Raw genomic sequence first — 72,089 nt, forward strand, 5'->3', positions numbered from 1 at the left:
TAGGTAGAAGATTTCAAGAGAAGCTATGCATGACTGGTTGTACCTTCCCTAACATAATTCACCCAAAAGATAAACAATTTATCTAAGAGGTTGATTTATCATGGACAATGTGATTGTTATATGACAAGGCATGCATTGGGCTTAATATTGTAAAATATATAATAACTTTTTCCAATATACTATAAATCAAGGCCAAGGAACACTAACATAGGGAATAATAAACATGCATAGAAGTTAGGACATTCATATAAATTTGATGTCTAAATACTGAGAACATATGTTTCATAATCCATTTTGACACATTTTTCTCATTTCATTGAATTAGAACTTGCCACAACTCTTTTGTCGAGGCCTAGAAAGGAAGGGATACCTAGAAATTTAAAGATCTACCGAAATTGAATCTACAATTAATAACATAATGATAGCCCAGAGGAATAAATATGAAATCCTCCTTAGAGAATATCGTGGGCCATACAAGGACTATTATATAGGAATAAGCCCTTATCTATCTACCAATCTAATAGTCAATACTGGAAAGAGTTTTGCCATCTTAAGCTACCAGAGAAATTCTTCCTCTTCTGCTCCAATTATCAAACCCAGATTCCCCAAAATAAATGACTGTGTTGTTGTCTTCAGAGGCATGAGCCTCATTAGAAGCTTGAATTCCCAAGCATATCCAACAAATGTTCCACAGAAGGTGGACATAAATCTATTTTTTGTGATAGAACTGAACCTGGAAGCTTGCAAAAGAGGAAAGACATGCAATGCCCATAACAACACAAGATTCCAAGCTTCCATCAACAACGTCACATTCCAAGTTCCTCAAACCTCCATTTTACAAGCCTACTATAACAACATCGAGGGAATTTTCTCTAAAAAGATGAAAACAATTCAAATATAATTTTCCTAGATGTTATTTACCATTTTTTAGTGATAAGCACAATCTATTGAACCTTGCAGGAGAATGGTGGGGCGCTAATGTTGCAAATCTTGAAAATGTTGTCATGGCCTCTGGAGGAGGCCATCCTCTTTCTGATGCTTACCTCATCAATGGTCATCCTAGACCAACCTATACTTGTTTAGCTCAAGATGTTGTTCTTGGGTCTTCTTCACCATGGAGTGAGATTTATTAAGATAGATTCATCATTACCCTAGAGTTATCATTCAGAATGACCGTATAATATCTATGCCATGTTTTTGTTTGTAGACATATGGAAGATTCCAGTGGTTAAAGGAAAAACTTGATGTGGGTGATCAACGCTACTCTCAATATTGAGCACTTCTTCAATGTTTCCAAGCATAAAATAACAATTCTTCTGGATCATAAAGGCTTTAGTTTGTTCACCTCTTCTGATCATAAAGGCTTTAGTTTGTTGATAGAGGGCATTTTTGCCAGGATGAGTTCCTATTCGCAAGCACATCCGCCCATAACAGAGTTGACTGGTTATTTAGTTATGAATGCCAGCTATCAACCCTGGCAAGTCTTATTTTGATTCCACACCTGTTTCAAATAAACACACTCTCTAATAACTTTGTTTGAATTCGTAACTTTTTGTGCACTTTTTTGGAGCTTCCCAATATATCCAAGCTCATAGTTAACCAGAGTGTACAGTTCACTTCCAAAACATAATTCTTACTATCCTTTCACATTGATAAATATGTTGTAGCCTCCTATTACAAAAACGCTTAAATCAACCAGGTTTATGTCCATCATTACTAGATTTGATAAAATAATGATCCTCCTATAGAATCAAACATGCACAAAATATTTTTCCTAAAAAACCTGTATTGTATGAAAAACTAGGAAGGAACACTATTTATAAAGATTATTTTTAAACATGATAGTATTTTTTGACTAACACCTACAACTAATTGCCATAACATTTCTAGAATTGTTATCATCGCAGAGTTAAAATCATAGTTCCCAATAAAACTGAAACAGATTATAGTCAGAGTTGACAAATGTTGGCTTGATCATTATGCAAATAATCCAATCAACCTCTCGTTCAATTTGTACTCTTATATGGCTATGACTAATCTTGTACTACTTTTCAATTTACTCTATTACCCTTTGAAAAACCATATCAACATTTTCATCTGGCTGAATTTTTACATGGCATGCAAGTATTTCCTTATCAATATACTCTATTAACCTTTGAAGAACCATATCAACATTTGCATCTGACTGAATTTTTACATGGCATGCAAGTATTTCCTGACTGTAATGACCCAAATGTGCAGTTCATGCACAGTTAAGACACCAGAAATTGCACACAATCCTTATTCAAACCTTGTAGCATCAATCTCACGAGGTGCACTCACCATCAAAACTTATAGAATATTCTTCAATATCTTTAACTTCTAATATTCTTCAACTTCTTTATAATGATCCCAAGTACAAGTACTAAGAAAAAACAAGTACATATCAAATCAAATATTTTCTAGCAACTTTACCCAAATGACTAATCCTCCAATCATGACTCTAATACTCTGAACCAAATATCCACAACAAAACAAGTTGTTGGAACTGCATTAGTACAACCAAGGGGCTGTGTGGCTAATAAATGAGCAAGGGTAGAGCTCTGCATTCTGGTACAAACTGAAATAGTTCTGCAAACACTCTTCTTGCCTATTGAACAATATGAAACAATTAGACAATCATGTTCCACCATGACAATGCAAAACCTATTAACTTTTCGTCTCATACTATACTGATGTCTCTTTCCCAGATTGATATGTGTAAATAAAATATAGAACACTGGTATTTTTATGGAGATCCTAATACTGATAATGAGAGATCCTTGCAATGATACTGATTAAGATATTTCTAGGTCTCAAATTAGATATGTTGTGTGTCTTGGAGACGTAAACATATTTGAGGTGTGCAAACAAAATTTTATGATTAATGAACAACCATTTATGCTCATTAGTAGGGTTGATTTAGTGAAACATGAAAGGATTTTTCATGAAATTAATGATGTAGAATTTTTTTAGCTGTTGATACCTTGAACTCGTAAAATTATGCAGAAAAATCTAGCTGGAGAATGTATTTATGAGGCTGCAATTTATTACAGACAACAACATTTTCAATTGGTGCTTGTAGGGATTTTTAGCCTCATAATAGATAGAAGAAAGCCCTAAATCATGGATATATATATATATATATATATATATATATATATATATATATATATATATATATATATATATAATAGTATCCTTATCATCATCTTCCATGTGCATTTATGCATGAAGGCAGTGATGGGAGGCTGCAACTATGTTGCATAATTTTGGAGGTACCTAATCCACTGTTGCTTGATGGCATAACGAATAATAGTTCAAGTCTTGATGATGCTTACAAATGACCTATCCAACAATGGATAGAATAATCTTGTAAAGGTACACACCAACCTTGGCACGATTCTGATTTTCTTGTGTGATTTTGAGAAGCTCACTTCTATTTCCAGCAAAGTGGTGACAGAGATGTGAGTATATGTTTCAAGGAAATTTGACATATCCTTGTTTGGTTTGTGGCCAAAAACAATAAAATCTCATATTCATCATTAGATAATATGACGATTTCATTGGCTAATTGATTTTACCTAGAACTTGCATGTTGTTGATTAAGAGTAGGATACAAAGAATAAGATCAATTATGTGCATATTTACATTTTTATTGGGTTGCCTCCAACATTTTCACTTATGCCATTCTTTGTAAAAGCCATTTTTGAAATTTATGTATCTTGGAAAAGAAATTTTCACTATATGTGGGGTTATGGGATGTAAGCACCAAATGATTTTCTCATTTCTGTAGCAGTTTTAACATGTAGAGAACTAGAGTTCTAAAATATCCTCCAAGAGAGTGTTTGTCCCCCATTTGGAACCAAGTGCTATCCCTAAAAAATATATGTGCATTTTGATAAGAGTATAACAAGGAAAAACAAATATATATAGATATATCAGCAAATAGAATACATGGCAACATGGAAAATTGTGAGACAATACCAGTTGATGAAAATATAAGTAAAAGAGTTGGAAAAGCTCAGATAAAATGCATTTATGAATCTGGATTAGATCCAACTTCTGTAGATGATGCTGGAAAAATACACTCATTTGTCTATCCCTAGGGAAGTAAGGCTACATGATCTTAGTTATTGACTAGAGATACCTAGAGGAATCATGATTCCATTCCTTGATTCTTAATCATGTCATACCAGTTTCAGGTTGAAGATAATATAGTGTTTCCTTGTCCCTCAATTCAACACAAAGATTCAATCCAAAATATATGGAGGGGATTTGAAATGGCAAAATAATAGTATGGAATCTCCGCTCCTTGAGGATAACAGCACATGAAGCCATGAAGCCTAACAAAGATATATTTGAGACAGGCATGCCCAAAATAGGCTTCATGGCTTCATGTGCCATGAAGCAGACCCACATCATGCCTCTTTTGGGCCTGTCTATCTCACTATATATCATTGTTACTAGATGCAATATTTTACATGCCAAGTCATCATGCAAATGTGCAGAGAAGGCCTTGTTAAGGAGCTTGAGTTCATGCCAAATATGACCATCGACAAAGCATAGCCTATAGGGCTCTATTTTGGGGGTTTTATGGCATTACCCAAAGCATCAAAATGCATAGTTTTGAAGAGAATTTCCCCTTTGAGTGATTTTTATTATTACTTGGGGACCACAAATTATTAGAAAATTTTTATCAAGAATCTCACATACATTCTAGGGCTCCCTATCTAGAGAGATACTGAAGGTTAGTGATGATTGGGTCAAAGGTATAAAGGCTCTATTAGAGGGCGCAATCTACCCCTTAGGCATATTCCAAGGGGGAAACACTGCATCACCTTTGAGTGAGCATAAATCAAATTCAAATTATAAATCTTTAAAGAAATATTAATTCTAAGGGTGGTTAGAGCAACCATGGACCTTCTTTGCACACATCGTCATGAGAAGATAAGCAAACAACCACAAAGAGATATTCCATGTTGGGCCAACTAAACAAATGAAAATAGCTAGCAGCCATTGTATATCATGTTCGTTTGCGACATAAAAAATAAATAGAATGAACAAGAAGAAGAGGATATGCAAGATAAACAAATAATAATGACTCTCTAGGCTCCCATACATCCTAAACTATGTTACAACATAGAGATTGAGCTGTTCTCATCTTGGGGATCTTGGAACGCTTGTATGGTCCTATCAAAATAAAATGACATATTATTCTTACAATGATGGGAAAAGCAGCAATAGTCTCCTGACTCTCATATCTGGTTTTGTACACAGAAGGAATTGGAGAAACATAATTAGGTATGGTTGGTCAAGCAATGGATGTAGTAATAGAGGTCGTCCTTCAGGAAATGTTGGACCGAGCATCCTCAAATTGATCAACATCATCAAACTTGTCCTCCACAAATATAGAGGGAGGGGTAAAAGCCTCCACAAATGAGGACAAGATTGGAACTTCCTTGACATCATTACGAGCCACCTCCATGGAAGTGATACAAAATGAGGTGTAAAATCATTTCTTACAAACATAGCCAAATACCAGAGTTACAAGTGGAAGTGGAAGGAGCAAGGGTGAATAATAGAATTTCTTGATTGAGAAGTACCCAATCATTGTAATATGGGAGATGAACAAAGCTGACAGAATCCTAGTGTGCATATGAGGCCACATACGCCCATTTCTCTCATAAGAGGCCACATACACATTAAGTGCCTGCACACACCAAATAAAGGAGGTCATCAGCTTAAACAAAACCTCAAACTTTATGTTTATTTACCTTGCAACAATGCATATATGAGCCTCAACCCATTCCTTAGCTTCTCTTATTATCACAAGTCTGGTTCATATGGAATTTGGGGGCACCAATTTCCATTTGTTAAAAACAAAGAAAGTTGTGAGACAGAGAGAGTCACCTGATTCTGAAGCACAAACCATCCCATAATGAAGTACACAAAGGAAAAAGGAAGGATCATGGGAGCAATAACATAATAGCATAGAGCAATGGTGATAATCAACATGTCATTTGGAACTCTGGTAGCCAGTTCAAAAAAATTTGTTTGAAATATTTTCCACCATTAAAGGATGGTGCAAACAATCAACCCATAAGAATATTCAACCTTATTTCTCTGAATAATGCATTATCATTGCCTCAAACTGATGAAGAAAATTCACAACATAAAAACTTTAAGCTAATCTCAATAAAAATTCCAGGAAAATTTCAACCTGATTTCTGTGAACAATGCTTTAGCATTGCCTCAAAATGATGAAGAAAAATCACAACATAACAACTTTAACTTAATCCTAAGAAACATTGTAGAAAAAAGGGCATAAATATACACTATTTCAAGCTAAGTGAACAACCACAAACAAATGTTTCATGTTGGCCCAACTAAACAAATGAAAATAGCTAGCATCCACTCTATATCATATTCATATGCGATATACAAAATAAATAGAATGCACAAGAAGCAAAGGACATAGAAGATAAACAAACAATCATGACTCTCTAGGCTCCCATACATCCTAAACTATGTTACAACAGAGAGCTCGAGTTCTGCTCGTCTTGGGGATCTTGGAATGCTTGTATGGTCCTATCAACATAAAATGACATATTATTCTTACAATGATGAGAAAAGCAACAATAGTCTCTCGACTCCCTTATTTGGTTTTATACACAGAAGGAATTTGAGAAACATAATTAGGTAAGGTTGGTCAAGCAATGGATGTAGTAATAGAGGTCGTCCTTGAGGAAATGGTGGACCGAGCACCCTCAAATTGCTCAACATCATCAAACTTGTTCTCCACAAATACACAAGGAGGGGTAAAAGCCTCCACAACTAAGGACATGCTTGGAACTTCCTTGACATCATTGCAAGCCACCTCCATGGAAGTGATACAAAATGAGGTGTAAAATCATTTCTTACAAACATAGCCAAATACGAGAGTTACAAGTGGAAGTGGAAGGAGAAAGGGAGAATGATATAATTTCTTGATTAACAAGTAATCAATCGTTGTAATCTAGGAGATGAAAAAATATGACAGAATCGTAGTGTGGATATGAGGCCACATACGCCCATTGCTCTCATAAGAATCATGTAGAAAACAATAGCTAGAAACACAATAATGTATACAATATTCTCTTCAATCATCCTCTCATAGAAGGGCATGACAAGGTTTTTCCACACTATTTTACAAGGCTCAAGAGCAGCCATTATGATCCATCTATTTGTGAATTGTGAATGCACAACCTGAGATGCAGTTGCTACAGCAAGCCTACTGTTGAAAATTATAAAGGTTGTTGCAACCTATTTCTCTATCAGTGTAATATTTTGTTTTGTTTCCATCTTGGCTGACATATCCTTAATCTTCTCATTGTAGAAATCTATAGAGTCAACTTTTGGTCCCAAAAGTCCCAAAGTTCCTGTCTTGTGCAATGGTCGCATCCCCTCTGGATTCTTCACTGTCTTAGACTTTTCAAATATGACTTCAGCATGAGCTAGACTCTTTCTGTAGCCTTCTAGTTCCTTTCACGCTTTGTGAGCCTATTCATGAACATTAAAAAAGTTCAATATAAAACAAAACCCTAGCATTGTATGAGTCTTTGAGTGTTTGATTCAATAATGAACAGAGAAAACTTCCATTTAAACCACTAATAAGGCAAGGAAATAGAAAAAAAAAAGTTTTTCTTGCCCTCCAGGCTTTGCTTGGCCATGAGATAATGCACGATGGCATCCACAGCACTGCTCTTATAAGAATCATGTAGAAAACAATAGCTAGAAACATAATAATGTATACAATATTCTCTCGAATCATCCTTTGATAGAAGTGCATGGCAAGGTTTCTCCACAGTATCTGAAGAGGCTTGGGAGAAACCATTACAGTCCATTTATTTGTGAACTGTGAATGCACAACCTGAGATGCAGCTGCTACAACAGGCACGCTGTTGAAAATTATAAAGGTTGTTGCAACTTGTTTCTCTATCAGTGTAATATTTTGTTTTGTTTCTAGCTTGGTTGATATATCCTTAATATTCTCATTATAGAAATCTATAGAGTCGACTTGTTATGAAACTAGCTCAAAAAAAGATAGAATGGATAGATCAATGCCCTAGAATTCAGCCTCTTTGAGGGGACAACCTCCTTTACATTACATAAATGAAAAATTCTTGGATGATTCAAATGACAAAACCTCCTTTCTATATATAGGAGTCTAAAGAGTCACAATATAACCCAGTCGACCTAACAATAATAATATAAAGCCACAAAAATAACAATAGAGGAATTCTATGGGGCACAATAATAACAATATGGGGACAATAGGGGCACAACAATATTAATAAGGGATACAACTACAATAGTAATGGGGTAATCATTAGTATTATAGGGACCTAACATGCCCCTCTCCTTCAAAAAATTGTTGTCCTCAACGCTTGAGTAGTTCTAGATGCTTCTGTATAAAATTTTCATCCTCCCATGTGGAATGTTTAGTGGATAAGTTCTTCCACTTGATAAGATACTCCGAAATTGATAGATTTTGTAGCTGTCGAGTTCTTGTTTCTGTGACTGCTTCCAGTTCCAATATAATTTTTCCTTCCTCTTCAAGTTCTGGCAATATTGTTTGAACTGGGAGCTTGTCACCTATAACCTTCTTTAAACATGAAACATGGAAAACTGGGTGCAATCGAGAAGTTGCAGGAAGCTCCAATTTGTAAGCCATAGTACCAATATTTTGCAACACCTTGTATATACCATAATACTTCGGTGATAATTTATTATCCTTCTTAGCTTTCTTGAGGGACATTTGCTTATATGGTTGTAGCCGTAGGAATACCAAATCACCTACATCAAAACTTCTTTCGCTGCGATGTTGATTTGCCTGTTGTTTCATTCTATTCTGTGCCAACACGAGGTTATCTTTTAAGAGTTGGAGGACTTGTTGTTGACGTTGGATGTGATGTTCCATTGCTTGAACCTTAGAATTTTCTCTTAAATATGATGTGATGGATGGTGGCTGATATCCATAAAGTGCCATAAATGGGGTCATTTTTGTTGCTGTATGGAAGGAAGTGTTATACCACCATTCAGCCAAAGGCAACCATTTGACCCATTGTGTCTGTTTATCAGATACAAAGCAATGAAGATATCCTTCCAAACATTTGTTTACTATCTCAGTTTGCCCATCAGATTGAGGATGATAAGATGAGCTATGAGCTAACTGAGTACCAAGATAAGAAAACAATTATGTCCAAAAATTTCCAGTGAAAATGGGATCTCTATCATTTAAAATAATCTTTGGGTTTCCATGTAGCTTTTGAATTATTTCCATAAATGCAGTAGAAAATGTACCGGCTTTAAATGGATGTGATAATGCACAAAAGTGTGCATACTTGGTAAGTCTGTGAACTACCACCATGATGACACTCTTTCCCTCAGACTTGGGTAAACCTAGGATAAAATCCATTGAAACCTCCTCCCAACGTTGGCTTGGAATGGATAAAGGTTGTAATAGACCCGGTGTCTTAATTGTTTCAACTTTATTTTGTTGGCAAACCAAACATTCTACCACAAACTTTTGAATATCCAATTTAAGGCCATCCCAAAAAAATTCCTTCTTAACCCTGTGGTAAGTTTTTAAAAATCCTGAGTGCCTTCCTAAGGGAGAAGTGTGCAATTCCATAAGAATCTTTTGTTTTATTTGGGAATTCTTATAGAGGTATAAGCGATATTTGTACCATAACGAATCATTTTTCTAGCTAAATGTATCAGATGTACTGGAATCTTGTTGTAACTTTCGAATAAGTTCCCACACTTCTTCATCATTCTTCCATTCCTCCCTTGCTTCGTTTATCCAATCTGGTTGGATAATAGAAATGGTACACAACAATGCTTCCACATCCTCATCCTTTCTTGAGAGTGCATCTACCACCACATTTTGCTTCCCTTTTTTGTAGATGATTTCAAAGTCATAACCCAACATCTTTGTGACCCACTCTTGTTGCTCTTCAGAGGATAATCTTTGCTCTAAAAAGTGTTTAAGGCTACATGATCCATTTTTCCCTTGAAGTGTCTTCCTATTAGGTAGGGTCGCCATTTCTTAAGTGCATGGAGTATTGCCAACATTTCCTTCTCATAAATGGTTTTGTGTAAAAACTTTCCCTTGATTGGATGACTTTCAAAAGAAATGGGTCTTTCATCTTGCATTAAAACAACACGAATTCCATTTCTTGAAGCATCACATTCCATAATAAAGGTTTTTGTGAAGTCTGGTGTAGGTAAGACCGGTGCTTGGCACATTTCCTCTTTAAGATGTTCGAAGGCCTTTGTTGCTTCCGGAGTCCATGAAAATGCATCTTTCTTCAATAATGTTGTTAGAGGTGCTGCTATTCTTCCATAATTCCTAACAATATTCCGATAATACCCTGTCAACCCGAGAAATCCTCATAGATGCTTTATGTATGTGGGGATTTTCCATTCCTTAATGGCTTTAATTTTGCTAAGGTCTACCTTAACTCCTTCATGAGATACAATATGACCCAGATATTCCACCTCTTGTACTCCAAAGAAGCATTTGGATCTTTTTTCATATAATTGTTTCTCCTCCAATAGTTGTAGCACCCTGTCAACATGTTCAACATGATCCTTCCAAGACTTGTTGTAGATTAGTATATCGTCCAAAAATACTAACACAAATTTTCTAAGGAAGGGTTTAAAAATGGAATTCATCAAACCTTGAAATGTAGAAGGTGCATTGGTAAGGCCAAAAGGCATGACCAAAAATTCATAATGACCCTCATGAGTTCTAAATGTTGTTTTCGGAATGTCTTCAGTCTTCATTCTGATTTGATGATATCCTGAATGAAGATCCAACTTGGTGAAGTAAATTGATCCATGCAATTCATCCAGTAATTCATCAATGACAGGAATGGGAAACTTATCTTTAATAGTGAGCTTGTTGAGCTCCCTATAATCTAGACACATGCACCATGATCCATCCTTCTTGTGCACCAATACTACTGGATCAGAGAAAGAACTTTGACTAGGTTGAATTATACCTGCCTATAGCATTTCTACAACCATACGTTCAATTTCACTCTTTTGGGCATAGGGATATCTGTACAGCCTGATGCTTGGAGGAACACTTCCTAGAATCAGATGAATAGCATGATCATGATCATGAATAGGTGGGAGACCTTTGGTAGTCTCAAATACCTTAGAATGATTGTCCAAGAATTTTTGGAGATCTGGAGAAATAGATGATTCCAATGTGGAAACATATAGCGAACATAATTGTGGAATTACACCTCTTTGTTACTTTTTTAGAAGCTTTGTCATACCGTTAGAGCTGATTATCTTTCCCAGTTTCCTTACAATACCCCTTAATTCAACTTCCTTTCCTTCCACAGAAAATTTTATGAAAAGTTATTGAAAATTAAAAGCTATTGTACCCAAGGATTGTAGCTATTGGACTCCTACTACAACATCAACACCTCCCATTGGAATGGAAAGCATTGGGCTATTCAATACATATTCTCCCATGGATAGCTTGATATTATGGCACTTTCCAGAGCAATTTATCATTCCTCCATTTGCAACCATGACTTGACACTCTAGTGCTGGATATAGGAAGCAATTCAATTCTTTTGCTATCTTACAATGAATAAAATTGTGGGTACTTACTGAATCAATCAACACTATTACTTTTTTCTTCTTGATTTGTTCTTCTATGTTAATGGTTTGAGGAGTGGTAATTCCAGCCAATGCATTACAAGATATGGTCGGATTCATTTCTTCTTTATCTAGGCTTTGTTCCTAGAGTATATCCTCTTCTTTTCACCTTTCTTGCTCCTTTTATTGTTCCTCTTCACAATTGATGTAGAATAATTTCTTCTTAGCACACTTATGACCTTTAGTGTATTTTCTACCACAACTGTAACAAAGCCCTTTTGATCTTTGTTCTTCCAATTGTTGTGGTGTCAACCTTATAGGTTGTGGAATACTAGGGGCAACAACATTTCTATATTTATAGTTGTGAGTGGTATGCTTCCTGGTTGCCATAATTTTTCATTCAATTTTTCTTGCTAACCTGAATGCCTTCTCTAATGAATCAGGTTCCCATAGGCGAACATCATGTTGGATATTATCCTTTAAAGTCCCTATGAACACATCAACCCTATACTCTTTTGGAATATTTTTTACCCATATGTTCAATTTTTGGAACTCCTCAATGTGCTCCATTATTGAACCCTTTTGTTTGAGACTTATCAATTGGCTAAAAAAAGTGTTGTTTTTTGTATCCTCATAATGTGCTATTAATTCTTCTGTAAAAATTTCCCAAGTGATAATTTGTTACGAGAGAAAATCCATTGATACCATACAAACTAATTTGGTTCCAAATATAAAGTTGCAATACATACCTTTTGTGTGTTTTTCACATTATTGAGATCGAAAAATTGCTCCATCTGTGTTGGGTCCCTATAATACTAGTGATTACCCCATTACTATTGTAGTTATACCCCTTATTTATATTGTTGTGCCCCTATTACCCCCATATTGTTATTTCTGTGCCCCATAGAATCCCTCTATTGTTATTTTTGTGGCTTTATATTATTATTGTTAGGTCGGCTGGATTATATTGTGACTCCTTAGACTCCTATATATAGAAAGGAGGTTTTGTCATTTGTATCATCCAAGAATTGTTCATTTATGTAATGTAAAGGAGGTTTCCCCCTCGAAGAGGCTGAATTCTAAGGCGTGGATCTCTCTTTTCTATCTTTTTGTGAACTGGTTTCATAACATTTGGTATCGGAGCTTTGGATTCTAGGGTTTCGCTGCTCCAAACAGGTCGTCGTGGCATTTTCGCTATAACTTTTTTTCTGTGATGTTTCAGAAGTCGAAAAAAAACCCATTTGAGAAGAATTGGCGCTGAACCTTGGGTCTGAATTTCAGAGCTTTTCACGTGATATTTTCGAAGATATGATCTGAGGAAGTTGGCCTTTTTGCAGACTCCTGAATTACATTCAAAACAGGTAACCTGGGGAAAATCGTCATAACTCTCTCTCTAAGGATCGGATTGAAATTTCATAAAATGGTACAGAAAGAGGACGGACTGTAGTTTCTTGTCTGTGTGTTTCAGATTCAAAGGTTGAAATAGTGACTCGTGGCACGTCGTACAATTTCGCTCTACTGAACTAGTCTAAAAGCAAGTCACTGTGGGAGATTTCACATAACTCTTCCTTGGAGAATCCAATTTGGCTTAAATTTATGGCATTGGAAAGAGGACGTAGAAGGCTACTACAGGTAGCAATTTCAGAACTGGATGATCCGAAATTACAGAGATACATCAGATTCAATATCAGGCTTCTATAAAGTGAAAAAAGGTGTGTAGTTTTTTTTAAATTTTTGTGTAAGCTTGGTTTAACGGAATTCAAAGGGCATAGTAAAGCATTATTATCGGTAACTGATGCCCCGAGGAAAGAAAATGAAAACACCTAGTAAGGAACCTGAAAGCTCTAGCATGACTCATGAAGAAGAGGAAGAAATGCTACATGATATATCAAAATTACAAGAACAAGTGCAACAAATGTCACGCTCACAAAAGCTAACAGAAGCTAAGATAAGTGGCGTGGAATCTAATGTAAAGGGCATGGAAGCTAAGATGGATGATTCGAAGATAGATTTGAAGAGAGACATGGTAGATTTGAAGACAGATTTGACAAATTTTCTACAAGAAATACTTACTAATGGTGAAAAGGTTGTAAAGGAAACTCATGATGTGAACAAAAGAAATGTTAATCATGATTCCATAGACGCTAATGTTGGATCGAAGACCCACCATATTCCAAAATTCGATATGAGGAAGTTTGATGGCAAGGATCCTGCCACATGGATATTACAGATGGAGCAATTCTTCGATCTCAATAATGTGCAAAACACACAAAAGGTACGTATGGCAACTGTATATTTGGAACCAAATCAGTTTGTATGGTATCAATGGCTTTGCTCTCGTAAAAAATTTATCACTTGGGCAATTTTTACGGAAGAATTGATAGCACATTATGAAGATACAAAAAGCAACACTTTTTTTAGCCAATTGATAAGTCTCAAACAAAAGGGTTCAGTAATGGAGCACATTGAGGAGTTCCAAAAATTGAACATAAGGGTAAAAGATATTCCAGAGGAGCATAGGATTGATGTGTTCATAGGGTCTTTAAAGGATAATATCCAACATGATGTTCGCCTTTGGGAACCTGATTCATTAGAGAAGGCATTCAGGTTAGCAAGAAAAATGGAAAGCAAAATTATGGCAACTAGGAAGCATACCATTCACAACTATAAAGACGGAAGTGTTGTTGCCCATAGTCTTCCACAACCTACAAGGTTGACACCACAACAATTGGAAGAAAAAAGAGCAAAAGGGCTTTGTTACAATTGTGATAGCAAATACACAAAAGGTCATAAGTGTGCTGAGAAGAAATTATTCTACATAGATTGTGAAGAGGAAGAAGAAAAGGAGCAAGAAAGGTCAAAAGAAGAGGATATACTCCAGGAACAAAGCCTAGATGAAGAAAAATAAATCCGACCATATCTTGTAATGCATTGGCGGGAATTACCACTCCTCAAACCATCAAGATAGAAGGACAAATCAAGAAGAAAAAGGTAATAGTGTTGATTGATTCAGGAAGCACCCACAATTTTATTCATTGTAGGGTAGCAAAAGAATTGAATTGCTTCCTATATCCAGCACCAGAGTGTCAAGTGATGATTGCAAATGGAGGAACAATAAATTGCTCTGGAAAGTGCCATAATATCAAGCTATCCATGGGAGAATATGTATTGACTAGCCCAATGCTTTCCATTCCAATGGGAGGTGCTGATGTTGTACTAGGAGTCCAATGGCTACAATCCTTGGGTACAATAGCTTTTAATTTTCAAGAACTTTTCATGAAATTTTCTGTGGAAGGAAAGGAAGTTGAATTAAGGGGTATTGCAGGGAAACCAGGAAAGATAATCAGCTCTAATGGCATGACAAAGCTTCTAAAAAAGGAGCAAAGAGGTGTAATTGCACAATTATGTTCGCTAGATGTTTCCACATTGGAATCATCTATTTCTCCAGATCTCCAAAAAGTCCTGGACAATCATTCCAAGGTATTTGAGACTCCCAAAGGTCTCCCACCTATGCGTGATCATGATCATGCTATTCATCTGATTCCAGGAAGTGTTCCTCCAAACATCAGGCCGTACAGATATCCCTATGTCCAAAAAAGTGAAATTGAACGTATGGTTGCAGAAATGCTAGAGGCTGGTATAATTCAACCAAGTCAAAGTTCTTTCTCAGCTCCAGTAGTATTGGTGCACAAGAAGGATGGATCATGGCGCATGTGTCCAGATTATAGGGAGCTCAACAAGCTCACTATTAAAGATAAGTTCCCCATTCCTGTCATTGATGAATTACTGGATGAATTGCATGGATCAATTTACTTCACCAAGTTGGATCTTCGTTCGGGATATCATCAAATCAGAATGAAGATTGAAGACATTCTGAAAACGGCATTTAGAACTCATGAGGGTCATTATGAATTTTTGGTCATGCCTTTTGGCCTTACCAATGCACCTTCAACATTTCAAGGTTTGATGAATTCAATTTTCAAACCATTCCTTAGAAAATTTGTGTTAGTATTTTTTGATGATATACTAATCTACAACAAGTCTTGGAAGGATCATGTTGAACATGTTGACAGGGTGCTACAACTATTGGAGGAGAAACAATTATATGCAAAAAGATCCAAATGTTTCTTTGGAGTCCAGGAGGTGGAATATTTGGGTCATATTGTATCTCATGAAGGAGTTAAGGTAGACCCTAGCAAAATTAAAGCCATTAAGGAATGGAAAATCCCCACATCCATAAAGCATCTGCGAGGATTTCTTGGGTTGACAGGGTATTATCGCAAGTTTGTTAAGAATTATGGGAGAATAGCAGCACCTCTAACAACATTATTGAAGAAAGATTCATTTTCATGGACTCCGGAAGCAACAAAGGCCTTTGAACATCTTAAAGAGGCAATGTGCCAAGCACCGGTCTTAGCTACACCGGACTTCACAAAAACCTTTATTGTGGAATGTGATGCTTCAGGAAATGGAATTGGTGCTGTTCTAATGCAAGATGAAAGACCCATTGCTTTTGAAAGTCGTCCAATCAAGGGAAAGTTTTTAAGCAAAGCTATTTATGAGAAGGAAATGTTGGCAATACTCCATGCACTTAAGAAATGGCGACCCTACCTAATGGGAAGACACTTCAAGGTAAAAACGGATCATGATAGCCTTAAATACTTTTTAGAACAAAGATTATCCTCTGAAGAGCAACAAAAGTGGGTCACAAAGATGTTGGGTTATGACTTTGAAATCATCTACAAAAAAGGGAAGCAAAATGTGGTGGCAGATGCACTCTCAAGAAAGGATGAGGATGTGGAAGCATTGTTGTGTGCCATTTCTATTATCCAACCAGATTGGATAAACGAAGCAAGGGAGGAATGGAAGAATGACGAAGAAGTGTGGGCACTTATTCGAAAGCTACAACAAGATTCCAGTACTTCTGATACATTTAGCTGGAAAAATGATTCGTTATGGTACAAAGATCGCTTATACCTCTGTAAGAATTCCCAGCTAAAACAAAAGATTCTTATGGAATTGCACACTTCTCCCTTAGGAGGGCACTCAGGATTTTTAAAAACTTACCACAGGGTTAAGAAGGAATTTTTTTGGGATGGCCTTAAATCAGATATTCAAAAGTTTGTGGCGGAATGTTTGGTTTGCCAACAAAATAAAGTTGAAACAATTAAGACACCGGGTCTATTACAACCTTTATCCATTCCAAGCCAACGTTGGGAGGAGGTTTCAATGGATTTTATCACAGGTTTACCCAAGTCTGAGGGAAAGAGTGTCATCATGGTGGTAGTTGACAGACTTACCAAGTATGCACACTTTTGTGCATTATCACATCCATTTAAAGCCAGTACAGTTTCTACTGCATTTATGGAAACAATTCAAAAGCTACATGGAAACCCAAAGATTATTGTAAGTGACAGAGATCCCATTTTCACTGGAAATTTTTGGACAGAATTATTTTCTTGTCTTGGTACTCAGTTAGCTCATAGCTCATCTTATCATCCTCAATCTGATGGGCAAACTGAGATAGTAAACAAATGTTTGGAAGGATATCTTCGTTGCTTTGTATCTGATAAACAGACACAATGGGTCAAATGGTTGCCTCTGGCTGAATGGTGGTATAACACTTCCTTCCATACAGCAACAAAAATGACCCCATTTATGGCACTTTATGGGTATCAACCACCATCCATCACATCATATTTAAGAGAAAATTCTAAGGTTCAGGCAGTGGAACATCACATCGAACATCAACAACAAGTCCTCCAACTCTTAAAGGATAACCTCGTGTTGGCACAAAATAGAATGAAACAACAGGCAGATCAACATCGCAGTGAAAGAAGTTTTGATGTAGGTGATTGGGTATTCCTACGGCTACAACCATATAAGCAAATGTCCCTAAAGCAAGCTAAGAAGGATAATAAATTATCACCAAAGTATTATGGTCCATACAAGGTGTTGCAAAAGATTGGTACTATGGCATACAAATTGGAGCTTCCTGCAGCTTCTCGATTGCACCCAGTTTTCCATGTTTCATGTTTAAAGAAGGTTATAGGCGACAAGCTCCCAGTTCAAACAATATTGCCAGAACTTGACGAGGAAGGAAAAATTATATTGGAACCGGAAGCAGTCATAGAAACAAGAACTCGACAGCTACGAAATCGATCAATTTCAGAGTATCTTATCAAGTGGAAGAACTTATCCGCTGAAGATTCCACATGGGAGGATGAGAATTTTATGCAGAAATATCCAGAACTACTCAAGCGTTGAGGACAACACTTTTTTGAAGGAGAGGGGCATGTTGGGTCCCTATAATACTAGTGATTACCCCATTACTATTGTAGTTATACCCCTTATTTATATTGTTGTGCCCCTATTACCCCCATATTGTTATTTCTGTGCCCCATAGAATCCCTCTATTGTTATTTTTGTGGCTTTATATTATTATTGTTAGGTCAGCTGGATTATATTGTGACTCCTTAGACTCCTATATATAGAAAGGAGGTTTTGTCATTTGTATCATCCAAGAATTGTTCATTTATGTAATGTAAAGGAGGTTGCCCCCTCGAAGAGGCTGAATTCTAAGGCGTGGATCTCTCTTTTCTATCTTTTTGTGAGCTGGTTTCATAACAATCTGTAATATCCATGTTGCAGGATCCTTGCCTTCAAACTTCCTCATATCGATTTTTGGAATATGATGGGTCTTCGGTCCAACATTAGAGTATATGAAATCATGATTAACATTTCTTTTGTTCTCATCATGAGTTTCCTTTACTACCATTTCACCATTAGTAAGCATTTCTTGTAGAAACTTTGTCAAATCTGTCTTCAAATTTGTCTTCAAATCTGTCTTCAAATCTTCCATGCTTGTCTTCAAATATATCTTCAAATCGTACATCTTAGCTTCCATGCCATTCATCTTAGCTTCCATGCCCTTTATCTTAGATTCCACGCCATTTATCTTAGATTCCACACCATTTATCTTAGATTCTGTTAGCTTTTGTGAGAGTGACATTTGTTGCACTTGGTCTTGTAATTTTGATATATAATGTAGCATTTCTTCCTCTTCTTCATGAGTCATGCTAGGGCTTTCAGGTTGCTTACTAGGTGTTTGCATTTTCTTTCCTTTGGGAATCAGTTACCAATAATAATGCTCTACTATGCCCTTTGAATTCTTCAAAATAATTTTTCAAACCAAGCTTAAGAAAAAATTAAAAAAAGTCTACACACCTTTTTTCACTTTGCAAGAGCTCGATATTGCCTCTGATGTATCTCTATAATTTCAGATCATCTAGTTCTGAAATTGCGATTTGCAGTAGTCCTCTGTGTCCTCTTTCTAATGCCAACAGTCTGATCCAAATTGGATTCTCCAAGGAAGAGTTATGCCAAATCTCCCACAGTGACCTGATTATAGATTAGTTTAGTAGAGCAAACTTGTACGATGTTCCACGAGTCATTATTTCGACCTTTTTCTCTGAAAAAATATATATAAGCAACTACAGTCCATCGTCTTTCTATACCTTATTATGAAATTTCAATCCGATTCTCAGAGAGAAAGTTATGATGATTTTCCCGAGGTCACCTGTTTGGATTGTAATTGAGAAGTCTGCAAAAGGACCAACTTCCTCAGCTCATATCTTCGCAAATATAGCGCGAAAAGCTATGAAATTCGGACTCGAGGTTCAGTGATATTTCTTCTCAAATGTAATATTTTTTAGCTTTTGAAACGTCGCAGAAAAAAGTTATAGCGAAAATGCCACGATCACTTATTTGGAGCAGCAAAACCCTAGAATCCATAGCTTTGATACCAAATGTTATGAAACCAGCTCAAAAAAAGATAGAATGGATAGATCAATGCCTTAGAATTCAGCCTCTTCGAGGGGGAAACCTCCTTTAAATTACATAAATGAACAATTCTTGGATGATTCAAATGACAAAACCTCCTTTCTATATATAGGAGTCTAAGGAGTCACAATATAACCCAGCCGACCTAGCAATAATAATATAAAGCCACAAAAATAACAATAGAGGAATTCTATGGGGCACAGTAATAACAATATGGGGACAATAGGGGCACAAAAATATTAATAAGGGATACAACTATAATAGTAATGGGGTAATCACTAGTATTATAGGGACCTAACACGACTTTTGGTCCAAAGTGTGCCAAAGTTCTTGTCTTGTGCAATGGCCGCAATCGCTCTGGATTCTTCACTGTCTTAGAACTTTCAAATATGACTTCAACACGAGCTATACTCTTTTTGTAACCTTCTAGTTCCTTCCACGCTTTGTGAGCCTGTTCATGAACATTAAAAAGTTCAATATAAAACAAAAGCCTAACATTCTGTTAGTTTGATTGTTTGATTCAACAATGAACATAGAAGACCTCCATTTAAACCACTAATAAGGCAAGACAACAAAAAATAAGAAGTTATTCTTACCCTCTAGGCTCCGCCCAACTGTGAGACAGTGTATGATGGCTAGGGCACCACGGCTTGACATTATGACCTCACGATTTGGGGTGTAGATTGAGAGATTAAGGGCCTAGTTTAGGTGTATATTGAGATATTAAGGGCCTACTTCAACTATCCAAATGCGGTGATCGTTGCCCTATTTGGTGAGTAGCCAAAGCTCATAGACAATGTCTTTATTTATGCCTTGGAATTGAATACCAGTTTGGAATGAATTCATAACTACTTTCCTTGATCAAAAGGTTGAGCCATTTTCAATCATATAACACATAATTTTATGGCGCACAATGATGACAGGTGGGAAAGAAGGGAGTTGATTTCAAAGAGGAACACCTTACAGTGTAATTAAAGAAGAAAATTCCTTTTAACTTTTACCAATTGAAAGAGATTCTTTAAACCAAAGGTTTTGATACGATGGAGCATACCTAACAATCAAATCAATGATAAACACTTTTGGGTATGGAGTCAATATATTGAGCATCTATCTATTGAGGTGATAAGGCATCAAGTATTTGAGAAAGGAATAAGAGATAGAGAGTAGAAGATTTTGGATCACTTAGTTGGATAAATAGAGTAAAATTTAAAAATATAAGAGATTAGAATGCGTTTATAAAGTTTTATTTTGTTAATCAATATTTTATCACATTTTATTTATAATAGGACTTTTGAATTTTGATATATTAAGTAGGATTTTTAAATTTTAATATTTTAAGTATTGGAGGGTGTTGTAGAGTATTATGGTGTTTATATGCATTGGGATATAACAAGGTTTATTTAATAAAAATAATAATTTTTTTAATATCTAAAAGATGTATTAAGAGGTAGGTTCAACAAAATAATTCTAGGAAATATTTATCACTATCAAGTGAAATTAGGGGTATTCATTAATATATCACAAAAGCACATGCTATGTCATGGGTGCATTGAAGGAAGAGATAATGAACATGTTACTTATATTTATAAATTTGGCCGATTACCTTTCTATAGCTCTACATAAGATCCACAAATTAACTACTCCACTAATTGTACTAGTCCAAAGACAATAAAATAAATTATCTAAATGCACATAGGTCAAAGGTTAAATGAAATGATAATTAATGCAAATGCATGCTTATTGAGAGTTTAAAGGATGTAACTAGCTAACCTCTCCTATTTACTTTATTAGGGGGTTGCATTAAAATAATTAGGCGTGTTTTATTAGTGGGGCACGTTGAGTGAGAGGGAGCCTTTATGTTATATCAATTCCTCTTGGTTTAGCTCTAAAGCATAATTTATTTCCTCTTAGTTTAGGAATGACTTTAGGAAGAGGAGAAAAGATGGAGGACTTAATTTTGAGTGGTGATCTACAATATGTGAAGCTAGGGGAATTTTGATGTTACTATTTGATAATGAATGACTGTAATTGTGATGATCCATCCTTTGGGGACTAGCTATTTTAGGCAATTCTAGGCATATGATGAACCTAGCATCATGGTTTATAATGGTTGTTGAATAGTCCTTTATGGGCTACCTATGTTCGTCAATGTGTTGGTGGTGTTGGACCTAGTAACATTCAGGTGGTCTCCCCGATATGAAGTCCCAACTATACCTCGCACAATTTGGTGTATGAGCCGCATCTCGAATACGACCTGGTTGCCGAAGGAGTGGGTTTTAATGATGTGCATTGGCTACAATAACACATAGAGTGGTATATTGATGACTTTGGGAAAAAAATTGTGTGACTTTGCAGAAGGTCAAGTGCATATGAAAGGTTCTAACACATGAGGGGAAATGAGTGAGCCCCTTAGAAGATTGTAACAGTATGCAAATTAGAAGGAACACCTAAGCATTAAAAACATCACATGTTAGCCTACAAAATAGCTCACAGGTTAACCATGACAGAAATAAACAACAACATGCATTCAACAAGATTCATACTAATCCAAACAAAATAGTTCATAATCGTTAGCATAAGTGAAATAACATATATTGTAATCATAAAAAGAATAGTCCTACTATATTCACAACATATGCATGAAAACATGCCAGTTCTAAGATTTTACTAAAGTGAAAGTTCCAATCATACATATACCATTTGCGAATCACTAGTCCCAATAATGGAACATGAAGTCTACACCTTCTCCTCCAAGGAAAGATACTCCCTCTATTCTACGGAGAAGCCAAGGCTCTCAACAAACTCCCAAGCTTCTGATCCTAAGGTAAAATCCTAGCTCCCAAAAGACCTTTACATGAGTTATTAGGACATATTGATAACAAAAGGGTAACTATTCACTTCCCTTTTGTGACTCTCGGACTTCCCTCACGACTCTTCAACTTCTTTACAAAATGTATCTTTAACTTCATTACATCATGACCCTTCATATTCCACAATTCACACTTGGAATTTCACTTACAAATTACTTATGAAAGAATATTACAATATATTCGTACCCATATAGGAAAAATTGGGTAGAGCCAACTAGATAGCCGAATAAGACGAAGGTCAAGCTCGAGTTCAGGGAAACTCCAGCTCAACAAATTCGACTTGTAGGTTCTCGGTCACATGCTGGTGCCAAGCTTTGTACTGCAATGACTTCCCCAAAATATGTGATGGGATTAGGATGAAAGTGGACTCTAGCATCCATGGAATCTAGGTACAATGATTTGCAATTAGTTTAGATTTCCTTCTTTAGCAAGAGAATCATAGTATTGATTTGGACAGGGCCACCAATGTACTTCTACATGTTCTGCCTATTTACTTCAAGATATTCCTTGGTAGTGACCTGTCTTAACCAACACAAGTATCCTTCAACCTCTTAAGTGACCTAATTCCTTTGTATGGCTTCAGTTAGTGAGCCAACTAATTAGATATTGTGCGATTTCACCAAGAAATCAATGTTATTGTACAATCGCGCATATGAGGCTTGAATATTGGCGATGAATCACGTGATTTGTTTTTTTCTCTGAATGGTCATCTGCACTTGTGCTTTCTACAACTCTTCATATTTCCTTATTTTATTTGCCAATTCGGGTGGTGCCCATTTTTATTGCATTTATCATTCATGCATGACAATGATGGCTCTATAAACCACCTTAAGATCTTTGGCATTATCCTTACACTTCTTCTGCATGTCGTACAAATGGAAAACGTCCTTATGCACAATGATAAGTTCTTCATACAAGTTCCCAATAGTTTCTTTAATGCCGATACTTCACCAAGTATGGTTGCCTTAAGTTCTTCTAGATAAAATTGTGTCGGAGATGTGTTCTGAACCTCTGCTTGAAGTTTTTCAACCTCTTGCCTTGCATTCCACAAATTCTTTTCAAACTGTTTGTTCTCAGCCATCATATACTTCATGTTCGACTTGTAGAACCTGTGAAATCCAAGTTGGTTATGACAATGGAACTTTTATTTCTTCTAATGTTTGCCACAATTACTCTTTCTCTAATGAATGTAGGAGATGCGAGGTCATACAAAAAATGTTTCTTCCTTTCTTGTATAATCTTTTTTTGAAGCTCATCATAATTTAGATTTCACATGTCCATGACCAGACCATCATTAAGAGGAACAATTTCCTCTTCCTCGCTTGGAGTTTTCTCTACTTCTGGAGGATGGGGAGACTGAATGGTGACCTGGTGTGTACTTGGAATCATATCAACATATTGGTTATGTTGCTCGAGTTCCACCCCCATGTCTTAGATCCTGATATACTCCTCAATCTCCTGAGCGAGTTCATTCTCATGCATGCTTTTATTCTCCTCCTCTAGTTGTCGGTTCTGCTCTTATTCTTCAGATTCTCTTCATTGATTCTTCTTCTACTACTCTTCACCTTTCTTCTTCTTCCTACTTCTTCTTTTATTCCTCCAATCCTTTATGCTCTTTTTCATCCCTCTGCTTCGGTTATCCTTCCTACATCCTTTGTTTCCTCTTCTTCTTTAGTGATATGTATGCTTTAATTATGAATAGATCTGCTTTCAGCTTGCAGCTTCGCTCTCCCCCAGGGTTATGTGCAACCTTCCTCTTGCGCTTTTCGCACATTGGGTTGCGCCATTTTTGTGGTACTACCTTTTCAATGAATTATTTCTGCAAAGTAGCTTGTGATGTTCCAACGAAACTAACTTGTTTGCAGGACTTGGAGGAATTATAACAATTCTTCCATTCTTCCTCCCGAGGTCTATGAAAGTTCTCGCTTGGCCACTGAAAATGAATCATCACAGAGTGGTATTTGAAAACATTCCTTGGATAGTATGGAGTGAATTCAAAATGATTGAATGCAAATTTATCTATTGCCTTGCCTTCACTGTCTACAAATTTGATGTTCTTGTTTTCATACAATTTGATCTGCATAGGAAGAGCAGGCCAAGGTGCTTTCTTCTTCCTATGTAGAAATGTTGATAAACTCGTTGAAAGATGGCACACAACTTCTTGCATGACTAACTTATTGGTGGCACACCTCAATAGAATATGCAAAGACTTTTGTCTGCCGAACACTCTGACAAAAATGCTATCCGGTGAGGAAAACCAATCTACTATCTCTGACATTGCTTCCACCCATGTGACATACAACATGGCTCTTCATCAAAGATACACTTATGCAAAGGAGTGAGGAAGTGGTCAGTGATATTTTCCATTAATCCTCTATGGCTGCACTTCGAAATAATCTTGAAATGAATGTGCACGACCAGATCTTGTGTTGTCTAAGTCCAATTCATGCCACGGAATACATTGTGAGCACAAACTGCATCCAGAAGGTAGTTAGACATGTAAAGTCTAGCTTACCTTACCTTGGGAGGATTGAGTGCATTAGCCACATGGATCGCCAGTTGTTGAGCCAACAAGTTTGACTGGTTGAATGGTCTTCCTTCATTCACAACCTGGTTAGTAAGAATGCCCACCCTTCAGGGAAGGTATTGGTGCTTTGTTGACCATATATTTTGAAACATATAACTATTAAGAGTTGATAAGCCTTCCTCAGAGAGTTTGTCTTGTAGGTGTCGGTGGGTGTTTGACAGAACTTTGCTAGCTCTTTCAACCAACTTTTGACAATGTCCTTTGTGCTTAAGTAGTTGGTGGCAACATAAAAGTAAGAATCCATGAGTGATTCTAACTTCGAAAAATGGTACATGAGATGATCATTTGGTGCCAGAAAAGAAGAAATCCTTTGTCTTGTGTCATTTTTCAGAGTCATAGTCTCTGGATATGTATGAGACAATAGTTAGCTGACAATGTCTACACATGGGAAATATGGGTACCTTCATGCAACTTTATCTAATTTTGACCTTTGGACATTGATATACACCTGTTGGTCTTAAAGGTCTGTGTTGAAGCTTCTTTTTGAGAAATCCTCAATCACTTTCTACGATGTGATGTTTGATTCTTTCTCTATAAATGATTGAGTATCTTAGTAAACTGGCAAGTTCATTCGGGTAATATCAACTTCCTTCATGGTGCTGCTTTTTGTGGTGTCGTTTGAAGAAAATCTGTTTGATGCCATGATGTCAGTGACTAATGAAGGGAAGTTCTCCACAACTGCAATACCTATGGGAGGAAAATGAACTCATGGCAAAGATGAATTAGCTTCAGTAAAATGACTCACAAAGCAAGATCACAAAAAAAACCACATGATTGAATGGAATAATAGTTCAATTATTGAGGTGAAGGGAGAGGGACTAGATGCATGAACTATGAATTGCACAATTTCAGTAGCCAGGGGAGGATCTTGAGGCTAGATACTGCACAATGTGTAGTCTCAGCCTGTGGAGACTAAGGTGGAGGCTGCACATTGTGCAATCTCAATGGCCAAGGGACAGGTTTAAGCCCTGGAATTGTGTAATGCACAGTTGGGCTAGCCGGGTACTATGCATTGTGGATTCTTAGAGGCCAAGCATCAAGATCAATCCTTCGACTTGCACAATTCCAAACTAGACAAGGAAATTGATGGCCAAGCAAAGGGAAGATATGCTTAGAAAGAGTATGGGAAATTGGCTCTGATCTAAGTGATGGCACAAGTTAGAGTGCATAGCTAACTAAGGATAGATATATCAGTGAAAACCAAGAGTAGAAGAACAAAATTCAAAAGGAAAAATAATCGTGCATGGAGAGTTATCGAAATGACGACCACTAATGGGAAAAAATAAAAAAATTGACATGACACATGTAAAAGGTGAACAACAGACCAAATCAACACTTGTAAAAGCTAATATAAGTTAAAACACAAAAAAAACATGAAAATAAAAAAGTCAAACAACACTAATAGAAGTGAAATGACAAAAAGTGATAGAAAAAGTGACAAAAGATGACAAGATCAAAACTCACCCATAAAAGCCATGCAAACTCCACCATAGGCTCCTTGATCTCCTTGGGAAGGCTAGAAATACACACTAAAATGTAGAAATAAGATATAGGGGCATCCATTATATAGAGTTAGACGTATTAGGGTTTATGATGTGTATGCCTAAAATCAAGGAAAAATTGACCCTTGGCAGAATTCCAAAAATAGAAAATTATGTCATTCTTCTGGAAACTAATTATCCACTCCCTATTTTCTAGGGATGCTTTTTTCTTTTTTCTTTTTTTGTATTTTTAAGGAAAATAGCCATTCACACTACCAAGAAGGATTGTGTAGTTCCCAATGACTGGGAAACTCCTTGACTTAGTGCATTTCATAGTTTTTGAGCTCAAGAGATGCTTTGTGCAATTTCTCGGCTCGGTTGGGGTTCCATCAAGGATTGTGTAGCTTTTGAGCTCGAGGTGGACTTGCCATTATGGATTATGCAATTCAGATCATCAAGGCAAGTTTACCTTCAAAGATTTCACATTTTCTTGAGGTAAGCCCAGCAATGCTACATGGCCAAGTCCTGAGATAGCTTATGTCTAAAAGATATCAAAACAGGATCAATACATCACAAGAAAAACATGAAAATATAAGTATTTATCATAGCATGAATACTTTACCACAATGAAAGATAAGCTCCCATGGACAGAAGGGAGACCCCAAAATCAAAGCATGGGAAAAATTTTGGAGGGTGGTTATAGAAGCTACAACAATTAGTGACACTCTTTTAGGACTCCAGCTCTCTATATGGATCTTGGCTCATGAAAGACATGTCTAACTCTTTACGAGGTATTGTTCAATTCATTCATCACCATAAATTCCTTAGCTTAATTTAAAAGTTATAGTCCCTACCATTCTCTTTATCAATGGCACTCTCCAAAGGAAAGTCAAACTCAGTTGTTTCAATTGGGGATAGCGAGTATATAGATACATAAGTGAAGTAGGATTGCCAAAGCCTTGGTTTTCATCTTTGATGTTGCTCCAGTATTATCAGGTTTGGACAGTACCCTAATTGAGTCACTTTAGGGACACAAACATTGCTCTGCTACTGGCGATCTTGGACAGTACCTTGGCAATGTTGCTTGCTTCACCTCTCTATAGAGGAATCCTTTCTATTCTTTTGCCTTTTATTATTTTTATTTTTTATTTTTTTCAAAGAATTGTGCATAGAAATTATTAATCTAATGAGGCAGAAGAGCGATCTTGACTTATTGAAAGTAGAAAAGGTTGTACCTTTAGAGAAGGTTTTTTTACACCTCTGAAATACAATTCAATTGTTAAAGTTTTCTTCCCTCCTTACTCTACTCATCTTAGTTGACAAGATGAGACCAAACAATTACAAAATGAATTAGAGTAGGCGGTATTAGTTATAGATTAAGCATCGTGATTCCACTATGGTTTTCTCCGGAAAAGGATGTATTTTCCATGAGGGTATCATTGACTAAAAGGGGCAAGATCTATAGAAAGAGAGGGAATAAACAAATAACCAATCATTGACAGTGGCATAGTTCCCTTTTGAACTTCACCATGCTTGATTCGGAAACCAAACACTATCACATGTGGAAGGTATCTTACACAAAAAGGAAAGGAAATAGAAGGGTGGAAAGTAAATGAAAACAAAACAAAACAAATAAACAAACAAACTACTCTTACTCCTAAACTAACCAAGAACAGGTAAGGTTTACATAAAATAAAACTTCTAGTGTAACCACTGATGCATAGGCTTACCTATATGGGTGAGGGAATCCATATCAAGAAATATATTTAGGAACAACTACACAAAAGAAATATAAATCAATACATACCTTGACATTTGAAGAGTAAAAGTGTACATAGAAAAATAGAAAAGGAAATCACATGAAAGACACTCTGAGGATGGATGATGGTTCTTGTGCACATCGCAATAACAATACATGCAAGGGTGGTCTTTTGAACTTCCAAACTTTGCATACATAAATAGTGAGATAAAATTACATTTCACAATAGATCTTTCTAGGTATGATTCCTCCAATGATTGAGTGATAGGATCGTGAAAACAAGATGGAGGATGTGAAAATTGAGGTACAAATGAATTTTCAATTTGTGAGATTGAATGATCAGTATCTTGGAGAGATACAAGACTATTATGATCAGGACTAGAAATGGACTCAAGATTTCAAGAGCCTGACATAACTACCAACTCAAGCGAAAGTGCCTCGACAACTTTGAGAAGTTCCAAGAGATCAGAAGGTAGATCATCAAAAACTAGTGGCTTACAAAGATCAACAGTAGAAAAATAAAAGTCATGGCCAAATGAATAATTGAATAGATCACAAAAACCATGATCAGAAATTTCATCATCATAAACAAAGGCATTCTCTTCATCTGATTAATCGTAAAGAGGGGAAGATTGGATGCAAGAAATTTCACCATCTGTTTCTTCCGAAAGATCAGATGACTGATTGGATGAACCAAGAAGAGAATATTATTCCTCTCCATGTTCAGATGTAAAAAAGACATTCCATGAGTTCTGAGTGTGATCAAAATTAACATTGTCACAAACAGATTCTTTGAAGCATTCAATAGGTGTGACAAAATCACAGAAGATGTTAGGATAATGAGGGAGAGCTGAACAAGGAGAAACATCAACTTTCAACGCAGATCCTTGTTCAAGGATAGAATCCCACACATACTCATCGTAAATGATATCACAAGTTAGCTGGTCAACACTAACTCCATCCTAAATTTGATCCTGATGAAAATAAAAAATAATTCAAACCAATGAACACAACAAGTCAAAATTTCAAGGACCAAAAGAACCAACAGATGGAGGGGGAGGAGAAAGAACATCACCAAAAAAATCAGATTCGCAATGCAAACTTGTGTTTAAATTTTGAATATGTGGGGTTGGAGAGGATGGTGGGAGCTCAACAAATAGACTCTCAAGTTTTCCAACCTCAACCTGTGTAAATGGAGTTGTTTGATGAGGGAAAGATGAAGAGTCACTTGGAACAACAACCTCCTTCGCCACAGATTTTGGAGCTCCATAACCAATGTATGTTGAGATACTTTAGAAAGATTCATAATCATTGGGATTCATCTAAATATGAAAAATAAATTTGAACTTCTCTTTCATTAAATTCCGATCAATATCATATTTGGAAAAGTCAAAGCAAAATTGAATAAAACAATCATGAAAATCATTAATAGATCCATCATGTGCTTTTCACAAACTCATGATTTTCTTGAAAACATATTTGTAATAATACCTAACAAAGGCTCTGAAGAGAGCTTTCACAAGATGTTCAAAAGAGTGTATATAAGCGACTAGCAATGTGTAACACCATTCCTTGACCCGAGCTTGAAATGTGAGAATGAAAAACCTGCAAGAAACATCCTCACAGTGAATATTGTGTTTAGTGAAAAATTCAAGAAAGTGAACAGTGTGCTTGAGAATGGTTGTTTCACCCTCGCCATGAAATTTCAAATTCGACAAGTCATTTACTATTCCCATGGGAATTTTCATATTTGTGGTTATGGAAAAACATGTCCGGGTTAAGATATGGGAAGAAGCCATTAAAGATACATAAATTTCAAATAAACTTCATACTCTTAGCTTTCCATCCAACACTCCTTTTATCATCAGAAATGTTGATGGTGTTCGACTTGCCACCACTTAGAGGGTCTACTCGATATGAAGTCCAAACTAGGCCTCACACCATTTGGTGTAGGAGGCCCATCGAGAATACAACCCTATTGTAGAAGCAGTGGGTTTTAATGATGTACTTTGGATGCAATAATGCATAGAGTGGTGTATTGGTGACTTTGGGGAAAGAAGTGTGTGACTCTATGGAAGGTCAAGTGTGATGTATGAAAGGTTCTAACACATGAGGGGAAAATGAGTGCACCCCTTAGAATCCTGTAATAGTACACAAATTAAAAGAAAAACATGAGCATACATGACATCACAAGTTAGCCTCTAAACTATTTCACAAGTTAAGCATGACATAAATAAACAACAAAGGGAATTCAACAAGAATAATACTAATGCAAATGAAATAGTTCATAAGAATTAATGTAAGTGAAATAACATATATTGCAATAATAACAAGAATATTCCTACTATATTCACAACATATGCATGAAAATGTGTTTTCTCTAAGATTTTATTAAAGTCAAAGTTGCAAGCATACATATACCATTGACAAATCACTATTCTTAATAGTATAATATTAATTCTACACCTGCTCTTCCAAAGAAAGATACTTCCACTATGCTATGGAGAATCTGAGGCTCTAAAAAACCTCCCAAGCTCCTCATCCTAAGCTAAAGACCTAGCTAAAATCATGGCTCCCAAAAGGCCTTTACATGAGTTATGAGGACATATTTATAACAAAATGGGTGACTATTCAACTTCTTTACAAAATGACTCTTCAACTTCTTTACATCACGACCCTTAATATTCCATAATTGGCACTTGAAATTTCACATACAAATTACTTACGAAAGAATATTACAATATACTCGTGCCCATATAGGACAAAACTAGGTAGAGCCAACTAGACAACCCAATAAGATAAAATTCAAGCTTGAATTTGGGGAAACTCTAGCTCAGCAACTTTGACTTGTACCTTCTCGGTCACATGCAAGTGCCAAGCTTTGTATTGCATTATGGCTTCCCCAAAATGTGAGATGGGATCAGGATGAAAGAAGAATCTAGCCTCCATGGCATCCAGGTACACTGATTTGGAACAATTATGGATGTCCTTTAGAAGGAGAATCATAATATTTATTTAGATAGTTCCACCAATGTACTTCTGCATATTCTTCCTGTTTAATTCAAGATCTTCCTTGGTATCTGTTACACATCATTTTGTCACAATGACACTTGAATTTTAAAATGGATCCCTCATAATCCATAAAAATGTTCCATTACACTCCCTTAGAGATCAAACAGTCAAAAACCCTTGAAGAAGATGTGAATTTTGGGTAAAAGGGGTTCATAACTTGTTTTATATGACCTGCGCTCTTTTCCTAGTCAATTTCTACACATTTGCAGTTTCTATCCCTGAAAACTACACAGAACTACGCTCTATCTTCCACTATAGATCATGCACATAACTCAAAGAAAAGTAAAAATAAAAAGTGAATTCGAGAATCATTTTTGGGTGAATATATTCCAACTAAAATCTTTTGGGTCATATCTATTCAAGCCATACCCCCCAAATCATGGAGCTAATTCCCTATCATGAAGGAACCCTAATCCCCCAATTAGAGGATCTCATCCTTCTCTTTTGGATATAAAACTTCTTCCTCTTATCCTATAAATTGACTAAATGCTAGAGGGATTAGGAGGTTCAGAAAAAATACACTTATGTTGTTGGATTTAGATTGGAAGGCTTATCATCTAAGGAGAGGGTTAGAGGCATTTGGGAGGAACCTCATGACATCAAGCCAGAGGTTTTAAGGCTCTTCCTTATCCTTGAATTAATACAAATGAATCATTTTTTCCATTGTATTGTCTTACTGAAATGATGAATGATTTATGTCTCTTTTGATATTCATTAAGATAATTTCAATTTCTAATCTCCTTGATCATTAGATTAAGCTTATTTGAATTGTTATGTTTCATATGCCTTTTATCTTTCTTATGTATGTGATTGCAGGTCTTTTTGATCATTGAGAAGCTGCATTGGGATAGAACAAGGATCTCCATCAAGCATTTCAAAAATAGGTAAGAGGCTTATTGCAATGTATGGAATAACTGAGTGGAAATTGTAATTAGTTTCAAGCTTATTCTTCCCAAAATCTAAAATAAAACATTGAATCCTTTAGATGTTTTCCAATGAAATTTATGAGAAAAGAAGGAATATATGAGATGAGTTAGTAAACTAATTTATAGCATTGAACAATGCCGCTTTAGTGCTAGCTCTGAGAACCAAATGTGGCCAGTGATATTTCTATAAAACTTACTCAAAAAATAAATAAATCCTCCCTTGGTAGACTTGAGTTGAGACCAACCTCTTTGTTATGTGGTCATTAGCATGAATACTTAGAATGTATTCAATTTTAATTAAATCTTGGAATTATATTATTTCACAGGCATGACTATTTAGTAAAAGAAAACTTGAGAGTTTTTTATTCATAAAGGAACAATTATGTCCAAATTTTCACGTAGTGAATGATATAAATAATCCATATATGCTCAGCTTTATGCTTGGGAATCATTTGAACAATAAATGAATTCGTAACCAAACTCTAAGATAAGGTTCTTCTTTATGTCCTTTCAAAATGAGTGAGTGGACCAAACTTTCAAAGGATCCTAGAATCATATACATGTACATTTGTATGTATTGCATGTAAAATTGACTAACGAAACAAGTTAGCATATTTTTAATCCCATTGCATTTCTAGATGGAGCTCATTCACAATTAAAATTATAAATTGATTTTTTTTTACAAGTATGGATCCAAATTCGACTCATTTCCAAAAGGAGATGACCATACACATAGGGGCCAAGGAAGGATGTGCAAATTATTTTCTTGCATCTTTTAAGAAATCTATTAAGGGGTTTTATTGGTGTCAAACAACCCCGGTTGGTATCAACAACATTAATAGACAATGGATGCCTATAAATTAGATATGAAATTTAAAATTTAGGTAGATAAATGCAATTAATAAATAATAAAATCCGTCGAATCTCCCCTCAAGTATAGTGGATCATGTGAATTCCTATGAAATTTAAAATTTAGGTAGATAAATGCAATTAATAAATAATAAAATCCGTTGAATCTCCCCTCAAGTATAGTGGATCATGTGAATTCCTAGGAAATAAAATCTTGGATATTTTGAAGTCAAACAACCTTGGTGAGTAGCACCAACCTTAATATAATATGAAAGGATATAAATTAGAGATGAAATTTGAAATTTCATTATATAGGTGCAATGAATAAATAATGACATCCATCAATCTCTCCTTAAGCATAGTGGATGGTATGAATTCCTTAGAGAATGGGTTTTTGAAATTCTTGTGAATTATAAATTATTTGCTATATAAAGCATATGATGGATATGTGAATTATATAGAGTAGAGAAAGTAATTTTTTACCATAATGAATTTAGCATAATAGGGATTAAGTTGTGTCATATGAATTTTCTAAAATCGACAATCATTAATATATCATTGTAAATAAAATTCCATCACATATCATTAGCTCACACTCATAATCAACACTGAAAGTTTATGTTGGAAACCCAATTTGGAAAATCAACTTCAAATGGGGGCTTTGGTATTTCATTTTGGTAATCTTTTGTATAGAAAACTCTTGGCTCTCTATGCCTCCTTCTCCAATGGCCTAAAAAGAATCCTCTAAGGAATGAAATTGCTAGAGGGAAAATTAAGGGTGAAGGTAATGGGAAGGCCAACTAGCCTTTAATGAGAAGGAAAAATAACCTATCAGTTTTCATTCCTTACTTTTTACTCTCCTCTATTACTTTTTTATTTTCGTTAATTTATCATTTTCCCTCTTTTTCCTTATTCACTATGCATTTCATTGTCTTAATCACTTTCATTATTTGTTGGATTAATCTTGTAAGTACTAAGTATTACACCCCTTCAATAGTTTAAATCAATTTAAGATTGGCATTGAGATTTCTCTTTCCTATGGGCTTTGGGTCTCTCTTATCTAAGTTCATTGGATTATTCTATTAACCTCTCATAGAATCAATAAATAATTCCCACCTACTACCATTATATTGCACCATTCCCTCATATTTTCTATCTTAATTGCATTAAAATTTTAGAGATAACTAGAGGAATTAGGACCAAGGATAGGGTAAGGGGAAAACCATCTAATAGAAGATGTTAAACCAATATACATAAACTTATTTCCTAAGAAGATGCCTATTAAATAACCAAGGCTAGGAAGGAAGCTTAGATGACAGCTAGGTATTTCCACTCTATGATCCATGCTAATATTAATGAGGAAATAGACTAAATGGAAACATTAAATTGGGAGAAAAGAAAACTAATGTTTAATGAAAAAATTCAAGAGGTATTTAAACGATCGATTCTAGACCCATGTTTTTCTAGAACTAGGGATACCAAGACTTTTAGGTTCACTAAATTGTATTGGATGAAAAAAATTGTTATTACTCAAATAGTGTAGGAAAGGGGCATACAAAATTAGGAAATACTCCATAAACTTCACTTGATGGGAAAAAATTAAGGTAGTACTCAAGATAGTGTATGGTGTTAAAATTTAGGTGATCTTCGTAGAACATGTATGATGACAAAAGGGTAACCAAGGAAGAGTCTCTAGGTTTAGTAGGTATGCAATCCTCTCCTATCCTTATCCAAGAAAGTGCTAGTTTGCTTCTTCGTAAATATTAAAAGGGGGTCCTCAAGATACTTTATCGTGCCAGTAAGACAAAATTTTACATTTCATAACACTAATATGACACTATCCTTTTCATCTAACTTCTATATTATATTATAGTAACTTAAAATACATAGTTATATTTATATGTACTATTGAGTGTAAAGCGATAAAGATGGATGAATGTGACTCTTATGGATATTTTAAATAGTTGTGACCATGTTTCACCTATACACAAGCTACAACCAAGAGGACTTTGGTGTAGGACTTTCAAAATTTGGTGTAGGACTTTCAAAATTTGGTGTAGGACTTTCATGGCTATTTTGGTGTAGGACTTTCAAAATTTTAATTTAATTATCAATAATTATTATGTGGATTGTAGATATTTAACCTCCATGGAATCTTCTAGAATAATCATAGTAGTATAGACAAATCAAACATTGAGATTTATCATAGTATGTCTTTCTTAGTCTTTTAATTAAACTGATTAATTAAAAAAATATCATATGAACAAGTGTCGTATGACATGCGTTATGGATTTTTGGGCATGTGATATTGATTAGCCATGGTATTGGCCTATAATATTGTAACAAAGCCTATTTAGATATTAATAATCTAGATAGTAAAATGAGGATATAAATATTCATAGATAAAAATCTTGTTCCTCATTTTTTTCAAATTAAAATATATTTAACTTATATATTAATTATTTTTATAGTTATTATTAATAATAAAAAATTAAAATAAAGTTATAATTTAGTTAATTTTCTTTTTTTAAATTTTAAATGTATTATAAAATAATTTTTTAATATCTATTATAAATTAATATTTATAAACATTTACAAATAAATTAACTTGATATAGTTACATAAAACTTTAAAAAGACTCATTCATAACTTATAATAAATTTTGACTCATTAATAAATCCTGATAAATATATAATCAACATTATTAAGTACTCTATTTTGTAATCATAATAATTGGCAATAAGCTTTTGGAATAACATTCCTAACTAATTCTTAATTCGTTATTCATTGTTTCTACCTTTAATAATCTATAATTTCTTTCAACAGCCATAGCTATTAAACTTGTATTAGAAAAAAATTGTTTCCTTTGCTTATAAAAACAACGAACATGGATCCATAATAAACTCTCATAAGCATCTTTCTAAATTAAGAATCACGGCCCATTTTTATTATTGTAATAATATTTTTTTCTTCAATAAGTTTCTATATCATAATCCGCATTATAATGGTATTGAGTGATGATATTCCTGTATAAAATATTTTCTAATATATTCGTATTGACCGTTACCTGTATTGACTGGTGAGCTTCCTGTATCAGTTTCTTTCTTTATAGTCGTTTATCCTTCTCGTTACAAATAAACTCTAATATAATCGTAGCCAGCCTACTATATCAAACAAATACAGCGTGATAAATATATTTTTATATTGCAAGAGAGAAATTTCTCGTTTAAGATAATAATATCCCAGAATGCTCTGAATCGATTGGCTTTATCCAGACAACCTCACGTGTGCGTTGGTATTTACACCAATAAAATTTTGGGAATGAGCCCGCATACGCATATGTTGCCCCGCTACTTTATTGTTGGGCGGCTATTAAAAACGGAAATTAGTAATATAAAATTGGATCGCGGAGGATTGTTGGTCAATATACCGTTTGATCGTCAGCGTTTATATAACGCTTGATTTCTTCATTCGCTTTTGTGTTTTTTAATGATTTGACAACCTCAAGATTTAATGATTTTAACTCTTGATTTTGATCGTCTCGATCGAGTCAAATATTTTATCAATCAATGATGGTCGCTGAATAGTCTTTTATAGGTTATCTATGTTCATCCGTGTATTGGCGTTGTTGGACTTGTTAACATTTAGGGGTCTTTCCGAAATGAAGACTCAATTAGACCTCACACTATTTGCTGTAGAAGCCACATCTAGAATATGACCTGGTTACCAAAGCAGTGAGCTTTAATGATGTGTCTTGGCTGTAATAACGCCTAGAGTGGAGTACTTGTGACTTTTTTTGGGTCTAACCCATGGAGATTTGAACTTTGAAGCTCATGATTTACATATTACTTCATAACAATGAAATTAGAAATTGAACTACACCCCATCGCCTGGTGTATTAATGACTTTGGGACAACAAGTGTGTGACTTTGCGGAAGGTCAAGTACGATGTATGAAGGTTCTAACACATGAGGGGGAAATGAGTGAGCCCCTTAGAAGATTGTAATAGTACACAACTTACAAGGAACACCCGAGCATAAAAAAAAATCACATGTTAACCTGCAAAATAGTTCACAAGTTAACCATGATAGAAATAAACAACAATATGCATTCAACAAGATTCATAATAATGCAAACGAAATATATCATAAGTGTTAGAATAAGTGAAATTATATATATTGTAAGCATAAAAGGAATAGTCCTACTATATTCACAACATATACATGAAAACATGTTGGTTCTGAGATTTTATTAAAGTAAAAGTTTCAAGCATACATAAACCATTGACGAATCACTAATCCCAATAATGGAACATGAAGTCTACACATGCTCCTCCAAAGAAAGATACTCCCTCTACGCTATGGAGAAGCCAAGGCTCTCAACAAACTCCCAAGCTTTTGATCCTAAGTGAAAAGCTTAGCTCCCAAAATCCCTTTGCATGAGTTATTAGGACATATTTATAAAAAAAGGGTTAACTATTCACTTCCCTTTTGTGACTCTTGGACTTCCCTCATGACTCTTCAACTTCTTTACAAAATGACTCTTTAACTTCATTACATCATGACCCTTCATATTCCACAATTGGCACTTGGAATTTCACTTACAAATTATTTACGAAAGTATATTACAATATACTCGTACCCATATCAGACAAAATTGGGTAGAGCTAACTAGACAACCTAATAAGACGAAGTTCAAGCTTAAGTTTGCGGAAACTCGAGCTCAACAACCTCAACTTGTAGGTTTTAGTGATGTGCCTTAGCTGCAATAATGCATAGAGTGGAGTATTGGTGACCTTTTTTTTGGTTTAACCCATGAAGATTTGAACTTTGAATCTCATGCTTTACATATTACTTCATAACAAGGGAATCACCAATTGAACTACACCCCATGTCCTGGTGTATTGGTGACTTTGGGACAACAAGCGTGTGACTTTGCAGAAGGTCAAGTGTGATGTATGAAAGGTTCTAACACATGAGGGGAAAATGAGTGAGCCCCTCAGAAGACTGTAATAGTACACAACTTAGAAGGAACGCCCGAGAATTAAGAAACATCACATGTTAGCTTACAAAATAGTCAAAAGTTAACCATGACAAAAATAAACAACAATATGCATTCAACAAGTTTCATATTAATGCAAACGAACTAGTTCATAAGTGCTAGCATAAGTGAAATAACATATATTGTAAACATAAAAAGAATAGTCCTACTATATTCACAACATATGCATGAAAACGTGTTGGCTCTGAGATTTTATTAAAGTGAAAGTTCTAAGCATACATATGCCATTGACGAACCACTGGTACCAATAATGGAACATGAAGTCTACACATGCTCCTCGAAAGAAAGATACTTTGTCTATGCTATGAAGAAGCCAAGGCTTTCAACAAACTCCCAAGCTTTTGATCCTAAATGAAAAGGTTAGCTCCCAAAATCCCTTTGCATGAGTTATTAGGACATATTTATAAAAAAAGGGTTAAATATTCACTTCCCTTTTGTGACCCTTGGACTTCCCTCATGACTCTTCAACTTCTTTACAAAATGACTCTTTAACTTCATTACATCATGACCCTTCATATTCCACAATTATCACTTGGAATTTCACTTACAAATTACTTACAAAAGAATATTACAACATACTCGTACCCAAATAGGACAAAACTGGGTAGAGATAACTAGACAACCTAATAAGACGAAGTTCAAGCTTGAGTTTGGGGAAACTTGAGCTCAATAACTTCAACTTGTAGGTTCTCGGTGGTGCCAAGCTTTGTACTACAATGACTTCCCAAAACTATGCAATGGGATCAAGATGAAATTGGACTCTAGCCTCCATGGAATCTAGGTATACTGATTTACAACTAGTTTGGATTTTCTTCTTTAGTAGGAGCATCATAGTATTGATTTGGGCAGGGCCACCAATGTACTTCTACATGTTCTGCCTATTTACTTCAAGATCTTCCTTGGTAGTGATTTGTCTAAACCATCATAAGTGTCCTCCAACCTCCTGGCTAACCTAATTCCTGTGTTTGGCTTTAGTGAGTGAGCAAACTAATGGGATATTGTGCGATTTCACCAAGAAATCAATGCTATTCTAAAATCATGCATATGAGGCCTGAATATTGGCAATGAATGAGGTGATTTGTTTGTTGCTTTGAGTGATCATTTGCACTTGTGCTTTCTCCAACTCTTCCCATTGCCTTGTTTTCTTTTGCCAATTCGGGTGGTGCCCCTTTGTATTGCATTGAACATTCATGCTTGACAACGATGGTTGTATAGAAAACCTTAAGATCTTTGGCATTATCCATTCACTTCTGCCACATGTCCTGCAAATGGAAAACTACCTTATGCATGATGACAAGTTCTTTATACAAGTTCTGCATAGTTTTTTCCTATTTCGATACTTCACCAAGAATGGTTGCCTTAAGTTCTTCTAGATAAACTTGCGCGGGAGATGCGCTCTTAACCTCTGCTCAGTGTTTTTCAAACTCTTGCCTTACATCCTACAAGTTCTCTGCCAAATGTTTGTTTTCGGCCATCATATACTTCATGTTTGACTTTATAGCACCTGTGAAAGCCAAGGTGGTTGCAACAATGACAATTGTATTTCTTCTGGTGTCTATCACAATTACCCTTTCTCTAATGAATGTAGGAGATGCGAGGTCATTCGGAAAATGTTTCTTCCTTGCTTGTATATATTTTCTTGAAGCTCATCATTATTTAGATTGTACGTATCCATGACCAAAGCATCATCAAGAGGAACAATTTCCTCTTCCTCATTTGGAGCTTGCTCTAGTTCTGGAGGATGGGGAGACTGAATGGTGACCTGGTGTGTACTTGGCATCATATCAACATATTGGTTATGTTGCTCTAATTCCATGTCCATGACTTGGATCTTGATATACTCTTCAATCTCTTGAGCGTGCTCCTTGTCATGCCTGTGTTTATTCTCCTCCTCTACTTGTTAGTTCTTCTCTTGTTCTTCAACTTCTTTTTGTGGCTTCTTCTTCTTATACTCTTTGCCATTCTTCTTCTTCCTGCTTTTGCTTTTCTTCCTCCAATCCTTTGTGCTCTTGTTCTTCCATATGCTTCTCTTATTCTTCTTGTATCCTCTCTTTACTCTTGTTCTCTAATGATATGGATGCTTTAATTATGGCTAGATCTTCTTTCATCTTATGGCTTCGCTCTCCCCCTCGGCTATGTGCAACCTTCCTCTTACCTTTTCTCACAAGGTTGCGCCTTTCTTCTAGCACTGCCTTTGGAGTGACTTTTATATGTGGAGTAGCCTGTGATGTTCCAACGACATTGACTAGTTCATGGGACTTGGATGGATTATAAAAATTATTATATTCTTCCTCCTCAGGTTTGCGAAAGGTCTCGCTTAGCCACTAAAAATGAATCCTCACACAGTGGTATTTGAAAACATTCCTTGGATCGTATAGAGTGAAATCCAAACAACAGAAATTGAATTTCTCTATTGCCTTGCCTTCAGTGTCTACAAATTTGAAGTTTTTGATTTCATACAATCTGATCTACATAGGAAGAGCGGGCCAAAGTGCTTTCTTCTTCCTGTGCAGAATTGTTGATAACCCTGTGGAAAGATGGTATGAGACTTCTTTCATAACTAAATTATCAGTGGCATACCTTGACAAAATATGCAAAGAATTTTGTCTGCTGAACGCTCTGACAAAAGTGCCATCCAGTGAGGAAAACTAGCGTGCTATCTTCGACACTACTTCCACTGACGCGACATTCAACATGTCTCTTCCTCAAACATCAACTTATAGAAAGGAATGAGGAAGTGGTCAGTGAGCTTCTCCATTACTCCTCTATGGCTGCACTTCGAAAGCAGCTTGCAATGAATGTGCATGGCTGAATCTTGTGCTATCCAATTCCAATTCATGTTAGGGAATGCATTGTGAGTAGAAATTGGATCTAACAGATAGTTAGACATGTAAAATATAGCTTACTTTCCCTTGGAAGGATTGACGGCATTAACTACACGGATCCTTAGTTGTTGAGCCAACAAGTTTGACTAGTTGAATGGTCTTCCTTCATTCACAACCTGGTTCGGTAAGAATGGCCAACCTTCAGGGAAGGTATCAGTGATTTTTGACCATAGATTCTGCAACATATAACTATCAAGAGTTGATAGGCCCTCCTGAGAGAGTTTATCTTGTAGGTGTTGGTGGGTATCTAACGGAACTTTGCTAGCTCTTTCAACCAACTTTTGACAATGTCCTTTGTGCTTAAGTAGTTGGTGGCAACATAAAAGTAAGAATCGATGAGTGACCCCAACTCTGGAAAATGGTACATGAGACTATCATTTGGTTCCAGAAAAGAAGCAAGCCTTTGTCCACTATCATTTTTTAGAGTCATAGTCTTTGAAATTGTATGAGACAATAGTCAATTGACAATGTCTACACATGGAAAATCTAGGTACCTGCATGAAACTTTATGTAAGTCCAACCTTTGGACATTGATATACACCTATTGGTATTCAAGGTCTACTTTGAAGCTTCTTTCTGAGAAAGCCTCATTCACATTCTACCATGAGATGTTTGATTCTTTATCTATGAATAATTGAGTATCTTATTAAACTGGAAAGTTCATTTGGGTACTCTCAACTGCCTCCCCGGTGTTGTTTTCTATGGTGTCGTTTGAAGGAAATCTCTTTGGTGCCATGATGTCAAAGACTAATGAAGGGAAGTTCTCAATGACTCCAATACCTATAGGAGGAAAATGAAATCATGGAAAAGATGAATGAGCTTCAGCAAAATGACTCACAAAGAAAGATAACAACAACAACCACATGATTGAATGGAAGAATTGTGCAATTCTTGAGGTGAAGGGAGAGGGACTAACTACATGAACTATGCATTGAATAGTTTCAACAACCAGGGGAGGATCTTGAGGCTAGAGACTGCACAATGAATAGTCTCAGCCTGGGGAAACTGAGGTAGAGACTGCAAATTACGTAGTCTCAGTGGCCAAAGGACAATCTTGAGCCCTGTAACTTCGTAATGCATAGTTGGACTAGCCACGTATTGCGCATTGTAAATTATTTGAGGCTAAGCATCAATATCAAGCCTTGAACTTGCGCAATTCCCAACTAGACTAGGAAATTGTTGGTGAAGGGAAGGGTAGATATGCCTAGAAAGAGTATGGGAAATTGGAAGATCTAAGTGATGGTGCAAGTTAGAGTGCATATCTGACTAAGGATAGATATATCAGTGAAAATCGAGTGTAGAAAACCAAAATTCAAAAGGAAAAATAATCATGGATGGAGAGTCGTCGAAACGATGACCACTAATGGGAAAAAATAAAAAAAATTGACACGACACTTGTAAAAGAAGGTGATGCCAGACCAAACCAACATTTGTAAAAGATAATATAAGTTAAAATTACAATAAACATGAAAAGGAACAAGAAAATGAACACTCATAGAATTGAAATGATAAAAAGCGACAGAAAAAGTGACAAAAGACAACAAAAGAAAACCTAGCCCATAAAAGCCATGTAAACTCCAACGAAGGCTCCATGATCTCCTTCGGAAGGCTAAAAATACATGCTCAAATGTACAAATGAGATCTCAGGGTATCCATTATATAGATTTATACCTATTAGGGTTTATGATGTGCATGCCTAAAATCAAGGAAAAAGCGACACTTAGCATAATTCTAAAAATAGAAAATTGTGTTATCCTTCGTGAAACTAATTATCCACTCCTTATTTTCTAGGGATTATTTTTTCCTTTTTATTTTGTTGGATTTTTAAGGAAATTGGAAATTCAAACTACCAAGAATGATTGAGTAGTTCCCAAGGACTTGAAAACTCCTTGACTCAGTGCATTGCATAGTTCTTGAGCTCAAGAGATGCTTTATGCAATTTCTGAGCTTGACGAAAACTTTCCATCATGGATTGCACAATTTAGATGATCAAGGTTCGTCTTCCTTCCGAGATTGCACAGTTTCTCGAGGCAAGGCCAACAATGTTGCAAGGTCATGTGAAGAGATAGCTTGTGTCTGAAAGATATCAAAACAAGATCAATACATCACAAGAAAACATGAAAATAAAGGTATTTATCATAGCATCAATACTTTATCACAGTGGAAGATAAGCTCCTATGGATAGAAGGGAGGCTCCAAAATCAAAGCATGGGAAAATTTTTGGAGGGTGGTTATAGTAGCTACAACACTTAGTGACAAACTTTTATAACACCAACTCTTTGTATGGATCTTATCTCATGCAAAATAGGTCTAACTCTTTACGAAGTATTATTCAGTTCATTGATCACCATATCTTCCTTACTTTGCTTAAGTTAAAATATATAGTCTCTGCCATTCTCTTCATCGATGACACACTACAAAGGCAAGTCAAACTAAGTTGTTTCAGTTGGGGGCAGGAAGTATATAGATACATAAGTGAAGCAAGATTATTAGAGCCTTGGTTTTCATCTTTGATGTTGTTCTGCTACTATCATTCCTGGATAGTACCCTACAGAGTCACCTTAGGGACACAAACATTTATCTGTTACAAGTGATCTTGGATAGTAACCAAATGGTGTTGGTTGCTTCACCTCTCTATGCAGGAATCCTTTCTCTTCTTTTGCCTTTTATTATTTATTTTTCTTTTTTCTGTTTTTTTCAAAGAACTGTGCATAGGAACTTATTAATTTAATGAGGCTGGGGAGGGATCTCAACTTATTGAGTATAGAAAAGGTTGTCCCTTTAGAGAAGGTTATTTTTACACCTCTGAAATATAGTTGAGTTATTAAAGTTTCCTCCACTCCTTAATCTACTCGACTTAGTTGACAAGACGAGACCGAACAATTACAAAACCAATTAGAGTAGGTGGTATTAGTTTTAGATTAAGCATCATGATTCCACTATGGCTTTCTTTGAAAAAGGATGTATTCTCCATCAGGGTATCATTGAATAAAATGTGCAAGATCCATGCAAAGAGAGGGAATAAACAAATAACCAATCATTGATAGTGGCACAATCTCCTTCTGAACTTCACCATGCTTGCTTTGGAAACCAAACACAATCTCATGTGGAACGTATCCTACACAAAAGAAAAGAAAATATAAGTGTGGAAAGTAAATGAAAACAAAACAAAACAAGTAAACTACTCCTACTCGTAAACTAACCAAGAATATGCCAGGTTTACGTAAAATGAAACTTCTAGTGTAACAACCGATACATAGGCTTACCTATATAGGTGAGGGAATCCACATCAAGAAAGACATTCAAGCACAACAACATAAAAGAAAGATAACTCGATACATACCTTGACATTTGAAGAGTAAAAGCGCAGATAGAAAAATAGGAAAGGAAAGCACATCCAGGCACTTTGAGGATGGATGATGGTTCTTGTGCACATCACAACAACAACACATACAAGTAGCGGTCTTTTGAAATTCCAAAATTTTCAAACATAAAGAAAGAGATAAAATTACATTTCACAACAGATCTTTCCAAGTATTATTCCTCCAATGATCAAGCAATAGGATCGTGGAAAAAAGGATGGAGGATGTGAAAATTGAGGTGCAAATGAATTTTCAATTTGTGAGATTGAATAATGAGGATCCTTGAGAGATACAAGACTATTATGATCAAGATTGGAACTGGCCTCCAGATTGTAAAAGCATGACATAACCATCGGCTTGGGCTAAAGTTCCTTGACAGCTCAGAGAATTTCCAAGAGATCATAAGGTAGATTATCAAAAACTTGTGGCTTAGAAAGATCAACAGTAGAAAAATCAAAGTCATGACTAGATAAGCAATTGAATAGATCATGAAATCTATGATCAGAAAGTTTGTCATCATAAACAAAGGCATTCTCTTGATCTGATTAATCATAAATAGGGGAATATTAGAGGTAAGAAATTTCACCTTTTGTTCCTTTAGAAAGATCAGATGATTGATTGGAGGGACCAAGAAGAGAAGATTCATCCTCTCCATGTTCAGATGTAAAACTGACATTCCATGAGTTCTAAGTGTGATCAAACTTATCATAATTAGAAACAGATTCTTCGAAGGATTCAACAAGTGTTACAGAATCACAAAATATGTCAGGGTAATGAGGGAGAGGTGAAAAAGGAGAAGCATCAACTTATAATGCAAATTCTTGGTCAGAGATAGAATCTCACACATACTCATCTTAAATGATATCATAAGTTAGTTGGCCAAAATTAAATCCATCCTGGATTTGATCCTCATGAACATCAAAAACAATTGTAACCGATGAACACAACAAGTCATAATTGGGAAGACCAAAATAACCAATAGATGGAGGGCGAGGAGAAAGAACATCACCAGAAAAATCAGATTCGCAATCCAAACTAGCATTTAAATTTAGAATATGTTGGGGAGAAGATGGTGGGAGCTCAACAGATGGACTCTCAAGTTGTCCAACCTCAACTTGCATAAACGAAGTTGTTTGATTAGGGGAATATGAAGAGTCACTTGGAAGAACAACCTCCTTTGTCATAGATTTGGGAGCTCCATAACTAGTGTATGCTTAGAGACTTTCGAAAGATTCATATTAATTTGGATTCATCTAGATATGAATAAGAAATTTGAACTTCTCTTTCATTAGATTCGAATCAATATCATATTCAGAAAATTGAAAACAAAAATGAATAAAACGACCGTGAAAATTGTTAACAGATTCATCAGGTGCTTTTCACAAACTCGTGATTTTTGTGAAAACATATTTGTAATCATACTTGCCAGAGGCGTTGAAGATCTCTTTGACAAGATGTTTGAAAGAGTGTATAAAAGCGACTGGCAATGTGTAACACCATTCCTTGACCTGGGCTTTGAATGTGAGAATGAACAAGCTGCAAGCAACATCCTCACAAGGAATATTGTGTTTAGTGAAAAATTCAAGAAAGCGAGCGGTGTGCTCGAGAATGGTTGTTTCATCCTTACCATCAAATTTCTAATTCGACAAGTCATTTATTATTCTGATGGGCATTTTCAGATTTCTGGTTATGGAAAAACATGTTGGGCTTAAGATATGGGAAGAAGCCATTAAAGATACATAAAGTTAAAACAAACTTCATACTCTTACCTTGTCATCCAGTGCTCCTTTTAGCACCAGAAATATTGATGGTGCTAGACCGGCCAACATTCAGGGGGTCTCCCTGATATGAAGTCCCAACTACACCTCACACCGTTTGGTATAGGAGGCCCATATAACCTGATTTTTGAAGTATTGGGTTTTAATGAAGTGCCTTGGATGTAATAACGCCTAGAGTGGTGTATTGGTGACTTTGGGGAAACAAGTGCCTGACTCTACAAAAGGTCAAGTGTGATGTATGCAAGGTTCTAACACATGAGGGGAAAATGAGTGCACCCCTTGGAATCCTATAATAGTACACAACTTAAAAGGAACACATGAGCATACAAGACATCACAAGTTAGCCTGTAAAATATTTCACAAGTTAACCATGATGGATATAAATAACAACACACATTCAAAAAGATTCATGTTAATGCAAATGAAATAATTCATAATTGTTAGCGTAAGTGAAATAACACATATTCTAATAATAACAAGAATAGTCCTACTATATTCACAACATATGCATGAAAACGTGTTGGCTCTGAGGTTTTATTGAAGTGAAAGTTCCATGCATACATAAACCACTAAAAAATCACTATTCCTAATAGTGGAACATTATGTCTACACCTGCTCTTCCAAAGAAAGATACTCCCTCTATGCTATGGAGAAGCTAAGGCTCTCAACAAGCTCCCAATCCCCTAATCCTAAGCTAAAAGCCGAGCTAAACACTTGGCTCCCAAAATCCGTTTACATGAGTTATGAGGAAAAAATTATAACAAAATGGGTGACTATTCACTTCCCCTTTTTGACTCTTTGACTTCTTTACAAAATGATTTTTCAACTTCATTACATCATTACCCTTCTTATTCCACATTTGACACTTGGAATTTCAATTAGAAATTACTTACGAAATAATATTACAATATACTCATACCCATATAAGAAAAAATTTGGTAGAGTCAACTAGGCATCCTAATAAGACAAAAGTCAAGTTTGAGTTTGGGGAAACTCAAGGTCAGAAACTTCGAATTGTAGGTTCTCGGTCACATGCCAGTGCCAATCTTTGTACTGCACGATGGCTTCCCAAAAATGTGCGATGGGATCAGGATGAATGCAGACTCTAGCCTCCATTGCATCCAGGTACAATGATTTGGAACAAATCTAGAGGTCCTTTAGAAAGAGCATCATAATGTTGATTTGGATAGTTCCACTAATGTACTTCTTCATGTTCTTCCTATTTAGTTTAAGATCTTCCTTGGTAGCTTCTATACGTCATTTTGTCACCATGACACTTGATTTTTAAAATGTATCTATCGTCATCCATAAACGTGTTCCATTACAATCCCTTAGAGGTCAAACAATCAAAAACCCTTGAGGAAGATGTGAATTTTGGGTTAAATGGATTTATAACTTGTTTTATATGACCTGCACACTTTTTCTAGTCAATTTCTACACATTTGTAGTTTCTATCACTGAAACCTGCACAGAACTATGCATTGTCTTCCATTATAGACCACACACATAACTCAAATAAAAGTAAAAATAAAAAGTGAATTCCAGAAGAATTTTTGGGTGAATATATCCCAACTGAAAGCTTCTGGGTCATATCTATTTGAAGCATACCCCTCAGATCATGGAGCTAATTCCCTCTCATCAAGGAACCCTAATCCCCCAATTAGATGATCTCATCCTTCTCTTTTGGGTCTGAAACTTATTCCTCTTAGCCTATAAATTGACTATGGGCTAGAGGGATTAGGAGGTTCAGAAAAAATACACTTATGTTGCTCAATTTGGATTGGAAGGCTTATCATCTAAGGAGAGGGCTAGAGGCATTTGGTAGGAACCTCATGAAATCAAGGCAGAGGTTGCAAGGCTCTTCCTTATCCTTGAATAAACACAAATGAATAATTTTTTCCATTGTATTGTCTTTCTGAAATAATGAATGATTTATGTCTCTTTTTATAGTCATTAAGATAATTTCAATTTTTAATATCCTTGATCATTATATTGAGCTTGTTTGAATTGGTATGTTGCATATGGATTTTATCTTTCTTATATCTGTGATTCTAGGTCTTTTTGAGCATTGAGAAGCTTCATCGGGATAGAATAGGGATCTCCATCGAGCATTTAACAAATAGGTAAGAGGCTTATTGAAATGTATGGAATAACTAACTGGAAATTGTAATTAGTTTCAAGCTTATTCTTCCCAAACTCTAAAATAAAAAATTGAATCCTTTAGATGTTTTCCAATGAAATTTATCAGAGAATAAGGAATATGTGAGATGAGTTAGAAATTTTTTTTATAGCATTGAACAATACTACTTTAGTGCTAGCTTTGAGAACCAAATGCAGGCATTGATAATTGTATAAAACTTACTCAAAAAATAAATAAATCCTCCATTGGTAGACTTGAGTTGAGACCAACCTATTTGTTATGTGATCATTAGCATGAATACTTAGAATGTATTCAAGTTTAATTAAATCTTGGACTTGTATTGTTTCATGGGCATGGCTATTAAGTAAAAGCACATTTGAGAGTATTTTGATGCCTAAAGGAAGAATCATGTCCAAATTTTCACGTAGCCAATGATATAAATAATCTATATATGCTCAGCTTTATGCTTGGGAATCATTTGAACAACAAAAAAATTCTTAACCACACTCCAAGATAAGATTCTTCTTTATGTCCATTGAAAATGAGTGAGTGGACCAAAATTTCAAAGGATCCTAGAATCATATACATGTACATTTGTATGTATTTCATGTAAAATTGATTAAGGAAACACAATAGCATATTTTTAATCCCACTTCATTTCTATATGGAGCTCTTTACCAATTAAAATGATAAATTGATTTTTTTTTCAAGTATGGATCCAAATTCCACTCATTTCCAAAAGGATATGACCATACACATAGGGGACCAAGGAAGGTTGTGCAAATTATTTTCTTCCATCTTTTAAGCAATCTCTTAAGGGGTTTGACTGGTGTGGAATTATGTTACAGACCACCAAAGAAGCAAGAACATCTATATTTTGAAGTCAAACAACCCTGGTGAGCATCAAAAACCTTAATAGACAATGAATGCCTATAAATCAGAGATGAAATTTGAAATATAGGTAGATAAATGCAATGAATAAATAATAAAATACATCGAATCCCCCCTCAATTATAGTGGATCATGTGAATTCCTAAGAAATGAGATCATGCATATTTTCAAGTCAAACAACCTTTATGAGTAGCAACAACTTTAATATACAATGAAAGGACATAAATGAGAGATGAAATTTGAAATTTATCTAGATAGGTGTAATGAATAAATAATGACATTCATCAAACTCTCCTTAAGCATAGTGGATGATATGAATTCCTTAGAAAATGGGGTTTTGAAGGTTTTGTGAATTAGATATTAGTTTCTATATAGAGCATAATGATGATGTATATGTGAATTATATGGAGTAGAGAAAGTAATTGTTTACCAGAATGAATACAACTCACATTTTCCAACACATAACATAATTAAAATGCCAAATGAATTGATCACAATAGGGATTAAGTTGTGCCATATGAATTTTTCAAAACCGACAATCATTAATATACAATTGTAAATAAAATTCCATCACAGATCATTAGCTCACACTCAAGTCAACATTGAAATTTTATGTTGGAAACCCACTTGTGAAATTCAACTTCAAATGGGGGCTTTGGTATTTCATTTTGGTAATATTTTGTGTAGAAAACTCTTGGCTCTCTATGTCTCCTTCTCTAATAACCCAAAAAAATCCTCTAGAGAATGAAATTATAAGAGGAAAAATAAAGGGTCAAGGCAATGGGAAGGCCAACTAACCTTTAATGAGAAGGAAAAATAACCTATCATTTTTCATTCCTTACTTTCTACTCTCCTTTATTATTTTTTCTTTTTATTTTCTTTAGTTTATCATTTTCCCTCTTTTCCTTATTCATTTTTCATTTCATTGTCGTAATCACATTCACTGTTTGTGGGATTAATATTGTAAGTACTAAGTATTAAACGCCCTAAATAGTTTAAATCAATTTAAGATTGACATTGAGAATTCTCTTTCCTATGGGCTTTGGGTCTCTCTTATCTAAGTTCATTAGATTATGCTCTTAACCTCTCATAGCATCAAGAAATAATTCCCACCTACTACCACTATATTGCACCATTCCCTCGTATTTTCTATCTTAATTGCATTAAAACTTTAGAGATAACTAGAGGAATTACGACCAAGGATAGAGTAAGGGGAAAACCATCCAATAGAAGATGTCAAACCAATATACATAAACTTATTTCATAAGAAGATAGTTGTTAAATAAGCGAGGCTAGGAAGGAAGCTTAGATGAAAACTAGGTATTTCCACTCTAAGATCCATGCTAATGTTAATGAGGAAATAGACTAAATGGAAACATTACATTGGGAGAAACGAAAAGGAATTTCTAATGAACAAATTCAAGAAGTATTTAAACGGTGGATTCTAGACCCATGTTTTTCTAGAACTAGGGATACCAGGACTTTTAGGCTCACTAAATTATATTGGATGAAAAAGATTGTTATTACTCAAATAATGTAGGAAAGGGGCATACAAAATTAGGAAATACTCCATAAACTTGACTTGATGGGGAAAAATTAAGGTAGTACTCAAGGTATTGTATGGTGTTAAAATTTCGTAGAACATGTATGATGACACAAGGATAACCAAGGAAGAGTCTCTAGGTTTAGTAGGTATGGAATCCTATCGTATCCTTATCTAAGAAAGTGGTAGGTTAACTCTTCCTAAATATTGAAAGAGGATCCTCAAGGTACTTTATTGTGCGAACAATCAAGTAAGACAAAATTTTACTTTTCATAATACTAATATGACACTATCATTTTCATCTAACTTCTATATTATATTATAGTAGCCTCAGATACATAGTTATATTTATCTGTACTATTGAGTATAAGGTGATAAAGATGGATGAATGTGACTCTTATGGATATTTTAAATAATTGTGACCATGTTTCCCCTATACAAAAGCTACAACCAATAATATATATATATATATATATATATATATATATATATATATATATATATATCGCTTTTAAAAAGTTAACTAATATTAATTTATCACTAATAATAAAATTTTATTTTTGTTAACATAAGTTAATCTTATTTTATCAGTTAATCTTATTTTATCATTTCAATAAATATATATATATATATAGACATGCCTATTTTGGTGTAGGGCTTTCAAAATTTTAATTTAATTATCAATAATTATTATGTGGATCGTAGATATTTAACTTCCATGGGATCTTCTACAATAATCCTAGTAGTATAGACAAATCAAATGTTGAGATTTATTTCTAATGTAGGTATGTCCTTTTTACTCTTTTAATTAAATTTACTAATTAAAAAAATATCATATCAACAAGTGCCCTATGAGATGAGTTATGGTTCTTTGGGCATGTGATATTGATACGCCATGATATTGGCCTATAGTATTGTAACAAAACCTATTTAGAGATTAAGAATATCGATTAGCAAAATGAGGATAAATATTCATAGATAAGAAACTTGTTCCACATTTTTTTAAAATTAAAATATATATTTAACTTATATATTAATTATTTTTATAACTATTATTAATAATAAAAAATTTAAAAAAATTATAATTAGTTAATTTTCTTTTTTCAATTTTAACAATCTAAATACTTATTATATATTAATATTTATAAACATTTAGTAATCAATTAACTTATATAATTATACCAATGAAATAAAACTTTCGAAAGACTCATTCATCACTCATCATAAATTTTGACTCATTCATAAATCATGATAAATATATAATCAACATTATTAATCACTCGATTGTGTAATCATAATAATGAGCAATCAGCTTCTGTAATAACATTCCTAACTAATTCTTAATTCTTAAATCGTTATTCATTGTTTCTACTTTTAATAATCTATAATTTCCTTGAACAGCAAGAAATATTAAACTTCTATTAGAAAAAAAAATGTTTCCATTTGCTTATAAAACAACGAACATGGATCCATAATAAACTCTTATAAGCATCTTTCTAAATTAAGAATCACTGCCCATTTTATAATTGTAACGATAGTTTTTTCTTCAATAAGTTTCTATACCATAATCCGCATTATAATTGTATTGAGTGATGATATTCCCGTGTAAAATATTTTCTAATATATTCGTATTGATCGTTACCTGTATTGACTGGTGAGCTTCCTGTATCAGTTTCTTTCTTTATAATCGTTTATTCTCCTCGTACATTAACTAAAATGGAAAAATCCATGAAGTGCGAATTAAATTGAGGTACCAACAGTTCTTAAATAAACAAATAAACTCTAATATAATCGTAGCCAGACTACCATATCAATCAAATACAGTGTGACACATAAATTTTTATATTGCAAGAGAGAAATCTCTAGCTTAAAATAATAATATCCCAGAACGCTCTGAATCTTTCGGCTTTATCCGGACAACCTCACGTGCACATTGGTATTTACACCGTTAAAATTTTGGAAATGAGCCACGCATATGTTGCCCCGCTACTTTATTAGTGGGCGGCTATTAAAAACGAGAATCAGGAATATAAAATTGGATCGCTGAGGGTTGTTGGTCACTATCCCTTGAACGAATAAGGTGGGTTGTTGTCACATACCGTTTGATCGCTAGCGTTTATATAACGCTTTGTTTTTTCTTTAATGATTTGACAACCTCGAGATTGTTCAATTTGTATATTTCCGTTATTTAAATCTTGATTTTGGTCATCTCGTTCGATTCAAATATTTTATCAATCAATAGAGATTGTTACTGTGTTATTGGGGTGGGTGAATTGTTATCAGATTCCTTGCAGAAATATGGTTAAGGAAAAAAAACAGAACGTCTGCCCCTTATTCTACGTCATTGTGACCTCCATGGGTTTATATATTGAATTTGTGTTGGAGGCAACGTCATAGAGACCACCTTGGATTCATATATTAATTTTTTCTTGGATTCATATATTGAGTTTGTATTGGAGTAAACGCTCCAGAGCATGTATTCTGTTGGAATACAAGAATCCGTTCAGAGAGCATTGTGCATGCTGGGGATGTGTATTGCAAGTTGTGGTGTATACTCCAGTTGAGTATGTAGAACATATAATATCTTATATATAATCCAATCCAATTCAGCGTGTAGAGTACTTAAATAGCTAATATTTTATATATATAATCCAATTTAGCGTGCAGAGTGCTTCATAGCTCGCAGATAGATGATGACGGGGCAAAATGAATCACAAACCGTTTAATAGTTGTTATATTAAAGAAGAAAATTCCTTTTAACTTTTATTAATGAAAGAGATTCTTTAAACCAAAGATCTTGATAGGATGGAGCATACTTTGTTATTTATCTAGTTATAAGCATGGTTAATTAATGGATCTTAGCACATTTTCATTAAAGAATGTTTTGTTAATGAATGCATGACCTAATTGGTGTTATGGCAACTATTGTGAGGAGGAATTGGCCCTTCTTGTAAGTTTTTAGATCCTTATGTTCAAATATGCATTCATGACTTGTAGGTTGCATGTCTATGATGTGTTTGACGGAATGTCAGTACCAGTTGGGAGGAGTTAGGTTAAGTCTCAGTTCAGGTTTTTGTTTATAAGCTTTGTTTCTATGTCCTTTATCATTTCTGGAAGTTTCACTGAGTTTTGGGCAGAGGCTGAATCTTGGCCCTGAAAAAGTGGCTTGGAATTTAGGGTTGCTAGCATAGAATTGACTGGAAAAGTCCACAGTTGCATGGAGGCAGTCTTAATCAGTCCGACTAGAGGGCTACAGTCGTTTGCATGCCTTTGCAAGGGAGCGGCTGAGGCTCTAGGAGAGTGAAAAAGAGAGTTATCTTGGGGGATGGACACCTGGAGGAGTTGAGTTGCTCCTAGAGGTCCTATAGCATCCGAGGGAAGTCAGTAAGGTCTTGAGTTGTCAACTCCATTTCCTTAGGGTCATATAGGAGGTTAAGTCGTATCATAGTGACCCTCAACTCATGTTTACCTCAGGGAAGCTAGTGAAAGCGGGTAAATGTGGGAGGAAACATTTATAGGGTGTTATCAAAGCGAGTTACACTCTCTTTGGGTAAAGTATGATGTTGTCATGGTTATCGTTTTCACGCATGGGGTTATGGTGTACAGTTGGTATGGTCGTGCATGATGTTGTTATGTTGATATTATTATAATTATATATGTATCACGCTAATGTGGATTGATCTTGTAGATGAGATAATCCTCCCCCAAACATCAATGAGGTATGGTTTTGATTTTGGTATCTATTTTGTTTATCTGACATGGTACACTTGCAAGAAGAATAAAAGATAATATAACGAGAAAAATGGTAGACTACAATTCCCATGACTCTCCCTACAGATCAATTGGGTAGCACGGAGGAGAGAATTCTCCTAGTATAACCGATACATTGAGGAGTTCGAGGGCATAGTTCAGAAGTTTAAAAACTGACAATGACAGGTCGATTGAGGCTCAAGAAGGACTTTCAAGGGCTCGTGAGAAGTAGGTAGAATTCAATGCAATGATTCTTTAGAGCTTGTCAGAATTGAGAGACAAGGACAGTCAAGAACAAGAAAAGAAAACTAATGGAGCCTATGGTAGCAGGTCTCGGTCTAGATATAGGTTGGATAAAGGGGATATAGTTAGGTGGAAGATAACTAAATACACTTGACAAGAGGACTGATATGTATGGGCATCATTCTAGTTCCTCATCTAGGAGACATCATCACAATTATCACTGTCATCATTCTTATAGGAGGGGTGAGTACTTACCTGAGGAGGTCAAGAAAGGGAAGCCTCCTACATTTGATGGAAAGATGAAGAAGTTAGAAGATGTAAAGGCATGGTTGCTTAGGATGAAGAAATTCTTCAGATTGTGTAATTATTCAAAGAACATGAATTTCAAGATAGCCATCTTCAGTGTCAAAGGGAAATAAAATATTTGGTGGGAAGAGGTGAAGAATGTCAAGGGCATTTGTGAAGAAGAGTTGATTTGGGATGAATTTGAGAGACTCTTCAAGATGAGTACTTGTTAGAGAGGTACTATGATGATAGAGCTAAGGAATTTAAGTATTAGGGGTTTACACAGTGCATTATATTAGATATAGTTTTTGAGATTCAACTGTGTTAAGTAAGTCATTAACGTATGACCATTTCCATGAGAGGTAGTCGTAACTGACTAATTTCTCATGATTTTTGAATTGTTCACTTAGCACTCATTGCATCGGGTGATGCTCACAGGGGTGAAGAAGTGGGATTGAAACTAGTGAAATGAATCACATAGCATCAATCGTCACTTCCGGGGCTTGCACCCGGTAACCAGGACTTCCCAGGAGGTCACCCATCCCAGATCTCCTCTGGCTCAAGCGTGTTTAACTGTGGAGTTTTCAAAAACATGGCGATAATGCTAGGTATCTCCCTAAACAACTTAGATGTACTCCTCAAGTATTTGGGGGGTCTACACCACCATCTATGAGAGAAAGTGATGTTTAATCTCAAATCAGTGGAAAAGGCTTGTATACATGCATAATAGTTAGGGAACATAGGCCTGAACAGAGTGAAATCAAGTGGATCGAAGCATAAGGGGAGACAAGAGGCTTCTAAGGATGGGAAGAAGAAGCAAAAAAAGGGAAAAGATAAAAATATGGAAACCAAAATGCACTGGTGTAATAATCCCAGGAACCAATACAACCACTACAACATTGAAAACCATACATAGGAAAAATCTTGGAAGTTACATCTAGAGTTAAACCCGAAGAACAAAATAAAGGAAAATAATAAGAAGAATCTCATGGCCACTAATTTGAGAAACCAAGTTAAAATTAGCTTGTATGTGGATGAGAATATCATCTACACATTAGTGCAGAAGGAGGTGAACCTAAGTAGCCTTCAACTATAGGAAGAGAGAAAATAACCCAACCCTTCCACATAAAGATACAAGTCAAGAAGACAAAGATTGTTCCTCTATTTGACTTAGGATTGCAGGGGAATCTCATTACAGTAGAGATCATCAAGAAGTTGGGGTTAGAGGTCTGTGGTCATCCAAACCAATATTCATTTTATGGGTAAATAAGGATGCAAATCTAAAGGTAACAAAATAATGCAAAGTTAGTTTTCCTATCAATGTTGATTTTATTGATGAAGTAGAACTAGATGTGGTTCCCTTTGATATATGTGTGGTCATGTTTAGGAGTCCCTAAATGTACATATGAGATGAAATATTCATGCAGAGAGCCAGCCAATACCGAATCGTCAAGGATAAAAAAGCATGTATCATTAATGCAGACAAATGCAAGTCAAAATTGTTTCTTGTAAGTGCCAACCAAGCTAAGAAATTGATCAATTCTAGCAAGAAATACGTTTATTGTTTTTGAGAGAAAATTAGTTTGCAGAAGAGTCAATAAGAGGAAAGGAATCCCTTGAAGGGTGAACTAAGTAAAGAAAATAATAGCAAGAGTTTCTACACAAATACATGGACATGTTCTGAAAGCCTAAAGGTTACCACCTAAGAGGGAAGTGGAGCACGAGATCTAGTCGTTGCTTGTAACAATCCTGGTGAAAATTTCATGTAATAAAAGTTAATAAAGGAAAAATAACACCACGGTTAAGGGACACTTATTCGAAGCTAAATGCTGGGAAAATGTATCCTAGTGGGCATCACTAGATGTGTGTTTTTCTAAGGAAATTGTCAAAGGCATTAAAAGGAAAAAAAGGAATTTTGACACATTTATTTATGGAAATAAAGGAAATTAGGAGAAAAGGAAGGTAAAAGGTCACAGATTGCATGTGAGGAGAAAATTGAAGGAAATTAATGGAAAATGAAGAAATTATAGGCCTCATGCATAAAAGGCTTCTGAGGAATAGTTCATCCCTTTTGTCAAGTTCAAGTTTGGAGCTCTCTCATTATTCTCTCTCTCTCACACTCTTGGTCACTTAGAGTTTTCTTAGAGCACTCTAGTTTGGAGCAAGGAAAGGAAAAGCAAGCAAGGATCAAAGAAAGGAAAGTAGGAGCAATCAAATTCAACAAGAATACTTGCAAGTAACCTTTTGCATGTGTCATTTCCTAGCTAGTTTAGATATGGATGGATTTTCATGTTGGTGTATGGTTCTCATGCTGTCAGTGGCATGGTATTGTCAGGTTATGACAACATATTTAAGGCTATCCTATCCCTTTTACGGATGCCATGGTGTGTTGGGATGTTCATCTTGGTTTTAGAACTTTACAATTGTCGAATGGACTTTTCAATCAGGGGTGGAGGTGGTCTCAAGGTTCATTCCCAAAGGCCTAGGATTCCCTTAACCAGTTTTGGTGGGATACATGGTAAAGCTTCAGGGAGCAGTCTCATTTTAGGGCCTAGTGATTCGGGTTTGGATTGGAGTAAAGCCTGAGAGACAAGGATATAGAAAATTCGTCAAGGATAGTGATGGATTCTGGATGGCATTCCAAGTTTTGTTCAATTGTAATCAAAGCACTAGTTTTGGTCTGATCACGGTTCGATGAGGGTGGAGGTTGTTTAAACTCTAGATTCTGTTGGTTGTTTTAGGAGATCCCACATGCATGCTTGGAATATGGCACATGGGTCACTGGCTTAAAGAGATATTTGATTCAGGTGTTTCTATGGTCGAGTGGTATGCAGAAGTCCCAAACCTAATTAGATTTTCCTATGATTAATAAAATCTAAGTTCTCTTACTTTTGCAGTGATTTATATGTGGATTTAATGATTTTCATATCTCTGAGATTTATATGGTTTTATGTTGGTTATAAGCACGATTGAATGACTTTTTCATGTCATGGTTATTTCATATATTTACTTGTAACTATGAAATGGATGGATGCAAGACCTAATTGATGGTGTACTAGTTCAATGGAGAAGGAGGTGATCCTTATAGTTATGTTTCATAAGTTGTTTTAGTCATTTATGCTCTGTCTTGTATCCTAGACTTGTAGGTTGCATTGATGCCAAGTGTTTGACAAAATATTAGTCCTGGTTGGGATGCTCAGGCCTAATCGTGAGGGTGATTTTTGATTGATCATCATTCTGTTCAAGGACAATGTCCCCTAGGGTCCTGGGTTAATACCCTAGCATAGCGGGGTTTATCTATAAAGAAAAAAAATCATTCGACATAGCCATGATGCTAATATAAACAAACTACACGAAGAAGGGTGCACCTGGGGGTCCTTTGTTTGGGAAGATCCAGCTAGGGTCCAAACCATCTTGGAGTTCCTTTTGCTCCTTCAACATGAAAAAAAATCAATTCAAGAAAGTACAGTAGCATATGGACTAAACATCATAAAGAAATCAACATCATATCATATTGAAAGTTAGTTATGAAATTGAAATAGTCATTCATTTGTAAATCATAACATTGATATCATAAACATGAAGAAGATTCATATCAGGAACAAGACAAATGTTTCTTTTATTATAGATAACTAAAGTACAGAAAGAAATGATTTCACATGAGTCTTCCTTTCGCAGGCTCCAAGCGGAACCATTCTCTGGATTCGTCCAATCTCAAGCCTTCAACAAGCTCCTTCCATAACTCACTCAAGGATATCTCAACAGGTGGAAAGACATCATAACTCAAGGAAACAAGGGTTTCCTGTAATGGGGGAAGTGCTGGAAGCACAAGGATCTTCAGAACTAATCAGGGATAATCTCAACACAGTGATTTTTCTCTCTATTATGTCCTCCCTTAGGCTTTCACATTGAAGCCTTTTTATACTTCTCCCAAAGTAGTTTTTTAGTTGGGAATTTGTTGGGAACAGTTGGGCCACGGGCACTAATAGGTAATAAACAGGTAAAACCTGTGATCTCCACCCAAAATTTAGGAGATTTAATTTTTTAAAGTGTTTTAAGACATATACGCAAATTGGGTATACACAGACCTGCGTACACACGCGTTCAGCTCAGGGCAATGTCTCATATACGGAGTAAAACACTGTTTTTTAAGTATTTGGACCAGGTCTAGAAGAAGGGGTTACTCTAGGCCATGAGTGCAGCATCACAAACATCAAGGGTGAGATTTGGAGCTATAACAAATGCCCCCTAATATATGAGGTCAGAAGGGGTGCATGATGGCCGAAATATATTATGTAAGTGCATGGAAAGGAAACCTATCAAAATCTGAGAAGGAATTCACCAAAGTTCAGACTGCCAAGCCACAAATGGAGATCAGAAAGAAACACTGTCTGAGGTGGGCATACCTATGCTCAGAGAAAGTAAAGCATGTCTGCATATCAAGTACAAGCGGATCCACTAAGATCATCTGATCACGATCGAATAAGTACATGTCTGAATATCAAATATAAGAATGTCAATGGTGCTGAAGGATGAAGCAGATCACTGATATCAAAGACTGATCCCAAAAGTACCAAATGAACATGATGGAGTAAGATGGTACTACACTGCGAACTCAGGTGCCAGCATATAGAATGTCACTATGAATGACTGCAACATATAAGGTGGAGTGGTATCAACTAGCAGCAACAAGAGCAACTATCAAGTGAACCAATGAATGTTGATGTAACCTAAGGTCTTCACCGACCACCGTGGTACATTTCTACACCATGGGAATAAATGATTTGAAGTTGACCATGTGAGAAATCATTTGATTACTGGTCATTGATGTATACCGTTAACAAATGTGAGACTACTCACCGATAATGATAATGAGAATCAAGGTACCCAGTACAATCTAACAAGTGTGAATAGATGAGCTAGAGTTGGACACCCATAAGAATCTAGCAATCAGGAGACAATGATGGTTTCCCACTGTTGATAGCGAAGGATCTGCCACTAATGACTGCAAACCCCAAGGTACTGCCAACTGGACTCAAGACCTTTTCCCCATAGCAATGAGTCGTAGTCAACAGGGAAAGATCCGTTAGAAGGAAGGCATTAAGGCATCCTTCATCAATCTAGCGCGAATGTAACCTGTAGGCCAATAATTTGGAAGGAATTGGATGAAAAAAAAGATGTAGTAACCTGACCGAAGAATGTTTCTAGCGTACACATTATGTGGCTAGCGCACGCTAGAAACCCTTTGAACCAACCAATAATGAAAGCTGACACAAAGGTGAGGTATCCACCAATAGGGTCAAATGAAAACCAAGGCACTACACAAATCCTAATGTGTGATAGTGTAAGCTAATATCGAACACAAGGGAAACCACTCAGTCAAAGACCCATGATACTGATCGATGATGAGCACAAGGTGACCTATCAAGGGTGCAGCTCTAGGCCTGTCCTCAGAGCAAGATGTCGTCGTCGATAAGGACAAGACCTGCTAGCAAGAAGTCAATGGAGACCTTCTCAAACTAGCATGAGTAAAGGACCAATATAACTGATGTGATGATAAACAAGATACTAACAACCAGGGATGGCCGACTAAAAAATGAGTCAAGAGATACCGTAGAGAGGCCGACTCAGGCTAACTTCCCTTGAACAAAAGCACGACTCAATGTGACTATGTGGTAGCATATGATGGCTCTATATAAGTTCATCATGTGGGAGGCATGAATGAACCCTCCATATGATTGGAAGAGATAACCAATCGGGGGAGAACTGACTCAATAACAAGGTTAAGTCATACCTAAGTCAAACTAAATCCTGCCCAAACGGATGAGACTTTGTTTTGAGTGCTTTGTTCAAGGGTGACACCACTGACTCTAACTGCCAACAATAAGAGGAAATATTGTCCCATTCCCGCTCTTTTTTGGAATATATAATTTTTTTGTCTTTTTCTTTAAGCTGGAAAAAGAATAAAAGAATGCTATAGTACAGTGGAAAGAACGAGTGTGGGTGAAACATATGATCTAGTTCTTGGGATTGGAACATTCCTATGCTCAATGTAGGAGGTGAAAACTGGTCAAAGACACTCAAAGGCGTGTTCCTTCCATGGGGCAAGGTGTGTCAAGTTGCAGAAGTCAAGGGCATGCAAGTTTGATTTTGCAATCGTCATGGTCAAAAGTTGGCTTAAACACGAGTCCAAGTGAAGTCGGCTCAAGGCCAAAAGGTGCAAATGGTAAAAATGCAATGCAGTACTATCATTCAACACAAAGGATCCTCTAGGGTATAAGGCCAGAATGAAGCAAAGAAGCAAAGAGGAATGAGTCTTCAGTGCATAAGTCATGGCGGGACTACAGAGGACTCTTGAGCCTACTCAGATCGAAGCAGCATGGGCAACAAATGTTAGTGAGGTGCTAAATATGATACCCATGAAAAGGATGCCTCTACCATTTTGTCATGGTTTAAAAATTGGCGAGTGAAGATGGATTATGAACCATAACACGATGGGATCGACCTTATGGCAAGTGTATTGGAAAATGGAGGCTAGTATGCATAATGCAACGGAGAAATGGACTTCCCTAACCTGTATGCCAGTAAAAAATGATACCTTCCATGATGGGTCAGCAGTCATGGAAACGTCTTGAAACTGTCAAAAAAGCGTCCAAAAAGTCTTGAAAATCAAACCATTCCCGACATTCCAAGCTCCCAAGTTAAAAGTTACATGAGACAAAACAAAATCAATATTTGAAAAAATTTTGCATTTTCAAAGCCTATAAAATAGTTTTTTGACTCACCATTATCACCATCTGGTTTGAGAGCAAAGGAGTGGAGAAAAAGGAGCAAGCATTGCCATTCACCAAAACTGACCATTCAAATTGTCCCAAAATCACCTGGTAACCCTTAAACTTATATTTCATTCAATTGTGATTGGTTTTAGAATTTTTAATTTAAGTTTTACCGTTGAATTATTGTAGTGTCATGATCTGGATTATCCACAGTTTCTAGTTCATTCTACCAACGTTTCACAGTTTCACTCATATTCTATCTAATTTGTCCTAATGATGGACCCCCTTTGGGGTTTGAAACATTGGCAGAATGAACTAGAAACTATGGATAATCCGGATCATGACACTACAAAAAACTTCCACAGAGGCTTAAAATCTAACGTTGAATTATTTTCAAAAATTCTGTCGTGGTGTATACACAGGTTGGATATATGAAACCTGCGTATACGCAGGCCCTACACGTGACTATGTGTAAAATGGACCCGCATATACACCGCGAAAACTTCAAACAAAAAATCTAACGGTCTAAATTCATTTTTTCTTCAGGATGCCAGTCAGTTGGAGAGAAAGAGAGCACACCTTAGTGGATGATGAGGTTATGAATGATCCTAATGCTTTGGATGCCTTATGAGGATGTGGTTTGCTAAAGTTCTTTAAAATTCCAAACATGAAAGCAAATACTCGCTTGCTCGACATGCTCATTCACTACTGGAGCATCAAGGATGACTTGTTTATGATTGATCAGATGCCGCTCAAGATAAAGGTTGAAGATATTTATTTCATCGCCAGCCTTTCCCGGAGGGGAGAGTTAGTACATTCCATGGGCAGGTCATGAGGCAGTCTCTCTATCGAGGGCTACGTACATATCTATTGCCCGGGTCATCCTGAAAAGGTTGGAAGTCAAATTCCAATCAAACATGTGGAGATTTTATCATTGAGGATAATCCTGTTCACCATAGCTAGAGTGAACGTATCAGCTTCTTTGCATCAGTCATCATGGATAGCCATGAGCTTGGTGGTAGACTTCCTCACCACCGTCTTTGATTGGTGCACTCCTCTTCTTGCAAACTTGAAGAGCCAGCTTACTTCTATCAAGAAGGGACAAACCAAAAACTTTGGGTATGGAACTATCTTATGCTCTTTCTTCTTTGAGAGGGTCCTAGCACTTCGTCTTAGAGTACTGATTTTGATCAGCACCCTACAAGATCCACGAATGGGTAGGTGTGCTGACTTGATGAAATGTCTAGGAGGTGGGGACATCCCACGAATTGCTTTCGATGATGAGTTCTTCTCCTGGTGGGAGCAGCAGATCATCACTGTAGATGAGTACCCTTATGCTGGGTTAGATTTCTGAGGAGATCCTGATCTATTATTACCACCAACCGCAGCATGGGGCGACATAGGTAACAAATATTTTTGATTTTAATATTTTTTGTGATTTTTCAAATATAATAATGAATTTTGAAAAATATTTTTGATAGGATTCAAAAGACTAATATGATGATCATGTTCCAGATATTAGGCCGGTACGACCAGATGGGTTCCCACGGCATGGATGTCGTGACCGAGGAGCCGAAGAGGCAGCTACAGACACAGAGCAACTTCTACACACTGTTCAGCGGCACATGGTGAGACTAGCTCACTGAGTACCGATGGAGGCCGTAGAGGATCTCCCTATAGATATGCAGCATCATGTGGTTGGCATGCCACGAGACTGGGTTCGCACTCTTAGGCATGTGGCCAAAGCAGTAGTTGCATACTTAGCTGCTCATCTTGAGCTAGGGCATTAGATGTACTGGACATGATTATGGGCATTTGAGTCCCAATTTTTGTATATTATTTTGGACACACTTATGTAAACTCGAGATGTTTTATGATATATATATATATATATATATATATATATATATATATATATATATACACACACAGTTCCGACTTTTTGATGCTTGATTTTATTGTGATGAATGAATGATATTCCAGTCTAATGCTTGATTAGTGATAGAATCAGCTAACTAATTATGATATCTTGGAATGTGCAAATAATTAATGTAAGTAAATGAATTTTGCAACAACCTTGCCCTTAAATACTAGCGACATAAACATGGATCCCTTACCTAATAAATGTTATTCAGTTGTGACACTATCAATTGTGAATCAGGATAGACTACCAATGAATCGATTTCATAAGAAATTACTTTGGATAATAAATTAAAGACGGTAGTATACTCAGCCATATTATTTGAAGCAGGACCAATTCATACTCCCCTTGACACCATCAATTGACCAGCTGGATAGTAGATTACCCAAGCTGCGGAAGCAAGGTTCCGAGTGTGCCAACTAGCACCATTGGAGAATCCAAAATAGACCAAGTGATCCATCAACACCTGCCATAGCAGACCAAAAAGTGTTGATATCAAAAAACTCTCGATGAGATATGTACAAATATACAAAATGTACAAAGAAGCCATTGCCCAACCAAAACCTAAGCAAAGTACTTCTTGAGGTGGAGTTGATGAGGAGGCTCCACCAACTTACTCCTAGGGATGTTTATTGGTATAATTATTGAACCAATCAATATACTTCCTTCGATGAATAACTGTGTTGGAGCCAAAGGAACCGTACAAACATCACTAGTTAGATTGGAGGACCTGGATTCGACTTCATGCAAAGGAGGATGAAAACATGAATGATGATGTAAATCTTCCAAAGGTTGATCTACAACCGTCATTGCTTCAAAAATCACTTCGTCAGATGGAAAAACAATATCCAAGCAATCCAATGCAGAAGTGGAATCAAGGGTCCAAATAGGGGCCACATGACCATCTAACTCTTTCTCTGAGGAAGGAGTGGGATGATCATATGCAGAGTTATCAATAGATTCATATCTAGGCTCTGCTACAGATATAAGAGATTCTAATCCACCCACCTTGCTGTCATCTGATGTGGTCGCAGATGAAGATAAGGCTCTAGGATCCGAAAAATAATGAGCTTGAACAAACTCTTTCCGTAAAGGGTCCTTGGAGGATGAAATTATACCTATTCTAGCTGTAGGAGGGGGAAGATCAAATGTACCCATCGATGAATAGTACATCCCAACTCCTAGATTCTCAGTAGGCAGACGAGGGTTATCCACTAAAGGAATAGTAGAATCGGAAGTTGCTCGAGGATCGACTGGGGAATAATCCAATTGATCAACCTTAACAATTTTCCCTTCATGAGGAAAGAAAATGACATGAAACAGAGTCGAAATAATGGCATCCATTTTGTATACCCAGTTCCTTCCTAAGAGGAGATTGTAATCTAGGTTAGCATCAATGCCTTCTACTTCAATATTGACGACCTTCCATCCAACACATATAGGAAAGGCCGGGATAATCCTGTATGGCCTATGATAATGACCATTAAACGCTGTCAGGAGGATAGGTGAAGGAACAACCAAAGGCAATCCAATGGACTTCCAACATGGCATCGACATGACACATGTGAAAGCTCCCTCGTCTATAACTGTTCGAGAAATATTAGTTTTCTGGTAAGTAGACTTTATCTGGAAAGCCATATGATGAGGAAGTTCCTTTTTGACATTATTCATATCAAAAGTGAGAGCTAAAGAATTGTTTGGATCCATTGCCCCATTCCGAAAGCAAGGCACTCCTTTGAGCGGGACATGACTAGAGAACCTCTAAAGCGGACATAGCACATCGACTCTGAGCCAGATCCTCAACAATGGAGTAATTTTTGGCTGCCCTAATATTAGGGTTGATAGTCGCACGTTTAGCAGAACCTTTCGGTATCCGAGGTATAGTCTCAATAGAGGGTTGCTCAATATGAAGTGGGTTGGTAGTTCTAGGAGTAGTTTTGTCCTTGGATGTTTCTACTTCACCGTAATCATGTGACCGAGTGGCCAAATGGAAGATAGAGCCGATCATGAAAACATTTGATGATTTCTCCCCTTCCTGGTTGCCCCCTCTAGAGGTACCAGGGTTTGAATTCGCGCCAGCAAGCAGTTGTTGCCCTTGGGGAAAAGGGTTGGTTAACACAGCTTGAGAACTAGAAGTCCCTTGCTGCCCTAACAAGCGTTGAGTGCCTTGAATCTTTGGGCAAAGATGAGTTAAATGGTCTCCACTGCATAACTTGCACAAAAACTTGACTTTCTTTCTAGAGTCATTTCCACCACCACCAGCATTATTGCTAGATTTATTTGCGTCAGTCTTCCTGTCTTGACTTTTTTTCTTACCTCGTCCTTTCTTTTTCCCATTGGAATTTTGATTTCCTTTGGGGCTGGGAGATTGGATGGCATTAACTAAAGAGGGTTGGGAAGACGAAGGCTTAGACGATGTGACCTAGTTGTTAGGAGCAGTTTGTAAAGACAATTGTTGCAGTTGGCTCAACAGGTTCACCACATTTGTGTCTACGGATCCAACGATACCATCCTCATGGGGACCTGTCTTCGACTTAGCTATATCAACCTTAGTCCCAGGAGCATCAGGCAAGATTTTTTGTAGAATCCCAGACTAAGAATAAATCAATTCTAATTGTTGGGCCCTAAAAATGGCTTTCTCGTTAAAATAGACTCCAGACAGGGAGACATCCTTAGAGATTTCAGGTTGTAAAGATTTCAAAAACCATTCGAGACGGTATTCTGGAGGGATTTCAGCTTTAGTGAGCCTCTTTCTCTGTCTCCATTCCTGAATATGATCAGAAATGTGAGTTGTCGTGTCCTGATGAAAATTGGCTAGAAGTTCAGTTCCAGCATCATAACGGACGGGCAACTGGAAATGATTTAGGAAAATATTAGCTAAGTCGGCGAAAGATGTAAAGTTGCCCCCTGGCAACTCTATATACCACTTGGCCACATTATTAGTCAAGGTGCGTTAAAAAAGTCTCAACCTAACCGAGTCATCGATAAGGGAGTTTGATGAGCACAACAAATGGAATGTGGTTACATGGTCACCCGGGTCTTCGCTGCCCTTCCCCTCAAACTTTGGAATGTCCGAAGGGAGTTTGGTTTGGACCAGAGGCTAGACCGAATTGTATTTGATAGGATCATTTGTTAATTTCGTGAGGTCTGGCAAATTCAACGTTGTCAGAAAAGGAAGCCTAGGAGGACCTTGGGGATTCCACCCAGACTGGGTGGAACTCCCAAAGTTTGAAAAGATTGGCCTAGATTTTGGAAGGCACTAGGCTACCCAAAGTAACCAATAGAACTAGCTAAACCAAAAGGCGGACCTTGTGATCCAGCAAAACTCAGAGTTTGACCAACTCCGGCCGAAAAACCTCCACAGTCGGTGAAGCTTCCTCCTAAAGGATTATAAGGAGTTGATAACCCCTTATAAGGATTCCAAGTAGAAGATAAGGGAGGAATACTTCGAAACACGCTAACTGTGGAGTACGGCCTATTCCCTTGTTGGTCGAAAAACGGATTCCCAGTTCCCATGCCACTAACTACAGGCTATGTCCAACCTTGAAAGGGATTGTTGCTTTGTCTTGTAGTGGAAAAAGGCATATATCCTATCGTCGAGTTGGAATGTGGTGTATGACCACTTAAAAAAAAAAAAACCCTAAAATGAAGCCGACCCACCCATCATGGATGTGGAGGCACTGAATGGAACTGACAAAATACCTTGTGAATGGGTGCCAAACGGGAAGAATCCAGAACTAAAAACATTGGCTTGGGAATTTCCACTCGTAGAAGGAATGGAGGTTGACCCAACTCAAGGTGTGCTAGCAAAAGACCCAAATAAAGATGTAGAGGGGATGGAAATAGTTCCTCCCCCTTGTACTGATGTTGGAGTCTGCATGGTTGTAACACTTGGGGTAGAAGCCTTGCTTCCAGTGGTGGTCATCGAAGGTAAGTGTGTAATATGACCTGGACTTGACGTTCTATGCGTCAGAGTCCCAACGTATTGTAGTACATTTGGATGGATAGAAGGTAGGGGAGAATTCGGAGCCACTAACGACTCTAGGAGTTCTTCTACCTCTATGCTACCTTTTGATTGAAAGAGAAATCGAGAAAGAACTGGAGTGTTCCTCTCTCGTTCTGCGGAAGTACCAGGTCTGTCTTGAACACCAATGCCCCTGAGGGGAGGATCAATCACCGATGCATCAGCTGCCATGAGATGAAACCGACCGGCAGTATTACCTCTGTGCCTTCTAGGAGAAGACTCTAAACTTGGTGGTGAAAGACCACGAAGTCTTCGAGACCGTCTAGGCAATCGATCAAGCACTTTGAAGTTTTTGTTAAGATCTAATTAAAGACTCAAGAAAAAATGAAAACTAGGCCAACTAAGAGCACAGAGCACACACTAAAACGTCCCTAAAAGATGTCATCCAGTCAAACAACTTTCATGTATTTCCACTCTGGGTGATGAGGACCGGACACCAAAATACAAGGAAGTGAAGTAAGGGGCCTTTCGAAGATAGTCTAGGATAATGACGGCCTAGTCCTACCAGCGAAGGTAATAGAGGAAGTTACGCTGACCTCCTAACAGTAGCCTGCACCTGTGCAAGCACCCAAGCTCTGCAAGGGTACCCTCTAGTAGTATCGTTGAGAGTGATACAACTTCGACCTTAGGTGCCATGAGATTCCACTCTGTAGCCACCTATGTAGATCCCTAGGAGAAGCAACTAAGGTTACCAACTCGTGTCAGAAGCTAGGTGGAACAGTCTTGAGGTAAGATCCGACAAGTAGGAGAGAGGGTATCTCTCTTCCTTATCTTCAAAAACCCTCGTGCTGAACTCCCAGATCCGAAGCTTTCCTAGTCTTCCTAACGCTATTGGATTTGCACTCACTATTCTGACTCCTATGTTTGACAGTTTAAATGGCCTTGGAGAGCTTTCTCTCCACTCGCCTAATACAAGGCCCTAAAATATCCTAAAACTTGTTGGTGTGTTTAACTTGACAATTATAAAAAAGTTTTAGTGTACTTTAATTAGTGATTTTTTTTAAATGGGTTGTTCTTAAGTCACGGGATAAGCGAAAATGAAACTTGTAGTGTTTTGATGCAAAAGAAATTAATAAAAACCAAACTATATGCAAATGCACTCGTTTTGTTCTTCGATGAAAGAAATTTCTACTAGGTTCAGAGGAACTTCTAAGAAAGCAACAAATTTTTATTTTCTTTTCTTTTACTCAAGCTTCACACTCACAAAAATTAACAAAACTATGGATGCCCTAAAAGATGCACAAATTTATCCTAATGCAATGAGTACATGCTGATGCAAAACTTAAGACTACTCTAAATCGAGAAATGAAAGCAACTTGTTTATCAATTATAAATTTGCCACTTAAGATGTTTAGATATAATATAAGTTGTTAATGCTCATTTTCGTCCGAACACTAAAAGCAAGTTTCAAGACAAACAAAAATGCACTTTCACTGGAAAAAAGAAACTAAATCAAAACAAAGTTGAAGAAAGCAAAACCAAAAATGACTTTTCAAAAGTGCTCTAAATCAAACTGAAACTTTATGATCAAAGAATAGGAAACAAAACAGTTTGCAAGTTAACAACACAAAACGGGTGAAAACTCAACAAAAAAAAAAACTGTTTCAAGATGCTCTTAACAATCAAAAGCAACAACAAGAGCTTGGCAACAAAGACCAAAAGATCAAAAAGACAACTTTCAAGAAAGTGTGAATCAACAACTTTTGGAAAGTAAGAAAAGCAGATGGTCACAAAGATGTAGTTTTGACAAGCAAACAAAAAAGTCACCAAAATAAGATTTGACACAAAGATTGAGATCAATCTTTCTGCCCTGGAAGACCAAAGCAGCCAAGACTCCTAGCAAGAAATATTGTGTGCTTAAACAAAAACGATGACACTTGCAACAAAACAAAAAAATACCAACATTTCCACAATTGTAGAGAGTTTGAAATCATATACTTGCTGTAAAAATAAAGACTGACACAGAAAAGTATCTATTCAAGAATGATTCAGACCAGCAGATAGATCTACAGAAATAAAAATATTTGAAAAATCTTGAAAATTTTAGGGTATACGCGATTGTGTTAGTGCATAGCTGCGTGTATACGTTATTCAGCCCAAGGAAACCTGCGTATACGCGGGTTGACTTGAGGAAACATGCGTACATACACTTCTGTAAACTAGAAAAATAGTGTATATAACATATTACAAGAAAAAACAAAAAACAGTCTGAAGAAACTGACCAAACTTACAATTCAAGTTCCTACAAGAACAGACTACTCAGTCACAACAAGTAAATAAACAGTTGAGCCTTGATTGGCTTCAATAAACCCAAACTAGGAACAACAATACTGTTGTCCCCAGTGGAGTCGCCAATTCTGTTTAGGGACAATGTCCCCTAGGGTCTTGGGTTAATACCCTAGCAGAGTGGGGGTTATCTATAAAGAAAAACAAGCATTCCACACATCCATGATGCTAATATAAACAAACTACGTGAAGAGGGGTGCACCTAGGGGTCCTTCGTTTGGGAAGATCCAGCTAGGGTCCAAACCCTGTTGGAGTTCCTTTTGCTCCTTCAACCTGCAAAACAATCAATTCAAGAAAGTACAATAGTATATGGACTAAACATCATAAAGAAATCAACTTCATATCATACTGAAAGTTAGTTATGAAATTGAAATAGTCATTCATTTGTAAATCATAACATTGATATCATAAACATGAAGAAGATTCATATCAGGATCAAGACAAGTGTTTCTTTTATTATAGATAACTAAAGTACAGAAAGGAATGATTTCACCTGAGTCTTCCTTTTGTAGGCTCTAAGAAGAATTGTCCTCTGGATTCGTCCAATCTCAAGCCTTCAACAAGCTCCTTCCATAACTCACTCAAGGATATCTCAACAAGTGGAAAGACACCATAACTCAAGGAAACAAGGGTTTCCTGTAATGGGGGAAGTGTTGGAAGCATAAGGTTCTTCAGACCTGATCAGGGATAATCTCAACAGAGTGATTTTCTCTCTATTCTCTCCTCCCTTAGGCCTTCCCATTGAAGCCTTTTTATAATTCTACCAAAGTATTTTTTTAGTTGGGAATTCATTGGGAACAGTTGGGCCACGAGCACTAATAGGTAATCAATACGTAAAACTCATGACCTCTGCTCGAAATTAAGGAGATTTAATTTTTTTAAGTCTTTTAAGACATATGCGCTTGTTGGGTATACACACACCCATGTATACACACGTTTAGCTCAGGGAAATGTCACATATAGGCAGTAAAACATTGTTTTTTTACGTATTTGGACTAGGTCTAGAAGGAAGGGTTGCCCTAGGCCATGAGTGCAGCATCACAAACATCAAGAGTGATATTTGGAGCTATAACACATTCTTATTATGTTTTTAATGAATTCTCGAAGTTACAACAAGTTCTGGGCAGAGGCTAGGATTTTGGGCTAGAAAAGTGGCTTAAATCTTGGGGTCACTGGCACAGAACTGGAAATTCTAGTCCACAGTCGTTGGCATGTAGGCTTGTGAGAGCCAATTTAGGTTGCTGGCCACTCCCTTTCTAATACCATGAGAGAGAATATGGCCTAAGAGCTTAAAAATAGCAGTGGGACCCAGGCACAGGTTGTCTGAGTGGCTGGCTTGTCTCCTAAGGGTTTTGTTGATGGTGTTCAATGATTGGATGTGATGTTCCATCGATTCCACTTCCTTAAGGTGACATAGAAGGTCGAATCTAATTGTAGTAGCATATCTCCTCATGTTTACCCGAGTTGGCATGGTTACTTTGGGTAGACCTAGGAGGGGGTGTTACAGATTGGTATCAAAGCATGGTTACTCTCTCTTCAGGTCATATCTAGTGTTACAAATATGGGCGAATGTGTTGGTTATGCATGCATGTCAGTTCCGTGTGTGGCTCCTACAGTTGCGTTCCATGTGCTTGTTGCAGTGAATCATATTGATCATGGTAGTTGTAAGGTTATCATGAGGACCTTGATGTCGATTTTATGGAATGTATCTTCATGTGTATATGAATGGTTATACAATTATATTGTGATTGATTACATCCTAGTATGTTGCCTTGCATTCTTGGTAGGTTGATTACAAGAATTGATCGCTTATGCTTGACTACATGCAGTTATGTGTATGTGTAGTTTATTATGCATTGATTATGCAGGTGGATAGTTTCATGAGGCAATCTGTATACTGGAGTAATGGTTGTTGTCATGCATGATGTGATAGCATGCATTGTTGGTATGGCCTTGTATTGATGATTGGACCCTAGTTAGTATGCTGGTTATGTGTTGATGCAATTATAGATATATGTATATATGTTATTATGGTTATGTTGCACATGCATAATGTTGATTTGATGATCTTGTAGA

The sequence above is a fragment of the Pinus tabuliformis genome, chromosome 5_2, assembly GCF_031772625.1.
Source record: "Pinus tabuliformis cultivar Carrire ecotype Pingquan chromosome 5_2, CPIR1, whole genome shotgun sequence".
NCBI classification, from domain to species: domain Eukaryota; kingdom Viridiplantae; phylum Streptophyta; class Pinopsida; order Pinales; family Pinaceae; genus Pinus; species Pinus tabuliformis.